Source organism: Ursus arctos, unplaced genomic scaffold (genome assembly GCF_023065955.2).
Source record: "Ursus arctos isolate Adak ecotype North America unplaced genomic scaffold, UrsArc2.0 scaffold_13, whole genome shotgun sequence".
Taxonomy (NCBI): Eukaryota; Metazoa; Chordata; class Mammalia; order Carnivora; family Ursidae; genus Ursus; species Ursus arctos.
The window spans coordinates 66,117,286-66,189,374 of record NW_026622797.1 but is presented as its reverse complement, the minus strand read 5'-3'; positions in this window follow the sequence as shown (position 1 = coordinate 66,189,374).

The following is a 72,089-nucleotide window of genomic DNA, read 5'->3' as shown; positions in this document are numbered from 1 at the left end:
TGGGAGCACCGAATCTCAAGCCTGACTGGGTTCTAAAGAGCTTCAGGCAACACCATGGAAGCCAGTGATGAGACTGGGCAAGTGTGTCCGCTTCTAAACTTGTTTCTTTAGAGTGTGATGTTTGTGTGAGTTGGAGATGGTACGGAGGACAGCTTTAACTATTTACATACTGATTGCCTGACACACAGAATGGCTGGATAACCAGGCAAAGGTGGGAGAATCAAAATAATCTGAGGTGCTCGGGGTTGCTGGGGGAATTGGAGGCAGTAGAAGTGAGATGAGCTGACATACTGCTCTTTCTTATTCCCATCCCATGCCAGTTGTTTGTTTTAGATGGAGTACAAACTGTTCCGATCAGCCTACTCTGATCCCTTTTAGACTTTAAACCTTCTTAGAGCTAAGGTATGAATTTTTCTTCCTGATGTTTCATTATGCAAGTTTTCAAATGTACAGCAAACTTGAAAATATTTTCCTATGAAACCCAAATATTTACCACCGAGGGTCTAACATTAACATTTTGCTTTCCTTGTTTTATTACATCTCCATCTATTTAGCCCTCTATCCACCTATTAATATATCTTAACTTTTGATGTGTTCACTGGTGGAAGTGGTTGTAGACGTTGGTACATTTTCCTTTAAGTGCTTCAACGTTCATATCATTAACAAGAGTTCTGTATTTTTTACATTTTTTTCTTTTGAGATAAGTTTTACATATAATAAATGTACAAATCTTTAGTATCCATTTGCTGGGTTTTGACAAGTGAATACCTCTGTATAATCCAAACCCTGTTAAGGTATAAAACATTGCCATCATGGGCATAAATTCCCTTATACCCTTTACCAGTTCATTTCTGTCTCAACCCTTAAAGACCAGGGCTGTTCTGTTTTTCGGGTTGTGTTTATTTGTTTTTATTTTTTCCCTATCATAGTTTGGAGACATCAGTTTATGCAAGTTGGGCTCATTAACGAGCCCTTAAATAATCTTTCTTTAGTAGTTGTTTTTCATTTGTTCTTCTCTTTCTATTCAAATAAAAATTCTGCTTCCAAAATTAAAAATCAATCAAAACTTGAAAGAAAGAATTTGGCACAGTGTCTGCTTCATAATGAATTTCACCAGTTGGGGTCTAGTGTTTTGTTATCTAACTCACATTTTCTCAGGGTGCACCAGATACAGAATAAAGATAGGATAAAGCGTTACAAGTTCACTTTAACAGAAAGAAAACAGTATATCTATGGTTATCACCTCCCCTCACCCCCTGCCCCAGACCACTCCAAGGTCATTCTGGCCTCTTAAATTCTTACCAGTGCTTTTAAGAAGTCTCCATGCACGTCATACGTAATCTTGCTAACATGACCAAAATCATCCCTTTGTGTTAACATAGCTTATTACCCTCACTTGGGTTCAACTTGTACTCCAAAAGTCTCTGCTAACCTAAAGATGTATTTCCCAGGAACATCCTTGGTCTCTTTTAGAAATAGACCTTTGGTAACCAAATCCCACTTGTCTTCTAGATATATATACTCAGACATGTCTGAATTATCTGTGGGTTCATAGCTTAGTTTTATCTTAGTGTCTGCTGCTACTATTACAAATGATATCCTTGAAAACTAAACCGCTGATAAGGACACACCTTTTTTTTTAGTTGTTATTCCTCTAATACCATGGAAAATGCTTTATGATTTATGTTGGCCTTTAGCTTTCATACATTCCTTTTCATGTATTAAAGTGAAGACTTAAGACATTTAAACATTGACACACTTGAACTACCTTCTGCCCATTGAATTTGGGCTCTTATAAACCATCTTATCAGCACTGATTTAGAAATCAACCAAAAATTTAGCTTCACCTATCTTCTTGGCTTTATCCAAGTAACAGTATTTATTTAATAGTTGAGTATCAATTCTATATTATCTTTGTTTGAAAATTCAATTATATTTTATCTTTATTTGAAAAATGAATTAACAATAGAAAAATGAATGGGCTGGTAAGAAACAAAGGCCTAAGTATCTTAATAATAAATTTAGGACAAAGACTATAATCATTAAATGAGATAAAAGCAATGACTTATCAATTTCAATCAAAGATTCATTAAACTTAAAAATGGCTTGTCTGTATGTTGAGATATATTTAAAAAAAAAAATAAGAACATATATGGGATGCTTTAGAAATATACCACCAAAGATTGGCTTTAAAAGGTAAAGAGGAATGAGAGGTTTTGTAACATTTTGCAGCTCTTTGAGAAGAAAATCCAAGGTTAAAATAGTTTATCATAATGTAATTTTCCTATTACTATTTGTCAAAATTAATGATGACAAACATACTATATGATTATTTATCCAGTGCAGATTTATCCCAATATCCTATGATCTCCCTGCGTTGTTGTCTCTTCCTCCTTCTCGCCCGTCCCCTCTCCCTCCTCCTCCTTCCTTTTCTTCTTCCCACTCTTTCATCAGAACTGACATCCACATTTTAAATATTGATAGGTACAGCCAGATTGCTCTCCAAAAAGCATAAATCCCAGTTTTGAGGTAGTAGGAAAATCTAAAAAGGATGTAGGTTTATTATTTTCATGTGAAGAAATTAATATGCTTTTTAAAAATCCTGTATTATTGTGTTTAAAATGTTCAGGTAGAGAAGAGAAGTATGTTGTATTGAGAAACTTGTTTTAAGATTTTGAAATTGTTGCTTCTTAGAGGTTGGTAGTGTCGTTACTCTGAGGTAACATAAAAAACTGAAACCTATATGTGTAGGTGTAGGGCAGGTGGACTGTAGGAAATGCATTTTGGATACAGGGAAGAGCAAGTGCAAATACATGATATACAAAAAAATCCAAATATTTAACATTTGAGATGAAATTAAGTATATGTGGAGTCAATTATAAGATGGAATCAATTATAAGAAATGAGGTGGTTCTGTAGGTACTGACACATAGATATTCTTTATTATTGAGGGCGAAAACACAGATAATAAGATCCTGTTTTTTTGAAACACTGTGTGTGTGTGTGTGTGTGTGTGTGTAGCACACACATTTGTATCTGTGCTCACAGAGATAAAATGTCTGGAAGGGTACAAACCAAATTGTTAATTGTGTTGTTGGAAGTGAATGGGTTGAGGTAGTGATACAGAGATTTTTAAATTTAATATACTTATGTTTTAATTGAGTTTTTTTAAAACAGCCAAACCATTTTAAATTTTAGTTCATTTTTGTAATGAACTATTTTTTAAAGAAAAAGAATATTTTATATTGAAACATGGTGGGCTGCTCCTAAAATGTGTTTGTTAATTAATGTTCAGGAAGCCTCAGGACATTTCTTGTAGCAATTCTTTACTAATCTTTTACAAAATAGGCAAGGTTAGATTAGTGTTTTTCTAATATTTTTAAAGCCATGTAGCCTATTGTTTAGATGATGAAAATCAGAGTGAAAATGATGAAATCAGAGTCAGTTGGTGGAACCTAAGAGTGAGGGGCCTCTGTTGGTGTTCCCCTCCCCTTATAATCTTTTGACAGACCCTAGGGCTTGCCGAACACAGTTTGAAATACACTGTTCTCTTCCCAGGATGCTTTTGATTTAGTCCTTCCTGAAGGTCAGAGGGATATACTAGCTCTGTGATTCTAAAGCACAGAGAATAAAGAATGCCTACAGGTAACCCCAGAATTCTCTCTTGCCTTGCAGAAAACACGTTTAGAAGCAGGAGACATTCATGTCATGTAAGATAGTTCCAGATGTGCAACAGAAGAGACACAGTTTTTATTTTGCATTTCTTGGCTTTGGAGTCTTATAATCTTAAAATGCAAGCTTTATGATCCATGCCCTTTTTATATACACTAAATGACTGAAAGAGTTGTTAAACTAACAGATATAGGTTCTATACATGTCTGGCTTCTCTGCCAGTCTTAAATGTAATGAAACAAACAGCTTTAAAAAGTAAAACATTATTTTATATTTGTCTAAGAATATCCCTCTTTCAAGTCGAAGCATCTGAACAAAGAAATTAAATTTAAAAGTCATAAAAACTATTTAATACCAAAATTTAAACTAATTTTGAAAGAATTATTCTTCTTTTGGGATGTGTACATAATTTTATATTTAGTGTTTCATGCCTAACATTTGATTTCTGGGATTAGTATTAGAAGCAAAATTTCTTAATGCCATTCATTGTTATGCTACGTTTGTTACTAAAACTTGAAAGATATTTTGACATAAACATGCTAGTGTGTTTAAAATAATAGAGAAGGCATATTATCATAATTTATTCACAGACACAAATTTTTTGTTCTGTGCTTTAAATGGTTTTATTTTTATTTGAAATTTGTGTGTATGTGTGTAAGTGACTATATAGTGAAGGGAAATAAAACAGCCATAATATAGATGAAAAAAATCTCAGTTCCCCACAAGGTGGTACTGTGGTTCTTTTACTCTTTCAAAAATCTAAGCACAGAATTGGTATTTCTCCACTTGTCTTCCTTCCCCCAACATTTTACAGGTGATCTACAATTAGATTCTAATAAAAATGAGAAATAATTTTAAGGGAAACTTGATACTTTTAGGTTTGAGATAGATGGCAAGCAACTAAAAATTATCTATTTAGCCTTTTTTAGAAGAGTTTTTCCCCTTAGCTTTTTGCTTCTTTTAAAAAAGTTCATGTACAAACTTTGGTTATAGTTTTTGGTATTTTATTTGTACTTTTTATACTATATATACTATGATAGTGGATGTAGTAGCAGTTTTTATTGTTACAAAAAATAGCATTACCAGACATCTTTAAAATGTTTCAATAAATGAGCATAAATGTAACTCATTTTTAAGCAATTCAATTTTCTCCTCTTCTAACCAATCTCAATAAAGAACCTGATCTTAAACCTCAGTTCTACAGGTAAAAATTACAGAACATGGCATAGAAAAAGACAACAAAACACTTGAGTAGATTTTGTGCTTTTTCTACACTTTATCTTTCCGCTTATTTGAAGATTTGAAAAATATGTTCATATATGAATATGGAACATCATATATAAGTTTATTTTTCTCTTGATAGGCAAGTCAGTACAGGACTGGGTTCCAGTTTCAGTTTCCGGGTCCTGCCCCTCTGGTAGCTTCTGTCGTTGTTGAGCCCTTGCATAGATTTCTGGGCCTGGCAGAGGGGACACACTGACGAGATAACACGGTGGTCCTTGCATTTAGGGCAGCGGTGGTCTCCTCAGTGGTCCGGCATAGCAGAAAATTACTGGTTGGAAGTGGGGCGAGGGCACGTGTATCTTGAGACCGCGTTTACATAGTAAGCAGAGCTCTTCCTTGACTGACTGGTTATTTGGGGTGGCCTGGGGAGCGGGCCAATGGAGATGATAGGGATTTGCCTTGGGAATCCTAGGGTCTAGGAGGTGGAAACAAGTCTTTGATGAATTTGTTGGCTACAATAATGAATATGGAAGGAAAAGGAGAAATGAAGAAAGAGAAGTAAAAGGATTCTGGGAGAGACTGGGGAGACAAAATCAAGGGAAAACAAGGGATCAAAAATGACAGCAAAAGCCAGGGAAGAGAGAAGGAAAACACGTAAAAGGAAGAAGCGGAATTGAACGGAAAAGGGGCAGGGCACTAGGAGTTAGAGGTTGGGCGTCGGTCCTCTCATTTCACCCCACGCGGAGCCCGCGGAGACGGCATTTTCCGTCTCGTTTCACGGGTGGGAAATATCGACCTTAAGAGGTTAGATAACTGTTCAAGGTCACCAAGCTAAGGACCAGAGGCAGGATTCTCCCTACTCTTCGACCCGGATCCAGGGTCTGGCCAGATCCTGCCCGGGGGCCCAGGGAAAAAGGCGCACAGGGCGGGCAAAGCGCAGGACCCGCCGGGTTGGAATCGCCGCTCCAGGAGCGAGCAGCGGAGGCGGCCAGGCGGCGAGCAGTTGTTACCTCCCCAAGCAAGGGCGCTTTTCAGGGGTGCAGCCCGGAGGCATCTCTAGCCAATCTCTCCCCAGCCGGAGTCTGGGCAAAGGAGCGAGGGCGAGCGGCACTGGGCACTCCAGCAGGGGGAGAGGCGTCCCATCCCTCCGCTCCCCGTAGCATCCAGGTTCTTCCCGCTCCGAACTTGGATCCCCCAGTCAAGCCATCGCGGGGTTCCCCCGCGTTCCCTCTCGCGGCCTGCACCTCCACCCCCACCTGGACCCACCGACAGGCGGGCTGCGGACCCGCGCTGCTCGCGGTGGGTGCCGAGTTAACCACACGCCTCAGGCAGGGCTCGGAGGACAGCGTTTTCCAGCGCCTGGGCTCACACTCTGTGGCGGAGCGTACCTGTCAATGGGAGCGGACTCAGGCACAGGGAAGCCAGAGGTATTTACTAGCCTCGCGGTAACTTACACGAGTATACACAAACACGTGAGTAGAGACTTGTGCACCTCATAGGAGGTAAAAAAAAACAAAAACAAAAAAAACATCACAAGGAAAAATAATGCCCAGTTTGTATTGTAAGTCAATGCAGTTTCATGTTATGAGCATCCCATTCGATGAATAGCTCCTGCCAATTCTTAATAATTATTCAATGATTATTAATTGACGAGACACCTTTCACCTGAAAATGGCTTGTCTGCATTGTCTTTCTTCTCAGAGAACTGCGAATTAAAGTTTCTTTGTTAGGGAGAACAAAGAAGAATCCAAATTATTTTAAGGAGGCATTTGACTTGGCAAACCGTTTTGCTGAAAGATCAACCTTCCCTCTTTGATTCGCCCCCTCTCTGTCACAGCCTCAGTGCAGGGTTGTTTTTGCAAGGCTAATGCTCCCAGTTGGTTTTAGGCCCCTCTCTTTCAAAGTTTAACAGTTGAGAAGTAAGGAGATTTAGAAGCCTCCTAGCACATACAACCTTTCACTTTCACACAGAGGCAAAAGAGGCCTGGAGAAGTTAAGGGCATCTTACAAGTTTGTGCCAAAGCATGGGACCAACACCAGGTCCCAACCCTTGTGCTCTGCTTCTTTGTTGGAGTGGTGGCCAACTGTTCCCACTGTCTCCCTTCACTTGGCCCCCCACCCTATGCTCATATTCCCTCTTGGGAGCCCAGTAAAAACTCCCTTCTTGGAAGTTTGTCAAGAAGGCAATGTCTTCTTCCTTTTCATCTTAAAAATTATTTTCTTTTGCTGTCAGATTCATTCTGACATAGATCAGGGGTGGAAAAGTGTGTGGTATAGAATAGAGTCATTAGTAAATCCATCTCGTTTTTTGTTTCATTTGACAGCAACACATTAAATTAATCCCTGTCCAAAAGAATCACATTAAGGGAGCTGTCAATGCTAATCCCCAGCTCATTGTTGCTACCTAGCTCAGGGTTGACTTTAATAGGTCGCGCTGACATTTGTTTCTTCAGAGACACATCGGTGACTTCATCCAGACCCAAATCTGTTCTCATCAAAAAGTGGAGGTACTGGCAAATTTTTATAGACCCTGAATTCTCTGGGTTTCTAGCTTGGGGTTTGGATGCTCGTTGGAAACACTGATTCACATTTATACATTTGAGTAAGGATGTTTATAACAATAAAAATAAAATATTATATTATTGAGAAAAACAAAAAGCTGATTTACAAAAATTTAAAACTAGAATGATACTTTTGTTCTTATGCTTATTTGTAGCATCCTGTATTTGCTACCACTGTTATCTATAGATCTGATTGTATACGAACCAGATTTAAGATGAGAAAAAAAAGAGAGAAATAAAATGGTTGAGAGAAGAGTAGATCACATAAACTAATGAAAAGGGGAAAAGAAGCAAGTATAAGAAAATCTGGAGAAACATAAAAGATCTACAGAAAAGAAGGAGAAAAAAGGGAATTTACAAAAAAAAGGGAATTTACTAGCAAGGAGGAATAACATTTAAGCAGTAATTTGAATAGAAAGAATTTAGGCAGTGTAGAAAGTAGAAAAAATACATTATAGTAAGATTAAAATGTTCCTTTAACCAACATTTAGAAACCATGATTATAAAATTTTTTCTTTAAATGTAATCTCTCTGCCTCTCTATCCTCTGTTTTCCACACCTTCCCTCAATCCCTGCACACTGATATGGATTATCCAGCTTTGTGCTTATGGCATTTATGGATTCCAGATCTGACAATCACATACTAGCCTTTGTCTGGGAGGCTGAGAAGAAGCAGAGGATGATCCAATCTTAAATCATTTAACCTGTTCTGAGAATATGCCTCTTACCTGGTTATTCTTATTTTTGTAGATATTTGGCAAAGATTTTAAAGATGAAGTAGGAGCTAAAGATTGAGAAGGTGGGCATCCATTATTTAACAAACTTGTGTTGAGTAAAGTGTATAAATACTGCAGATTTGCTGTATCTATATATACCAGAGAATGAGCATGAATATTCTATTTTTACTAGTAGAATCATATGTTATTCATATTGGAAAGTAATACTATAAATCTTTTTGTCAAGTGAAAACTCACCTCTGCTTTAATTCCCCACCCCCTCGAGAATCTGTATTTTCAAGTAAACATGGCACAGTTGTACCTCTTACTTTCAGGATTTTTGTTATTTTATTTTTATTTTACTTTTATTATAGTTTTCATCTCCTTTTGCTCCCTTTATCTCCTCAGAATTACCTCTGAACATAACCATTTAAAAAGTTACTTTTATATAATCTCCATAAAACATGGAACTATCTATTGAAGGCAATTTCGTTTATTTAAATGATTGAACAACTGAAGTTCATTCTCAAAAAATGAGCTAAGGTTTTTGTGGTCTACATGATAAAACTACCAAGGATCAGTAAGAAAAGAACTATGCATGCATTCAACAATCTCTAGACAAATGCCAGGAGTATAAGGAATAAGAACTTAGGTTCATATTGCATCAGTGGACTAAGACCTGGTTGACATTTTAGAAATTGGTGGGTTAGAGCAGACATGAATAGAATGCTAAAACTCCAGGTACTCCAATGCTTTATACTCAGCATAATGTCTTGTACATAGTAGGCATTCAGTAAATAATTTTTACATCAATAATGAATGTTTGTGTAACACATGCATGCAGGAGGGAATGTAGGACAGGATGAATAGAGACAGGAAACAGAAAAAAGAAGGCCAGAAGAGGTGGCAGAATTGGACATTGTTGGTTGTAGAAGTAGTCCTAATTGGTGGTACTTTACTGGGTTGCAATGACTGAAGAACTGGCTCTGAGAATTAAAGCAGAGGGTAAAGCTGGTAGGCAATAATGCAGTGGATATAGGAATACTTATCTTTTGAAAATGTATACATATGCACTGGTCACTTTATTCATGCTCAGATGAGAGCTTTGCCTTCAAGGAATACATATTTTAAAGGAAAAACATATGTTTTCGAATTTAGAAAATTCACTATGTGTAATGATGTACCAGGAAATGACTTTCATTCATTGAACTTCTGTGTGTACCTCATGGTTCTGTGCAATCAGTCAGAGCTCCTCCCTTTCTTCTCTGCTGGATGGTGGAAGCAGGGAATTCCCTAATGCCAAACCATTGGTGGTAGATCCCAAGGTCACTAGTGGAAGCTGGGGTGGGGCTTGGGGGATGTTATTGGTTTGGTGGTGACTGCAGTGGCAGTGGGGTTATATGGTGGGAAACTTTTTAGTAAACCCCCAGTCACTGTCCAGAGCCTTAGACCATTTCCTAATACCCCCTCCCATCCACCAATCCTCCTGTTGTTTTCTTCACTGGCCCAAGGGTTGTTCTACCTGCTTTCCTTTTCCACATCTGTTTCCTATGGTTTTTGTGTGGGTTTTTCTTCATCCTATGGTAGAATAGAGCTCTGATTCACTGCTTTTGCCCTATCACCGATCTGACCTTGAGGCAAACACAGCATTTTTTATTTTTAAAAAGGATTGTTTTTATTAGTAATGATAGGAAAGGAAGGGGCAGATAGAGGTGTGAGGGTATCCCCATTTTTCCTTTCTTTTATACAACTAATTTTTATGGAATCAAATATATGTATAGAAGGATCTAAATCAGAGGCTAAGTTTCAAACTTCACTTTAGTTATTTGTCACAAGAGTTGGAGTAGACGTCAGGGAAGGACAAGGCTTCTGAGAGGGTGGTGAAGATTTGGAGCAGTGTGGGCACTGCTGGCAATGTCGCAGCTTGGACTGGGTGGGGAAAGTCAAGGATAGGGAAGAAAAAGTCAGTTCTGGGCCTCTACTCTCCACTCACTTCTCTTCACTTGCCACTGCTTCTGAATACAGGCTCCCCTGCAGGTTCCCTCACCCCACCCCCCACCCTCAGTCCAGGACAGCAGGGAGCAGGGTGAGAAGTCAGACACACAAGATTGTTTCTAAGTGTTGATAATTTTCTCTGAGCTCTTGATGGCTTCTCATTACTGACCTGTGGCACATTTCCACAATATTGTTTTCTGGGTTAGTAGACCAGGCTGTGGAATATAAAGAAGGCCCAAGGGGGAAAAAGGGATGCGTAGGAACTTACATACTTTTAGTTTTGTTCTATTGCTTCTAAGCTTTTGGAAAAGACTGTAACTGACAACTACAACCCATTTTCAAACTTAAATTATATCTGTGCAATTTAGGTAGAAAGCCCCTGGGCAGATATGGTACCTTTTTTCTGTGCCTGCCAGGGTACCAAGCACATTGAAGGCATTTAACAAATAATGATAATAATTTAAAGCAATGGGAGCATTGGGTGTATAGGGAGATAAGAAACTGGAAGACTGGGGCCCACTAATAATTAATAATGTCTCAGGAGGTGGTCCTACTGTTTTTGGATTTTAAATCCCCTTGTTCAGTTTCTTGCTGGAGTGAATTCCACACAAAAAAGAATAATCTTTAATTTGATACTTAGTCACTTCAGTGTCCTGTGCTGAGCTGGCTAAGATTGCATATTCTTATGAAAATATACACATTCATAATCAGTTTGATAATGTTGCTCCCCAGGGCTTCTAAATGCAAAAGCAAGAGATCATATATTCAGATATGTGGCTTCAAAGTCATAGGATCATCTGAGAAGTTCGCGTTTCTCATTTTTTACTTTTTATTCTTGGAACTGAAAGGAAAACAACACTGTGAAAACTTCTAATTAAATACGTAATGAAACAAGGCCCAGCACCTGTGAGTTAAGGCTTCACTAGGAATGAATTCTTGTCCTTTTATGTGATAGGCTGAATTGACAGACATTATAATAAAATGACAGGATAACAAGAGTATGCTTTTGATTAAGGTTTGATTACCAATTATTTTGCTGCTCCCTGTGCTTACATCTTGAAGATTTGGAGTTTGCATTTATTTATTTAGGTTAAAATATTCAGAGATCATAGGAAAGGCTACCCCCAAGGAAAGATCGGAAAGAATACAAAGTGTGTCTTCTGTGCCCATCCTTTCTTCCAGTGTGTTCTTTTTCCTATGTTTGTTACACTGTTTAGCACCTGCCTTGGGTTTCGTTTACACTTTCATTCTCTTCTGTGGGTCAAAGCTTGTTATTCTTTGCTTTTCTGAACTGACTCCATTTCATTTTAGATTTGGCTTTCATGATATTTTTTAATCCTTCCTCTCTTCTGTAGCCTCTTTGCCACGGTCTTATTTTGAGACTGCACCATCTCTTGTCTGAATTACTACAATAGCTTCTTGACTGGTACGTTTAGTCTGGTCTTCTTATAGCCCATCCTTCTCCTGCTGTTAGAGTTTTTGTTTTGTTTTATTTATTTTTTTCTTAAAACACAGGTCTGCTTTTGTCTCTCCTCTGGTTAAAAATTTTGACACCCCACTTGCATCAGCTCTCAGATAGAAATCATATTCCTTAGCATAACATAAAAAGTACTTTGTCATCTGGTCCCTGGCTATCTTCCCAGCATCATCAATTGCTTCCTGACCATGGATCTTCGTACATGTGTCTTTAAAAGGGCTGCTTTGCTCCATCCATACCTTTGAACATGACAGTCTGTCTGCTTGCATTGCATTTTCCCCTTTGTTTTCTCTAAAAGATGCCTGCCTTTCCTTCAAGGTTCACCTTGAAATTACCTTATTGAATTAAAGGTGACAATAATTTCCTCCTCATTCCCACACTTCCTGTTAGGAGAATCTGTCCTTGGACTGCGGTTGGATTAAGTTAAGTCAGATTCTCTTTCCAAGAATTGATATGGGGATAGAGAGAGAGAGAGTGAATTAGTTGGCTATGGATGTTGGATGAGTAAAGTCTTGTGGTCTCCAGGATTGATGCGGTCATACGTGCAAGCCAAGAAAGTTGATCTATGGGAAAAGGTAGGAAAAATGGGAGCAGTTGCAGGAAAAAGCATATATGAAAGATATGCTAAGAAAGAGAACAAGTGGGGAGCTGTCTTGGTTTCTCATTGGTTTATTAGTTCTTACTGGAGTCCTTCTTGAGATTGTAGTTGCCTTTTAGAAACCCTTAGCTAGTGATGTTGATATATTCTTTTTTTAACCTGTCCAATTGAGTTTCTGTTTTTTATTAAAAATGATTCTCTATTGGGACTCATCTAATATATGTGATAAAATGATTGTATATATATTCATCTTCTCCACCAGACAGTAAACTTCTTGATGGTAGGGATACTGTTTTATTTATCCTGAGATCCCAGCCATTAATCTAGCTGTAGTAGATTGACAATATATGTTTGAAAGAATGAATACTAACCTCATTTTTTCAATGCCTTTTCTAACAAAGAGCTTATGAAATTACAAAGTTCGTGTTGCTATCATAGTGGATGATAAACTGTTAGGTTTTCTGGTAACATATTTGTATTTTAAGAAGGGCTTTCTGGAATCAATCCTTTGAGGTACAGGAAAAGCCACAGAAGTGGGAATTTATCAGTACTGGATTTCTTGGGGAGGTATTTTGGGAGTCTTTCGATTTCTGAAATTATAACATACCTTTGTTCAGGGCCAGCGGAGTGTAGGGCCAAGAGCAGGAGGAACTGTGTGAGGGACAGAAGGACTCCTATCCTGCAGGGACTGATAAAGTGGGAACCAGGACTGGGACCTTATGGCCCAGAACTGCATTTACTTCCTTCCAAATGTTTTTTTATAAGCACAGATCATCCAGGAAAAACAGAAAATAGTCTTAGAGGAATGATTCAAAAGACTGAATTATTTGAAGTAATATCATGATGTGGAAAGTTCACTTTGTGCATCAGTTTATTGCTCTTTAAATATTGTTATCTCTAATAATACACTCTCTTACACTTTCTGCATTGGTATCTGATCAAAAGACACTTAACAGACATCAAATAAACAATTATTTTCTACGGTATAAGTTAAAGAGGATGTTGTCATGTAATAGCTGAGACTTCACTATAGGAAAATCAAATGGGACAGATTATTGAAATTAGTCTGAGATGAATGTTTCTCTCTCCCAAATTTAACCTTGAAGATTTTTAGGTCATATAATTCTTGATCTCTACTTTTAATAGTGAGGTGTACATTTTTACCGTCTTTTTCTTCCTGATTTACAGTATTACATTAATAAGCCTTCCCTTTTTTTGGCTACACCAAGATGACGACTCTCATCCCCCCCTTCTTCTTTCTCCTTCTTCCTCCTCTCCTTCATCATCTTGTCCTCCTCCTCCTCCTCCTCCTCCACCCTCTCCTCCCCCTCCTTCCCCCTTCTCCCTCTCCCCCCTTCTCCTCCTCCTCCTTCTTCTTCTACTTCTTTTTTGGTTGATTAAACCAGGGCAGTGAAACTGTCATTTCTCAAACTGCCATCCTCATTAACTGGCATTTCTCTTGGTACAGATACCTTTGAGAACATCAGCCTGTATCAGGCCAAAGCCTATTTCAGGCAAGGCCTCTTCTAGACAAACCTTTAAACAGGGAATGCACCCTTCTTAATACTATTCTGGTAAATGCTCTAGGCGTTAGAAGCTAGCTTTATTTGAGAACTTAATAAATTCTACTTGTGGTTTAAGGTGATGTTCCTTTTAAAATTATATGTAATTATAATAGGGTAGAGGTGCAGTGTAGGCATGTTGTTGGATAAACACATAGATTTATGGATGTTTAACAGATTCTGTGCTTATTCCTCCCTAGTGAAAATGTTTCTCAGCTCTAGTAAAATGTATATGGACTATCCTCTAGAGAATCTAAGAACATAAATGGAAGTTAAACAGCTGGACAGAATGCCAATGTTTTAAAATATAACTGGGAATCAAAGTTAGAAAGCAAAAAGACCTCTTTAGCTTCGACGGTAGCCAATTAAGTTGCAAACACTATTGATAATAGTTGCTTTATTCAGAGCCTTATTATATAAAACACCATGCTGTCTTGAAACTGAAGAGGTTGCCGTGCAGTTGTCTCCATAATCCATAATTGAAAGAATCATAAATGTAACAATTATTTCCCTCTATGATTGCTTTCACAATTTCTTTTTCTCTGCAGGATCCTTGTGGTTTTTTTTTTTTTTCTCTTTCAGTTTATTGCAACAATCAAGCAATTATAGTGTGATTCATATTTAAGATTAAATTTTGCATGTCTACTGAGGTATATAAAAATCTCTATTTTTCATAATTGTGAGCTATGTTTATATAATCAATCAACTTTTTAAGTAAGTAGTATTGATTGCAATATATCCTTTATAAGTAGTATCTATTTGGCCTAATTTTTTTTTTTTATCAATCAATGGCTTATAACAAAACAATGTGATTAAAGATGGACATAAATAGTATAATATTCAAATTGGAAAAGCTACTCTGTATGATGAAAAAAAGGTAAGAAATAAAAGCAAGTACCATATGTTATATTTTAATCTAATCTTTAAAAAAGTTCTGTCATCCTCCAGAAGATATTTCTGGCTTTCAGTATTTTAAAATGTTAGTAATGAACTAAACGAAGATGTTATTACTTCTTAGGTTCGATACTGTCATTCTGTAGATATCATGCAGTGACAGATGATTCTTACAAATCTATTTTTTTCTTCCCTATATTTAAGGTATTTCAGTTAATATTTGTTTAGGAATGATTGCTCACCAGGCTTGCATTGGAGACTGGCCAGCTTCTTTGAAAACCCTGATTTAACGATTGAGTTTAAGGAGAGAAGTAAAGCTCTCTTTCTTCTTGCCCACTCCCCATTCCACTTCATGTCTAGTGGGAGAAGAGGGAGTAAAACTAAGTTGGGAAGAGGAGAGGAAAAATTAAAGGGAAGGGAGGGCATAGTTCCAGAGAGATTCTCATGTATTTTGAACAAGTGAAATGAAAGTAGCTCTCCACATGTAAGTGCAAACGCTTTCTATTAGAAAAGAAAAAAGCCATCAAAGTATGTCATTTTAACGAAGCTAATAGCACTTTGTAATATTTTAGACTTTATTTATAAAACATTCAAATATTTCTTTTCATTTATAAGCTATATATTTTAATGAAAACCCTTATATTTTACTTCACATCAGAGGCCATCTAATTCATTCTCCTAATTGTACTGGAGAACCACTGAGTATTCTATATTATAGTTACGGTGGTTACATACTTATTGTCCAAATCTGGACACTGAAAATAAAAGAGGTTGCTATTAACAATTACCTCAGGACAACAGATATAAACTGGGGAACTAGGATTTATGAGCACCTTTATTATAAAAAATAGAAGCTAAGATAGCTGAGCTAAGATTGAATCATTAAAATTATTTTTTTTATTGTTCTGCTATTATGACTGAGAAAAAAGCTAAATTGGCTATTCTAATTATAGCTAACATTTTTTTTTATCACTTATTATGTACCAAGCAATATTAGGAGCATTTTATTTGCAAAAACATAATTAAGCCTCATCATAACTCTATGAGGTTGCTACTCTGTTTCATAGATGAGGAAACTGAGGTCTAGAGAGGTTAAATTACTTGTCCAAAGCCACAAAGCTACTACTAAAAGAGGTGTGATGCAAAGCCAGGTATTTTGGCTCCAAAGTTTATGTCTTAACCATCACTTTATTTTGCCTCTCATGCATCCAGCATTGATGGCTGTGGAGCCATGTCTTGAACAGCAGTAGTTTTTGAAGGGCTGAACAGATCTCAGAGGTTTGCAATCCTAGGGGCAATAAAAAATTGGAAATTCAGGGTAAGAGGTTGTGAAGTGGATACTTAGAGACCCATAAAAATACCTGGTATTATAAATCAGAAATTATAGAATGAGACTGCAGTTATGGATGACCCTTGGTGTGCTTCCTAAGGTGTGGATCTTAACACATGCCTCAAGAAAGCAGGAGTGATAACTGCATGGTGGGCCCAGGGCAAGCAGAGGCAAAAGGAGCGTCTGACTTAGATGAGGAATAAAGACAGGTCATGGAGACTCCTGACTGTTCTTTGGTCTACACATGAGCTATATACACAACCTTGGCTTCAGTTTTTGTTGGTAGAAGGGAAGGACTTGGTGTTGCTCTCAGAGAATAAAAGAATGAAAGAAAGCTGGTGAAAACAGGGGCAAAGGGAAGTTTTCAGTCAATGCACTGAGACTCCTTGGCACAGCCTCCCATCCTGGCTACCACTAAACTGCTGGAATCCACACAAAGGTCCCACAAATGCTGAATTTGTGTGAGAAATCACAGAGAAACCACTGGATCCATTATACAGAGCTCTTTCTAGCTTTCTTTATAGTAGGAAATTATGAGATTCAAGCATTGGGGGCAATATACTGCCTGTTCTAATGTGGATTGTGTTGATCTTTTTTTTAATTTAAAAAAATTTTGTTAAAGATTTTATTTATTAGAGAAAGAGGGAGAGCATGAGCATGGGGAGGAGCAGAGGGAGAGGGACAAGGAGACACTGTGTTGAATGTGGAACCCATCTTAGGGCTCGATGTGGAACTTGATCCCACAATACCGAGATCATGACCTGAACCAAAATCAAGAGTTGGATGCTTAACAGACTGAGCCACTCAGGTGCTCCAGGTCGTATTGAAGTTTTAGACAGTTATTTATTTTCATCCTTATCAACCAACATATCTCTGGTTCTAATCATTTATCATTATATTGATTTTGGTGCAAATATGTATTTATTACATATACTTTTAAAGCCTTTGACATATTGTTTTGTTTTCCTTTAAGAATATAAAAATACATTCATTTACCTCCTTCATTGACAATTTACTCACCTGGTCTCAGTTGTTTTATTCATTAAACTGCCAAACTTAATCTTGATTGTATTGCTTAATCTTATTGAGGATCCTTTTTTGTATAATAATACCACGAGGAGAAAAAAATTCCTGTCTTCAAAACGTAAGAACCAAAAGCAAAGCAAAACAAACAATAAGCAATGTAATCAAAAGCAACATAAATAAAGGCAGATGATAATAGAATCACTTATATTAAGTCTCAGTGGTTATAGTTTAAAAGGGCATTCACCAGATATTTCTCCTATCCTAATCTGTTTGAATACTATTGAGTATTTTTGCAAAATGGTCAAGTACAATGATAAAAATCTGAAAGAAAAAATCGTAATATCTTAAAAAAACTAAATAAAATCCTGAATTTTAGATTATATTTATAAAATGCCTGTATATATTTTTTTCATGTGCACTATTTAAAAAAGCCCTCTAGTTTTAAGTTAGAAGAGATACCATAGGTATCTCCTTCATAGGGTGAGCAACTGAGGATCAGAATTTTTCAGGTCTTGCTCAAGTTCACTTGGGAGCACAAACAGAAACAGGGTCCCTTAGTCTGCAGCCCTTTCAGTAGTTTTGTATTCACTTAAAATAAAAAAAAATTAATGTCATGTGAATAGAATACAGAATGTACTCTATCAAACTAATGTTGAAAGATAAAGGCAGAAATCTAATTCAGGAAAATGTAATTTTTTTTTCTCTAACAAAATAACACATTCCTCTGATACATGCAAAGCACCAGTCAAAATCAGCAAACTGCATAAATAATTCTAAATTCTAATCTTGCTTTTGTCACTGTCTTTGTACAGTATTTGGTAGGTCAGTTCACCTCAATGACAGTTACCCCATGTATACAATAGGAGAAATAATGTCTTTATTTTCTGAAGTAGAGAAAAGGCTATTTTTTTTTTAATGCATCAGCAGTTGGAAGGGAGCTTGAAAATTCCATTTTACGGACATATTATCATGTTTTGATAAGAAGCAGATTGTTTGAAGTACTAACAATATATAGTTAAGCGAGGCAGAAAATCTTTAAGCATGATAGTCTTTGTTTATGCCTTTGATTTCAATTCTACTCTTTTAGCTAAAATTAAATATATTTTTTGTATATATGTTTTTCTGTTTTGACCAAAATCTTTTTAGAAATAAATTGTGTTGCAAAACAACAATAACTTTCCTGAACTTAGTAAGCCAAGCTAAATCATTCAAGCAGTTTCTCCCTGAATTCCTTCCTTAGCTCAATGGACTATTGCCGTTGGTCGCATTAACTGGGTAATTACTGAATCTCCATTATTTTCTGACATTACAGCTGAACCACAAATAAGAGAGCACAAACAGTGAGGGTAAATTGTGAACAAATAGCACAGCTATTTAATTCTTTTTGTGTACATATGTTTATATTTTTGTTAGAGGTTGGGGAAGGCTTTCATTTTATGTTAGAGAAATAAAAATGAAGGAAGGACCCAAATAATCTGTTTTGGAATAATACCGTTCTTAAATGCTTAAATTATAATATTAGAATAGGCATAATCCCAGTCCATATTTCAACTTCAGTGCATGCAAGACTTATTAAAAAATACTCGATGCCTTTTTATGGGAACTAAAATTTAAATCTATTTGACAAAGTTCTGTTTGCTGTACCTCATATGCATTGTCTATTGTACAGAGCAGATAAGATGCATAGTCATCTTGTTTTTTAATAAAGGCATATGCACTTTAATTTTGAAGACATAGGTTTGAGTCAAAGAACTACCTTTTAAATAGAATTATTCCTTGCATTTAATATGTTGGCACTTCTTTTATAGTTCTGATTGTATTTTTATTTTAACCATTAGAGGGCATGTTAGTCCAAGAAATATTAAACAAAAAGCATAGCAAAAAGAAGGAAATAGACTTAGAAGTAGTAGGGAGAGAAAATTTATGTATTTAACTATGCTTATGTTCACTCATTGTCATTTGCAACATAATTTACCAGGTTTTTTTTTTTAATCTGAAAAGAATTCAAGTATATATAGTTTCATGCAAGAAATAACTCTTCACTTTTTATTGCTAGCTACTACTCCTAGGAGAACGAGGTTGGCCTAGTTGAATTTGGCAAGGTTGACTATTATGTGACCAAGGAGGACATAATAAATCATGGCATTTGAAGCATATCCTGAGTTCAAAGTTACATACGATTAAGTTATTATGAAGTAAGTAAATGCCAGTCCCTGGTTTTGTAGTTAAAAAAAAAAAAAAAAAGCACCTATATGTGAATGAATGCAGCTCAGCAACTATGCTTCTCTGCAAGTATTTATAACCTTTAAAATTTGGTACAAATTACAGAGAGAACAATGGATGGCCCCAGAGTGAACAAAAGGCTTTATTTCACTAGAAAGGCTTGGCTGAGGTCATAAACTGCAAGAGGGCTGGCAGCTCAAGAGGCTTATGAATGACTGCAGAGTCTCAGAATGAGTTCATTTGTTTTCAATCTACAGCAAACTGTTATTATTTCTAATGTTCAGTCTTTTGCTCTAACGGCTGCAGGTTTTAATCTGTAAAGCTGAAATAGATACCAGCTAGTATTTAATAATAATGCTTTTATGATGTTAAGTTAAAGGAATACTTTAAATGGTTAATTCATTAATTTATTTAATAAAACTAATTGAGCACCTGCTAAATCTCAAGTTCTGGGCTAGGTGCTAGGGAATAAAGAGATTAATACATTGTCCCTGGCTTGGAAATATACTTTTTTTAAAAAAATTGCCCTGTGATTTACAGAGAAATAAATCAGCAAATAGTCGTAGTATATGATAACTTTATATATGAGTGGGAAAATAGAAAAGAGATTTATCCAATCTATTACAAAGAATATTTCACATTATATTTTTAAGGGAACCGAAGGTATAGGCAAAATCATTAGTATATACTCTCTTCAGTTTAAGGCTGCAGAACTGCTCTGGTAATATTTTTTTCTGAGAGTCAATTATACAATAAATCATAGTAATTAGTTGCATAAAACAAGGTAATAATGTAATTAAAACCAAAATATTTACTTGCTATAGAAGATACTTTTATGCATCTTAATTCTGCTCCTTGCAAGCTAATAATACTCTATAGGAATTTCTGTGTGGCTTTTACATCTGGTGGTTGTGGAATTAGCATGTACAAAGAAAGCTCAGAATTATGCTTTAATTATGATTTGAATGATGATTTGAGTCTGAGCATGAGTTGTCAACAGAATTGTGAGCTGGGGGAAAAAGAGATAAGGACTGTTAGTAGGATTAAAAAGTATATTTGCAGTCACTTACTTTAAAGTGCCTTTTGTTTTAAAAGAAGTAATTAATGTTAGGAATTAATTGGTTCAGATTCTTGATTTTAAAGTTATCACTCGGTTGCTAAGATGAAGCCTTTCCAGAATTACTACATGATATGCAATGACAGGAACATTTCAGTTGAAAGGTAGAAAACATAATTGAAAAGCTAGCTTTTGAGTGCCCGCTTATCACCCTAATTGATAGCAGATGAGCCCAAGGAACTAAATGCTGTAGTTTAATAAAAAATTTATTTAGCTGAATTTCACATTATGATGTGTGGTTTCCTCTGAGAGCTAAATATTTTTGCTGATGTTTTGATATAATAGTAGGCTTTAAGTGGAGTCTGGTCAGTATGCATTAACTATTATAAAGCAATTAGTAAGTAAAAATTATTTGCCAAAAATGGATCTAGATATAGAATCTAAAAGTCTTTTAAGATTTGGGTAGCCAAATTAGGGTATTCGTAAAATGCAGCCATAAAGAATGATATTTCAGGTGTGCATTTATTGACATAGAAATCACGTTACAAAACAGACTATGTAGTATGAGGCCCACTACTGTTCAAAAAAACAACATATGTAAGAGTGGGGAAAACGAGAAAGGACATATACCAATGTTAAAAGTGGTTATCTCAGGCAGTGGAATTGTGGGAGATTTTAATTTTCATTAGACATATCTGTATTTGCCTAATTTTTCCTACAGCAAATATATTTAACTATGTGATAAATTATGCTATATTAATATCATCTGTTAATATTCTGGTCTGCCTAATGTTTAGCAGGAAAATCTTCATATGACTTTAGAATAAAACTATGTACTCTTGCTGATATTTAGTTGGTCCTAACATATATTTACAATTCCTATTTGTTCATTTGTCCTCTGTTTTTGTATTTATACATTTTACTGTAATAAGCATTAAAAATTTAGCAAAATTTATCATTGATAATACCTAATTAGTCTCATATGAATAAGAAGATAGTGAATTCATAACTAGAAAAAAAGGACAATCAAACAATGAACCTGAATTTAAGCTTTGCAATATAGGTGAAGGAGATATTTAAGATAATATGAAGGAATTATGTATAGGATGTGACCTGAGCATATAGAAAGAATGAAGTGAAAGACAATAGATCCAAATTATACTACATTTTGAATCTGCATATGGGGAAGAGGATAATAGAACTATTGGTAATGATTGATCAAACCAGTCAGGAGAGAAATTGTGACTTTCCTTTAAAAAAAGATGATGTGTTGGCTAACACCCTGGCCTCCTTTCTATAAGACTGTATCTCTTTGAGGAGAAAACATGATTCAATTGATCTGCTCAAGGAGAGTTTATTTTCTTCTATTTAAAAAAGTAGCTTTTGGCAGGTGTATTCTCAGGATACTATAATTCAGACAACATGTCAGTGTAAACAGTTGAACCACACATACAAAAATCACACAAGATGGGTGGATTTAAGTAGAAGTTAAGCAGGAATTTCTATTTTAGGAAGAGGAGAAATGACCTCTAAATGATTTACTTGGAAAAAAAACCACCCAGACATATACACACACTCACACACATAGATATACATGGTATAGTGCTTTGTGGCATCTCTGTGACTCTAGGTCAAGCAGGATCAAGCTGTAAAAGAAAAAGATTGCTTTCCTAGTTGAGATTAATAGCTAATCATGAGGTAAGCATTTATTAGGTTGTTGCAAGTAAATGTTATAAAATCAAAGTTTAAGGGAAGAAGTTATGTTTCTGGGGACATAGTATTAGGCTTCTTTCTCCCCTTTGTGATTAAACGAGTTACTCTAGTGGGTGTTTTATTTTTTCTGCTTCATAGGCCGTCTTCATTCTGATATGTGGAAAACAGCTTTTAACTACTAGTGAATAATCAATTCCCATTACAATTTTATTAACAGTAAGTAACTAATCAGTCTCACAATTTTATTTAGAATGTTGGTTCAAATATCTGGCTGTAATTTTTTTCAGCACAAATGATAGTTTGTAAACCAACCATGTTTCAAATTTGTCCTTTATCTGATGAACTGATTTTTGTGAGAGAGAAAGCTTAGAAAAATTTCTAATTAGTGCTAAGACCTGATTTTCTGTGGCTCACTGCTTCATGTATTCTACTTCTTCAAATTATGCTGTAGGAAATGTCTTTAGAGGTTGGTGTTTTCTATTGATCTCTACAATTGTCCTCAGTAATTTAGAAGTTAACTGTGCAGTTATTTTTCAAGATTGTGCCAGAGCTTTGAGTCGGCACACACTCTTCTCCACTGAGCCAGGGGACAAAGATCCTTGTAGCCCCTCATCAGCTCCAAGCATAAGAGTGGGACGCATGGACTCCAGCTGTCAGTTCATTTCCTCTGTGTAACTCTCCTATTCTTTCAGCTTGCAGTTCACTCCTTAAATGCCTCTTCCCTTATAAGCTGAGAAGGGATTTGTGCAGCATGAGCTTACCTGAGAAACTAAAGATCATTAATTAGAAAGGTGCTTCTGGGCAGCAGGAAATTTTTCATTGGAAAGGTTTCAAATCTAAGAAAGTAATTAATTTCTCTCTGGAAGAAGAGCACGTTTTTGTCTTCTGATGTCCTTCCCAATTGCAATTGAATGGTTTAAGGCACAACGGAGGGAATATGACTCCTTTCTCATTAACCCTCACAGTTTGGCTTCCTCTTTTCTGTCTCTTTCCTTTCCTCTTCCATTTTGGCATTAGTGGTGCCTTCTAAGGATTTTGGGTGACGTTTTATTTTATTTTTGTGAGAAAAAGTTAAGGAATATGTTGGAAGGAATATAGCACAATAAGTATTTTTCTTAATGTGCATATAATGTCAGAAGGAGTTTTTAGACTAAAAAGTTTGTTTATTAAAAATGACGAATTAGGAAAAATAGTTGCAATAACCATGGTAAAGTTTTTCCATCATACATGGATATATGAAAGAGAGAGAGAGCTTATAGTCTTACAAAATATACTGAAACTCCGATCAAAATGAAAAGAAACTACATGGGCAGACATTTCAAAGAAGAAATAGAAGGAACTAAAATTTATTATTAGTAGTAATCAACAAAATTAATATCGAAAAATATTAAAGATATATGAGAAAAGTTTATGTATGTATGTATCTACCTATGATCTATCATCATTATTGTCATCTAGTATCAGTGTGAGCTCATGGATTCCTATTTTATTCATTGGATTATAATTCTTCTTGTTTTATTTTCATGCTCAAATTGCCCCAGAGGAGGCCCTATAAGCTGGCTTTGTGTTTTTCTGACATGCTTCCATCATTTTTTTGGGGGGAGGTGCTTTTTTACTTTCTGGCATAAAAAGATGTTTAAGGCTGATCTTAAACTTTTCCTGCCACAGACTTGGAATCAGCATTTCTGCAAGGAGCTCTTGTCCTATTAGTATGGAATGGCATTTTGAAACCAAGATGAGATATTAAATGTGCTCTTTGCTCTGAGGTCCATTTAATGGGCATGACTTGTGCATGTGTGTTTGTATATTAGAAATCATGAGCTCATACAGATAACTGTAATTTCAATCCAAATTCACAAAGTTCTTTACTGACCTTTCTGTCTTCCATATTTGCATGTCTCTTCTGAAGGAGAACTCTGGCTCTGGCCACATGAACATGCTTAACCCTTCAATGCACATCAACTTGTTTAAGAATTCATATACCTTTACCATCACAAAAACAAACCTACTAAGATGAGATCCAGATTCGTTTGCAATTCTTTTATTTGCTAGCCGGTGTTCAAAAGTAATTTTGGTTAGTTCTCTATTTCTCACATGGTATGCTTATATTATTTATTTAAAATACAGTTTGGATCACTTATTTCTGTTTTCATTTAATTTTATAGTTTCCGTCATAATTGCTGATTTAATTTTATTTTTTGAATATATGGAACACTAACTTTCAAAAGTATCCAAAAAGATATACCTAGGTATCCTCAATCCCTCCTCTATCCCTTTCATTCCATTCCCTCCACCTCTTTGTAAGTACCCAGTTTCATGATTTTCTAGTTTATCTTTTCTATGGCTTTTCCAAAAACAAGCATGTTCCTGTATATTTCCTAGTTTTCCTTCTTTCTTACCCAAAGATAGTGTACTATATATGCATTTTTGCATTGATATGAAAATCACTGCATATCGGTTCATAGATACTCTCTTCGTTCTTTTTTTACTGTTACATGATACTTCATTGTGTGTTTGTACCATGGTTAATTCATTCAATCTCTTGTTTGGGCTTTTGGATTTTTCAATTGCAAAGAATGTGGAAACAAATAATCTCATATTGTCAGAAGTATAACTTATGATAAAAATTTTAGAAATGGGGGGTGCCTGGGTGGCACAGCGGTTAAGCGTCTGCCTTCAGCTCAGGGCGTGATCCCGGCATTCTGGGATCGAGTCCCACATCAGGCTCCTCCGTTATGAGCCTGCTTCTTCCTCTCCCACTCCCCCTGCTTGTGTTCCCTCTCTCGCTGGCTGTCTCTATCTCTGTCAAATAAATAAATAAAATCTTAAACAAAAAATTTAGAAATGGGATCATTGGATTGAAAGATATATGTGTTTTCAGTTTTGTTATATATTGTTAAATTTCCTTCCATAAGTGTTATATCATTTTGCATCCCAGAGTTTTGTATGAGAGTGCTTTTCTCCATAACTTCATGAACAGAGTATCTTGTTAAGCTTTTGAATTTTGCCAGTTTGATGGGTGAAAAGTGGTACTTCAGTGTAATTTTAATTTATCTATTATGAGTGAAGTTGAACATCTTTTCATATTTAGGGTCATTAAAATTTTTTTGGTCAGTTGTCTGCTCATGTCATTTGTCTACTTTTCTAGAGGACTTTTGTCATTTTTTCCTCATTTCTTTTTATATCAGCCCTTTATCTGTGATATTGGTTACAGATTTTTCTCCATTCTGTCATTTGTCTTTTGTGTTTGTCTTGTGATAATATTACATAAAGCAAGTGGTTTTTTATTTTTATGTAGTAAAATTTTTCAAATTTTCTTTTATTGTATCTGGATTTTGAGTCATTATTAATAAATCTTTCCCCATAGCCAGATTGTAAAGGAATCTACCTGTGTTTTCTTTTAGTGCTTGTGTTGTTTCATTTTGTTTTAATGTATTACAAATTATTTAATTTTGTCTTTTTCCAATGGCTATTAGTTGTCCCAATACTGTTTATTAAAACATTCATCATCATCTCAGTAATTTGAGATACTGCTTTTATCATATACTAAATCTCCATGTATAGGAACTGAACTTTTTATTCTAGTCAAAGGGCCTGTCTATTCATGCATCTGTTGTACACTAGTCTATAGTATGTTTTAATATCTGTTAGGGATAGTACCCTCTCCTAGCTTTTCGTTTTCTGTGTTTTCCTAGTATTCTTTCATGTTTCTTTTTCTTTTTAAAAAAGTTCTTATTTAGGGGCATCTGGGTGGCTCAATCAGTTAAGCATCCAACTCTTGATTTTGGCCCAGGTCATGATCTCAGGGTCCTGGAATCAAGCCCCGCTTGGGGCTCCACACTCAGCAGAGAGTCTGCTGGAGATTTCTCTCTCTCGCTCTCCCTCCAACCCTCCTCCTACTAGCACTCTCTCTCTAATAAATAAATAAGTAAATCTGAAAAATTTTTATTTAAATTCCCATTAGTTAATGTATAGTACAACATTAGTTTCAGGTGTACAATAGAGTGATTCAACACTTCCATTCATTAGCCAGTTTTCATCATGATAAGTGCATTCCTTAATCCTCATCACTATTTAACCAATTCCCCACTCACCCCCCTTTTGGTAATCATCAGTTTGTTCTCTACAATTAAGAGTCTGTTTCTTAAGATAGCTTTGCCTATTTCTCTTTTCTTCCCCCTTTGCTCATTTGTTTCTTAGATTCCACATATAAGTGAAATCATATGATATTTGTCTTTCTCTGACTGACTTATTTCACTTAGCATTATACTCTCTAGCCCCATCCATGTCATTTGCAAATGGAAAGATTTCATTCCTTTTTATGGCTGAGTAATATTTCATTGTTTATATAAACCACATCTTCTTCATCCATTCATCAGTCAGTGGACACTTGAGCTATTTCCATAATTTAGCTATTGTAGGTATTGCTGCTATAAACATTAGGGTGCATGTATCCCTTTGAATTAGTATTTTTGTATTCTTTCGGTAAATAACTAATAGTGCGATTGCTGGATCATAGGGTAGTTCTATTTTTAACCTTTTGAGGAACCTCCATACTGTTTTCCAGAGTGGCTGCATCAGTTTGGATTTCCACCAACAATGCAAGAGGGTTCCTTTTTCTCCACATCTTTGCTAACACCTGTTGTTTCATGTGTCGTGATTTTAACCATTCTGACAGGTGTTAAGTGATATCTCAGTGTAGTTTTATTTGCATTTCCCTGATGATCAGTGATGTTGAGCATCTTTTCATGTGTCTGTTAGCCATCTTTATGTCTTCTTTGGAGAAATAGCCACTCATGTCTTCTGCTCATTTTTTAATTGGATTATTCATTTTTGGGTGGTGAATTTTATAAGTTCTTCATATATTTTGGGTGCTAACCTTTTATCAGATATGTCACTTGCAAATATCTTCTCCTGTTCTATATGTTGCCTCATGTTTATTTTTCCATATGAACTCTAGTATTATCTTATTTAGCTCTAGAAAGGAACTTGTAGGTATTTTTATTGGGATGGTATTAAATTTGTAAATTAACTTTGGGGAAGAACTGACATTGTGATGATGTTGAAATGTCTTAACCAAGAACAAAGAGTATCTTTACACTTAGAAATGTTTTATAGTTTATTCATATAGTTTTATGGTTTTACTCACATATTCATTTTGAACATTTCTTTTTAAGTTTTTTCCTAAGTATTTTATCTTTTTTGTTGTTGTTGTAAATGGGTTTTTCTCTTCCATCATATCTTCTATTTATTATTTGTGTATATGAATGTTGCTGATTTTTTTTTTTTTAGGTTTTATGATTTTTTATTATATTATGTTAGTCACCATACAGTACATCCCCGGTTTCCGATGTAAGGCTCGGTGATTCATTAGTTGTGTATAACACCCAGTGCACCATGCAATATGTGCCCTCCTTACTACCCATCACCGGTCTATCCCATTCCCCCACCCCCCTCCCCTCTGAAGTCCTCAGTTTGTTTCTCATAGTCCATAGTCTCTCATGTTTCATTCCCCCTTCTGATTACCCCCCCTTTCTTTATCCCTTTCTTCCCCTACCGATCATCCTAGTTCTATGTTCCATAGATGAGAGAAATCATATGATAGTTGTCTTTCTCTGCTTGACTTATTTCACTTAGCATTATCTCCTCCAGTGCCGTCCATGTTGTAGCAAATGTTGAGAACTCGTTCTTTCTGATAGCTGAGTAATATTCCATTGTATATATGGACCACAACTTCTTAATCCAGTCATCTGTTGAAGGGCATCTCGGCTCCTTCCACGATTTAGCTATTGTGGACATTGCTGCTATGAACATTGGGGTGCATATGGCCCTTCTCTTCACTACGTCTGTATCTTTGGGGTAAATACCCAGTAGTGCAATGGCTGGGTCATAGGGTAGCTCAATTTTTAACTTTTTAAGGGACCTCCACACTGTTTTCCAGAGTGGCTGTACCAACTTGCATTCCCACCAACAATGTAGGAGGGATCCGCTTTCTCCAATCGTCTCCAACAATTGTTGTTTCTTGCCTTGTCTATTTTTGCCATTCTAACTGGCGTAAGGTGGTATCTCAGTGTGGTTTTGATCCGAATTTCCTTGATGGCTAATGATTTTGAACATTTTTTCATGTGTCTGTTAGCCATTTGTATGTCTTCATTGGAAAAGTGTCTGTTCATATCTTCTGCCCATTTTAGGATTTGTTTATTTGTTTTTCGTGTATTGAGTTTGAGAAGTTCTTTGTAGATCTTGGATACAGGTCCTTTATCTGTAGTGTCATTTGCAAATATATTCTCCCATTCCGTGGGCTGCCTCTTAGTTTTTCTGACTGTTTCCTTGGATGTGCAGAAACTTTTAATCTTGATGAAGTCCCATAAATTCATTTTATCTTTTGTTTCTCTTGCCTTTGGGGATGTGTCATGAAAAAGGTTGCTTTGGCCGATGTCGTAGAGGTTGCTGCCTATGTTCTCCTCTAGAATTTTGATGGATTCCTGTCTCACATCGAGGTCTTTCATCCATTTGGAGTTTATTTTTGTGTATGGTGTGAGAGAGTGGTCAAGTTTCATTCTCTTGCATGTAGCTGTCCAATTTTCCCAGCACCATTTATTGAAGAGACTGTCTTTTTCCCACCGGATGTTTTTTCCTGCTTTATCAAATATTAGTTGCCCAAAGAGCCGAGGGTCCATTTCTGGGCTCTCTATTCTGTTCCATTGGTCTATGTGTCTGTTTTTGTGCCAGTACCATGCTGTCTTTGTGATCACAGCTTTGTAGTACAGCTCGAAATCCGGCATTGTGATGCCCCCAGCTTTGTTTTTCCTTTTCAACAGTTCCTTGGAGATTCGGGGCCTTATCTGTTTCCATACAAATTTAAGGACTGTTTGTTCCAGTTCTTTGAAAAATGTCCTTGGTATTTTGATCGGGATAGCATTGAAAGTGTAGATTGCTCTGGGTAGCATGGACATTTTAACTATGTTAATTCTTCCGATCCATGAGCATGGAATATCTTTCCATCTTTTTGTGTCTTCCTCAATGTCTTTCAAGAGTGATTTATAGTTTCTAGAATATAGGTCCTTTATGTCTCTGGTTAAGTTAATTCCAAGGTAACGTATGGTTTTTGGTGCTATTGTAAATGGGATGGATTCCCTAATTTCTCTTTCTTCGGTCTCGTTATTCGTGTATAGAAATGCAACTGATTTCTGAGCATTTATTTTGTATCCTGCCACGTTACTGAATTGCTCTATAACTTCTAATAGTTTGGGAGTGGCTTCTTTCGGGTTTTCCATATAGAGTATCATGTCATCTGCAAAGAGAGACATTTTGACTTCTTCTTTGCCAATTTGAATACCTTTGATCCCTTTTTGTCGTCTGATTGCTGTTGCAAGGACTTCTAGTACTATGTTGAATAATAGTGGCGAGAGTGGGCATCCTTGTCGAGTTCCTGATCTTAAGGGAAAGGCTTCCAGCTTTTCCCCATTGAGAATAATATTTGCAGTAGGCTTTTCATAGATGGCTTTTATGAGATTGAGAAATACCTTCTATTCCTACACTCTGAAGGGTTTTAATCAGGAAAGGATGCTGTATTTTGTCAAATGCTTTTTCGGCATCGATTGAGAGGATCATATGGTTCCTGAGTCTTTTCTTGTTGATATGATGTATCACGCTGATTGATTTGCGAATATTGAACCATGCTTGCATCCCAGGTATGAATCCCACTTGATCGTGATGGATAATCCTTTTAATGTACTGTTGGATTCTATTAGCAAGTATCTTGTTGAGGATTTTGGCGTCCATATTCATTAGGGAAATCGGTCTGTAATTCTCCTTTTTGATGGGGTCTTTGCCTGGTTTGGGGATCAAGGTAATATTGGCCTCATAGAATGAGTTTGGTAGCTTTCCTTCTGTTTCTATTTTTTGAAATAGCTTTAGGAGAATAGGTATTATTTCTTCTTTGAATGTTTGGTAGAATTCCCCAGGATAACCGCCCGGGCCTGGAGTTTTGTTATTTGGAAGGTTGTTTATCACTGACTCAATTTCTTCATAATTAATTGGCCTGTTTAAGGAATCAATTTCTTCCGGTTTCAATCTTGGTAGTTTATAGGTTTCCAGGAAGGATTCCATCTCTTCCAGATTGCTTAGTTTATTGGCATATAGCTGTTGATAAAAATTTCTAATAATCCTTCCAATTTCAATGGTGCTCGTCGTGACCTCTCCTTTTTCATTCATAATTTTAATAATCTGGGTCCTTTCTCTTTTCTTTTGGGTAAGTCTTGCCAGTGGTCTGTCAATTTTATTGATTCTCTCAAAGAACCAGCTTCTAGTCCTGTTGATCTGCTCTACTGTACTTCTGGTTTCTGCTTGATTGATTTCAGCTCTAATTTTGGTCAACTGCTTTCTTGTGCGTGGATTAGGCCTGTCCCTCTGTTGCTGTTCCAGTTTCTTGAGGTGATAATATAAAAACTGCATTTTAGATTTTTCTATTCTTTTGAGTGAGGCTTGGATGGCTATGTATTTCCCCCTTAGGACTGCCTTTGCAGTATCCCATAGGTTTTGGACTGTTGTATTTTCATTCTCATTGGTCTCCATAAATTGTTTAATTTGATTTTTGATTTCCTGGTTTATCGAGTCATTCCTGAGCAGGATGGTTCTTAGTCTCCAAGTGTTTGAGTTTCTTCCAAATTTTTCCTTGTGGTTGAGTTCCAATTTCAGAGCGTTGTGGTCTGAGAATATGCAGGGGATAATTTCAATCTTTTGGTATCGGTTGAGACCTGTTTTGTGTCCCAGAACATGGTCTATTCTTGAGAATGTTCCATGGGCATTAGAATAGAATGAGTATTCTTTGATTCTGGGGTGTAGTGTTCTATATATATCTATGAGGTCCAATTCGTCGATTATGGCATTCAAAGCCTTTGATTCTTTGCTTAGTTTTTGCCAAGGTGTTCTGTCTATTTCTGATAGTGGAGTGTTGAGGTCCCCTACTATTAATGTATTTTTATTTATATGTCTCTTTATTCTGGTTAAGAGTTGGCTTGTGTATCTTGCTGCTCCCCTGTTGGGGGCATATATATTTATAATTGTCATATCCACTTGTTGAATACTTCCTTTAAGAATAATATAGTGCCCTTCTGCGTCTCTAACTATAGTCTGTAGTTTAAAATCCAATTTATCTGATATGAGAATTGCTACCCCAGCTTTCTTTTGAGGTCCATTTGCGTGAAAGATGGTACTCCATCCCCTTACTCTCAGTCTGAATGCATCTTTGGGTTTGAAATGAGTCTCTTGTAGACAGCAAATGGATGGGTCATTTCTTTTTATCCAATCTGCAACCCTGTGGCATTTATGGGATGGTTCAAACCATTTACATTAAGACTGATTACTGAGAGATATGATTTTAATGTTGCCATGTTGCCAGTAAAGTCTTTGTTTGTATTGGCTGTGACTTTCTGTTCTGTATCACTCTTGGGGCCTTTTTACTTTTATAGAACCCCCCGTAATATCTCCTGTAGGGCTGGATTCGTGGTTACAAAATTGGTTAGTGACTGGCGATTCTGAAATGTCTTTATTTCTCCATCAATTCTGAATGATATCCTTGCTGGATAAAGGATCCTTGGCTGCATGTTTTTCTCTGAAAGAGCTTTAAATATGCTCCCCCAACCCTTTCTCTCATTCCAGGTCTGTGTAGACAGGTCTGACGTAATTCTGATACCTTTGCCTTGGTACGTGAGAAATTTCTTTGCCCTGGCCTCTTTCAATACTGTATCCTTGCATCTAATATTTGCGAAATGCACTATGACGTGACGTGGCGTAGGTTTGTCGTGGTTGAGCTTGGGAGGGGTCCTCTCTGCCTCTTGGACACGAATGTTTGTTTCCCTCGCTAGATTAGGGAAGTTTTCAGCTACAATTTGTTCAAATATCTCTTCTAGACCTCTGTTTTTCTCCACCCCCTCGGGGATGCCGATGATTCTAACATTGGATCGTCTCATTGAGTCAGTAATCTCCCGTAACCTACATTCGTGGGCGTGGATTTTTTTAAGACCATCTTCTATTTTCATTTTTTCCTCTATTAACCCATCCTCCAATTCACTAACCTATTCCTCTGCTTCTGCGACCCTGGCCGTCAGAGCCTCTAGTTTTGCCTGCATTTGGCTCATAGAATTTTTAATTTCTGTCAGATTCGCTCTCATTTCTGTCCTTAGGGATTCTATATTCTCAGTAACCTTTTCGTTAATAGTTTTTTCAATTCTACTCATCATTTTGACCATCGTTACTCTGAATTCCATTTCTGATAATTTGGTTACATCCATATCCATTATTTCTGTGGCAGAGGCCACAGACTCACTGTCTTTTCTTTGCTGGGGGGGGCTTCTCCTTCTTGTCATTCTGATGAAGAGAGGTTGTGGGTTTTCCAGAGCCCAAATTATTGACTTGGTCCCAGGCCGTGCCCCTTGTTTTATAGGGATCTTAGGGATGTGGGCTTCTTCTTTAAAGATTTTATTTATTTATTTATGTGGCAGCCAACCAGCGAGAGAGGGAACAGAAGCAGGGGAGTGGGAGAGGAAGAAGCAGGCTCCCAGCGCAGGAGCCCGATGAGGGACTCCTTTCCGGAACGCCGGGATCACGCCCTAAGCCGAAGGCAGGCGCTCAATGACTGCGCCACCCAGGCGCCCGGGTTGTGGGCTTCTTGATTTTTCAGCCTGCCTTCTGTGTTCTGGGGGAGGGGCCTGCCGCGCCGATACTCAGGCAGCCCTGTTTGGGTAGAGTCTCGGGGTCCCCTGCGAGGGGGGATGGGGATGGTCACTCCCTGAGCCGGTATTTCCAGGCTTTTGTTCTCTGGTGGCTTTCCCTGGCGGTTTGCTGTGCCTCTTCTGAGAGAGCAGCAGCGGCCAAATTTCAGCCTCTGTCACAGAACAGAGGGATTGCGGCCCGTTCTCTACTAATGTTCTGGCCACTTTAACTCTGTTTCTGTTGGTGCTGCTCAATCCTGCAGCGTCCCGGGATGTGCGCCCCACATCCGGCGTCCAAGCCCTCACTTCCAGGGCCGGCGCGTCTCTGTCCTTTGTGTTTCTAATGCCGCCAGCCGCCCCGCGCGCGCTCCCGGATCTCCTGGTCTCAGTCTGGATCCAGTGAGCGCACCGGGATTCCGGTGATCCGCGAGATGTCTGGTGGCGCGCGCACCGGTCTCACGGTCTCAGTCTGCTGTTTTGCGGGTGCCGTCCGCGAGCCCCGCCCGCTCCCCCGTGCAAGTGGCTACCGCTTCCCGGCGCCCAAACGCGGCGGCTCCCTCCCCCTTCCGTTTATCTTCCGATATCTGTGCGCGGTTTCACGGCTCCCCGCTTCGTACCTCAATACTCAGCGCTGGAGATGTTCATTTGTAGAGATCCAGATGCGTCTTCCTGCGTCTCAGGCTGGTTCCGTGGTTGTTTAGGCTGGTCTGGTACCTATCCAGCTCGACTTGGGGGAACCGGCTGAAAACGGTGTCTCCTACTCCTCCGCCATCTTAACTCCTTCTCGAATGTTGCTGATTTTTACATGTTAGTTCTGTATATTCCTATCTTGATTAATTCTTTGATTTCTTGATACAGTTTTATCATTGATTCTCTAGGAGTTTCTAGATGTATTAAAATGTCCTCTGTGAGATCCAGTTCAAGGTGACAATTTAGGAGACTCCTGAAATCACCTCTTCCCACAGACACACTGAATCTATAGCTATAAATGGAGAAATTCCCTCTGAAAGAAATCCAGAAATTAGTGGAGTGAATACTACATATTGGCAAATAAGGAAATATACACATTAAAATAGATAGGAAAGCTGAGACAAACTCTTACCATAAACCCCTCTTCCAGCAAAGTGAAATATAGTCAGGAAGGAACTCAACTCCCAGGTTCTCCCTGAGGGGCAAAGGGTTTGGACTCAACATCTAACACCCCAATTTTTAAGACTTCCACCTGGGGGATGGGCCCATAAAACATCTAGTTCTGAAAGCCAAAGGCTTTCATCCATGAGACCTACAAGACTACAGTGAGCTAAAAAACAGTTCTTAATAGACTCAAGAGGACTCAGTGTGGCTATTCCCCTCAGGGCTCAGCACAGAGGGAACAAACAGAAACACCATTTCCCAACCTCCCTCTGAAAGAGGCCTATTTATTTATTTTAAAAGCTGCTGTCTTAGGGTCAGGATTCTAATTTGGCACACTTATAGGGGCTGATTGTGATCTTCCCTTGAGACCTGGAAGGCTGGTAGTTTTCCTCTCTATGTCTTCCCTCTAGTCTGCTCCAGGTTGCTGGTGTCTCCCTGGAAGGAGTTTATTATACACATGTCTGATACCCTGGCTTTTGTAGCTGCCACCAGAGCATGTACCCCTTGATCATCTGGCTGTGATAGCCTGTGGGGCTTATGTTCTCAGGCTCCATAAGACTGTAGCAAACAAAGAAACAGTTCTTAACTGGCTATCTTCCTAGGACTCAGTACACAGGGAACAGACAGAAACACCCAGCTTCCAGTCTTTCTTTTCATGGAAGAGGTCTACCTGCATACTTTAAAAGCTGCTGCCTGGGTGTCTGGCTTCCCATCAGCCTGCATCTAGGTGCTGACTTATATCCTCCCCTTTGGTGCATAGACAAGTTTGGGCGTGGCCTCAACTATTGGGAGCCGTTAAGAACAAAGAAGGCAACTTGGACAATCACAAAGGTTTGAGAGAAAACCAAGAACTAGGGTTGGGCTGCAAGATAAGTTTCCTCTACTCTACAGAGCACTCCATCAAGACAGAAAGTTGGAAGTTTTATCTAATGCACCAAATCCAACACAAAGAGTCAAGGAAAATGAAGAAATAGAGAAATATGTTCCAAACAAAGGAATAAGATAAAACTCCAGACCTTAATGAAATGGAGAAAAGTGATGTCCTTGATAAAGAGTTGAAAATAATGATCATAAAGCTGCTCACTGAGGTCAAGAGAACAATGCATAAACAAAGTGAGAATTTCAACAAAGAGATAGAAATATAAGAGAGTACCAAACAGAAATCACAGAGCTGAAGAATATAACTATATGGAATAATTCAATAGAGGGATTCAAACTATATTTCAAAGCCATAGTAATCAAAACAGGAATATTTTAGCATAAAAACATACACATAGATCAATGGAACAGAATAGAGAGCCCAGACATAAACCTGCACATACATGGTCAACTAATTTTTGACAAGAGTTCCAAGTACATACAATGGCAAAAAGAAAGTCTCCTCAATAAATGGTGCTGGGAGACTGGACAGCCACATGCTAAAGAATGAAACTGGACCCCATCTTATACCATACACAAAAATCAACTAAATTGGTTAAAGACTTGAACATTAGACTTGAAACCATAAAACTCCTATAATGAAGCATAAAGAGTAAGCCTCTTGACATCTTTCTTGGTATTGAATTTTTGGATTATACCCCAAAAGTAAAAGTAGTAAAAACAAAAATAAATAAGTGGGACTACATCAAACTAAAAAACTTTTGCACAGCAAAGGAAACCATAACAAAATGACAAGGTCTTCTCTGGAATGGGAGAAAATATTTACAAATCTTATATCCAATAAGGAATTAATATCCGACTCAATAGCAAAAAACCTAAACAAACTATTAAAAAATCAGCAGAGAGGGATGCTTGGGTAGCTTAGTCAGTTAAGCAGCTGACTTTTGATTTTGGCTGAGGTCATCATCTCAGGGTTGTGAGATTGAGCCCTATGTCAGGGTTGTGAGATTAAGCCCAGCCTCTGTGCTGGGCATGGAGCCTGCTTGAGATTCTCTCTCTCTTCCTCTCCTTCTGCCCACCTCCCCCCACCAAAAAAAAAAAAAAAAAAAAATCAGCAGAGGAACTGAATACACATTTTTTTCCAAAGAAGACATACAAATGGCCAACAGGTATGTGAAAAGGTGATCAACATCACTAATCATTAGGGAAATGCAAATCGAAACCATAATAAGGTAATACCTCATACTTGTTAGAATGGATGTCATCAAAAAGACAAGACATAACAAGTGTTGGTGAAGATGTGGAGAAAAGGGAACCACTGTGCACTGTTGGTGGGAATATAAATTGGTGCAGCCACTGTGGAAAATAGTATGAAGATTTAAAGAAAATTTAAAATAGAACTATCATATGATACTGCAATTCCATTTCTGGGTATCTATTCAAAGGAAATGAAAACAGGATCTTGAAAAGATAGTTGCACTGTCATGTTCATTGAAGTATTATTCACACTAGCCAAGATATGGAAATAACCTAAGTGTCCATCAACACATTTATGGATAAAGAAGTTATAATACACACACACACACACACACACACACACACACACACACACACACACAATGGACTTAGCCATGAGAATGATGGAAATTCTTTCATTTGCAACAGTATGGATGGACCTTGAGGGCATTATAGTAAGTGAAATAAGCCAGATAGAAAATGACAAATATTGCATAGTATCATTTATATGTGAAATCTAAAAAAAAAAAAAAATGAAAATCATACTCATAGACACAGAAAGTAGAAAAGTGTTTGCCAGGTGCTGAAGGATCAGTGAAATAGGGAGAGGTTGGCAAAGGGGTACAAACTTCCAGCTATAAGATGAGTAAGTTCTGAGGATCTAATGTAAAACATTGTAATTATAGTCAATAATGCTGTCATACATGATTGAAATTTGCTAAGAGAGTACAACTTAAATGTTTGCAACCCCCCAAAAGATAAATATGTGAGATGATGGATGCATTAATAACCTGATGGGGGACTCGTCTCTCAGTGCATACATATATCAAGCCACTATGATGTAAATTTTAAATATTTTACAATTTTATGTAATTATACCTCAATAAAGCTGAAATATAAGAAATGTCACCTATAAGGAGATATTGTTATTGTCCTTCTCTCCTCCTCTTTCTCTTTGTCCTTTCTAATTCTTATGCCTCTAATTGTTTTTCTCATGTCAAATAGTGTTAGCTAACACTCCAGCATGATATTAAATAGCAGTAGAGAGAGTGGGCATCTTTACCTTCTTAACCTTAATGTTAATGCCTCTAGTCTTCACTCATTAAGATGCAGACTTTAAAATAAGTTTAATATATTTTACCATGTTGAAGAAATATCCCTCTGTTCTTATTTTTGTAAGAGTTTCTATTAGGAATCATGTTAAATTTTCTAAGTTGTGTTTAGCATCTATAGGGAGAAATATATTATTTTTCTTCTTAGAACAATTAATATGGTGAATTACGTTAATAGATTTTCTAATGCAGAAATCATTATATTCCTTGTATAAATCCCATTTAGTCATGCTATATTATTTTCTTTAAGCAGTATTAGAATATGTTAACTAATATTTTGCTTAGGATTTTTCATATTTTAGATGATGTTGGTCCTTAATATTCTTCTTAAGTGATTTTGTTAAAAATGGAATTTAAAGTTTTTTAAAGTTTTTATTCTTGGAAATAATTTATATAGCCTTGAGACTATCTGGTCTCAAAAAGTTTGGTAGAATTGCCAGTAAAACCATCGTGCCTGTTTATTTAAAAATTTTTTTTTGGTGTAGAATTCCCAGATAACTATTTCTTCTATAGAAATAAGTCTATTAAACTCTTTATCTTGATTGGAATCAATTTGATAAACTGTATTTTTCTAAGAAAGTTCCCAGTTTGCACATTTATTTACATAGGGATATGCAAAGCCATTCTTTTATCATTAGTTATTTCTTCCTTTTCATTTCTTAGTTTGTGTGCTTGTGCTTTTTCCATTTTTTAAAGATTTAATTATTTCTTTCAGAGAGAGAGTGAGCAAGCACGTACAGGAGGGGCAGAGTGAGAGGGAGAGAGATTCTCAAGCAGACTGCATGCTGAGTTTGGACCCCAGTGTGAGGCTTGATCTTACAACTCTGAGATGATTGGAGAGGAAACCAAGAGTTGGCTGCTTGACTCACTGGGCCACCCAGGTACCCCTGTGCCTTTTCCCTTTTAAATTAAGCAGTGGTTTGTCTAATTTGTTAAGTTTTATCAAAGAATCAAAATTCTGTTTTTAAAATTTTGATTTTAAAAAATTCTCTGGGAGTTGAGTTAAGATGGCAGAGGAGTAGGGGACTCCTTTTTCAGCTGGTCCCCTGAGTCGAGTTGGATAGGTACCAGACCAGCCTGAACATCCATGGAATCAGCCTGAGACGCGGGAAGATACATCTGGATCTCTACAAATGAACATCTCCAGCGATGAGTATTGAGGTATGAAGCGGGGAGCCGTGAAACTGCCCACAGATATCAGAAGATAAACAGAAGGGGGAGGGAGCCGCCACGTTAGGGTGCTGGGAAGCGGTAGCCACCTGCACGGGGAAGCGGTAGCCACCTGCACGGGGGAGCGGGCGGACTCCAGAACGGCACCCGCGAGAAAACAGACTGAGACCGTGAGCCAGGGAACACATGCCACCAGACTGAAACGGGGCTCCGGTGCACTTAAGGGAACCAGACTGAGACCGGGAGCTCCGGGAGTGCCGGGGCGGGGGGGTGGTGGGAGGGGGGGAGGGGGGGCGGCTGGCAGCTGGCAGATGGCGGTGTTAGAAACACAAAGGACAGAGATGCGCCAGCCCTGGAAGTAAGGGCTGGGACGCTGGGTGTGGGGCTCACATCCCGGGACGCTGCAGGGCTGAGCAGCACCAACAGAAGGAGAGTTAAAGTGGCCAGAACATCGGTGGAGAACGGTCCGCGATCCCTCTGTTCTGAGAGGCTGAGATTCGGCCACTGCTGCTCTGACTCTCAGAAGAGGCACAGCAAACCGCCAGGGAAAGCCGCCAGAGAACAAAAGCCTGGAAATACCAGCTCACAGTGTGCCCACCACATCCCCCCTCACAGGGGACACGGAGACTCTACCCAAACAGGGTTGCCTGAGTATCGGCATGGCAGGCCACTCCCCCCAGAAGGCAGGCTGAAAAATCAAGAAGCCCACATCCCTAAGATCCCTATAAAACAAGGGCGCATGGCCTGGGTCCCGGTCAATAATTTGGGCTCTAGACAACCCCGCACCCTCTCCTCATCAGAAAGTCGAGAAGGAGAAATCCCCCCCAGCAAAGAAAAGACAATGAGTCTGTGGCCTCTGCCACAGAACTAGTGGATATGGATATAACCAAATTATCAGAAATGGAATTCAGAGTAACAATGGTCAAGATATGTGTAGACTTGAAAAAAGTATTAACGAAAATGTTAATGAGAATATAGACTCTCTAAGGGCGGAAAGGAGAGCGAATCTGGCAGAAATTAAAAATTCTATGAGCCAAATGCAGTCAAAACTAGAGGCTCTGATGGCCAGGGTGAATGAGGCAGAAGAACGTATCAGCGAATTGGAGGATAGGTTAGTAGAAGAGAAAGCTAAAATAGAATCTGGACTTAAAAATATCCACACTCAAGAATGTAGGGTACGGGAGATTACTGACTCAATGAAACATTCCAATGTTACAATCATTGGCATCCCCGAGGGGGTGAAGAAAAACAGAGGTCTAGAAGAGATATTTGAACAAATTGTAGCTGAAAACTTCCCTAATCTAGTGAGGGAAACAAACATTTGTGTCCAAGAGGCAGAGAGGACCCCTCCCAAGCTCAACCACGACAAACCTACGCCACGTCACGTCATAGTGCATTTTGCAAATATTAGATCCAAGGATACAGTATTGAAAGCGGCCAGGGCAAAGAAATTTCTCACGTACCAAGGCAAAGGTATCAGAATTACGTCAGACCTGTCTACACAGACCTGGAATGAGAGAAAGGGTTGGGGGGCATTTTTAAAGCTCTTTCAGAGAAAAACATGCAGCCAAGGATCCTTTATCCAGCAAAGCTGTCATTCAGAATTGATGGAGAAATAAAGGCCTTCCAGAATCGCCAGTCATTGACCAATGTCGTATCCACGGAACCAGCCCTACAGGAGATATTAAGTGGGGTTCTATAAAGGTAAAAAGGCCCCAAGAATGATACAGAACAGAAGTCACAATCGATAGAAACAAAGACTGTACTGGCAACATGGCATCATTAAAATCATATCTCTCAATATTCAGTCTCAATGTATATGGCCTAAAAGCTCCCATAAATGCCACAGGGTTGCAGATTGGATAAAAAGAAATGACCCATCCATTTGCTGTCTACAAGAGACTCATTTTGAACCTAAAGATACATTCAGACTGAAAGTAAAGGGATGAAATACCATCTTTCACACCAATGGACCTCAAAAGAAAGCTGGGGTAGCAATTCTCATATCAGACAGATTGGATTTTAAACTAAAGACTATAGTTAGAGATACAGAAGGGCACTATATTATTCTTAAAGGATGTATCCAACAAGTGGATATGACAATTATAAATATATATGCCCCCAACAGGGGAGCAGCAAGATACACAAGCCAACTCTTAACCACAATAAAGAGACATATAGATAAAAATACGTTAATAGTAGGGGACCTGAACACTCCACTATCAGAAATAGACATAACACCCATGCAAAAAATCGACAAAGAAACAAGGGCTTTGAATGCCATACTCAACGAGTTGGACCTCATAGATATATATAGGACACTACACCCCAGTACCAAAGAATACTCATTCTATTCTAATGCCCATGGAACATTCTCAAGAATAGACCATGTTCTGGGACACAAAACAGGTCTCAACCGACACCAAAAGACTGAAATTATTCCCTGCATATTCTCAGACTACAACGCTCTGAAATTGGAACTCAACCACAAAGAAAAATTTGGAAGAAACTCAAACACTTGGAGTCTAAGAACCATCCTGCTCAGGAATGATTCGATAAACCAGGAAATCAAAAATTAATTTAAACAATTTACGGAGAACAACGAGAATGAAAACACAATGGTCCAAAACCTATGGGATACTGCAAAGGCAGTCCTAAGGGGGAAATACATAGCCATCCAAGCCTCACTCAAAAGAATAGAAAAATCTAAAATGCAGTTTTTATATTCTCACCTCAAGAAGCTGGAACAGCAACAGAGGGACAGGCCTAATCCATGCACGAGGAAGCAGCTGAACAAGATTAGAGCAGAAATCAATGAATTAGAAACCAGGAGTACAGTAGAGCAGATCAACAGGACTAGAAGCTGGTTCTTTGAGAGAATCAATAAAATTGACAAACCACTGGCAAGACTTATCCAAAAGAATAGAGAAAGGACCAAAATTAATAAAATTATGAATGAAAAAGGAGAGGTCACAACCAACACCAATGAAATTGGAAAGATTATTAGAAACTTTTATCAACAGCTTTATGCCAATAAATTAAGCAATCTGGAAGAGATGGAGGCCTTCCTGGAAACCTATAAACTACCAAGACTGAAACAGGAAGAAATTGATTTTTTAAACAGGCCAATTAATTATGAAGAGATTGAGTTAGTGATAAACAACCTTCCAATAAACAAAACTCCAGGCCCGGATGGTTTTCCTGGGGAATTCTACCAAACATTCAAAGAAGAAATAATACCTATTCTCCTAAAGCTATTTCAAAAAATAGAAACAGAAGGAAAGCTACCAAACTCATTCTATGAGGCCAATATTACCTTGATCCCCAAACCAGGCAAAGACCCCATCAAAAAGGAGAATTACAGACTGATTTCCCTAATGAATATGGACACCAAAATCCTCAACAACATCCTTGCTAATAGAATCCAACAGTACATTAAAAGGATTATCCATCATGACCAAGTGGGATTCATCCCTGGGATGCAAAGGTGGTTCAACATTTGCAAATCGATTGGTGTCTTGGATTTTAACCAGAAAGAAAAATTCAAAAATCATATGATTCTCTCAATAGATGCAGAAAAAGCATTTGACAAAATACAGCATCCTTTCCTGATTAAAACCCTTCAGAGTGTAGGGATAAAGGGTACATTCCTCAATCTCGTAAAAACCATCTATGAAAAGCCTACAGCAAATATCATTCTCAATGGGGAAAAGCTGGAAGCCTTTCCCTTAAGATCAGGAACACAACAAGGATGCCCACTATCGCCACTATTATTCAACATAGTACTAGAAGTCCTTGCAACAGCAATCAGACAACAAAAAGGGATCAAAGGTATCCAAATCGGCAAAGAAGAAGTCAAATTGTCTCTCTTCACAGATGACATGATACTCTACATGGAAAACCCAAAAGAATCCACTCCCAAACTATTAGAAGTTATAGAGCAATTCAGTAATGTGGCGGGATACAGAATCAATGCTGAGAAATCAGTTGCATTTCTATACACGAATAACGAGACTGAAGAAAGAGTAATTAGGGAATCCATCCCATTTACAATAGCGCCAAAAACCATACGTTACCTTGGAATTAACTTAACCAGAGATGTAAGGGACCTATATTCTAGAAACTATAAATCACTCTTGAAAGACATTGAGGAAGACACAAAAAGATGGAAAGATATTCCATGCTCATGGATCGGAAGAATTAACATAGTTAAAATGTCCATGCTACCCAGAGCAATCTACACTTTCAATGCTATCCCAATCAAAATACTGATGACATTTTTCAAAGAACTGGAACAAATAGTCCTTAAATTTGTTTGGAACCAGAAAAGGCCCCGAATTGCCAAGGAACTGTTGAAAAGGAAAAACAAGGCTGGGGGCATCACAATGCTGGATTTCGAGCTATACTACAAAGCTGTGATCACAAAGACAGCATGGTACTGGCACAAAAACAGACACATAGACCAATGGAACAGAATAGAGGACCCAGAAATGGACCCTTGGTTCTTTGGGCAACTAATCTTTGATAAAGCAGGAAAAAACATCCGGTGGGAAAAAGACAGTCTCTTCAATAAATGGTACTGGGAAATTTGGACAGCTACATGCAAAAGAATGAAACTTGACCGCTCTCTCACACCATACACAAAGATAAACTCCAAATAGACGAAAGACCTCGATGTGAGACAGGAATCCATCAAAATTCTAGAGGAGAACATAGGCAGCAAACTCTTCGACATCGGCCAAAGCAACCTTTTTCATGACACATCCCCAAAGGCAAGAGAAACAGAAGATAAAATGAACTTGTGGGACTTCATCAAGATAAAAACCTTCTGCACAGCCAAGGAAACAGTCAAAAAAACTATGAGGCAGCGCACAGAATGGGAGAATATATTTGCAAATGATGCTACAGATAAAAGACTGGTATCCAAGATCTACAAAGAACTTCTCAAAGTCAATACACGAGAAATAAATAAACAAATCATAAAATGGGCAGAAGATATGAACAGACACTTTTCCAATGATGACATACAAATGGCTAACAGACAAATGAAAAAATGTTCAAAATCATTAGCCATCAGGGAAATTCGGATCAAAACCACCTTGAGATACCACCTTACGCCAGTTAGAATGGCAAAAATTGACAAGGCACAAAACAACAATTGCTGGAGATGATGTGGAGAAAGGGGATCCCTCCCACATTGTTGGTGGGAATGCAAGTTGGTACAGCCACTCTGGAAAACAGTGTGGAGGTCCCTTAAAAAGTTAAAAATTGAGCTACCCTATGACCCAGCCATTGCACTACTGGGTATTTACCCCAAAGATACAGACGTAGTGAAGAGAAGGGCCATATGCACCCCAATGTTCATAGCAGCAATGTCCACAATAGCTAAATCGTGGAAGGAGCCGAGATGCCCTTCAACAGATGACTGGATTAAGAAGTTGTGGTCCATATATACAATGGAATATTACTCAGCTATCAGAAAGAACGAGTTCTCAACAATTGCTGCAACATGGACAGCACTGGAGGAGATAATGCCAAGTAAAATAAGTCAAGCAGAGAAAGACAATTATCATATGACTTCTCTCATCTATGGAACATAAGAACTAGGAAGATCGGTAGGGGAAGAAAGGGATAAAGAAAGGGGGGTAATCAGAAGGGGGAATGAAGCATGAGAGACTATGGACTCTGAGAAACAAACTGCGGACTTCAGAGGGGAGCAGGATGGGGGAATGGGATAGACTGGTGATGGGTAGTTAGGAGGGCACATATTGCATGGTGCACTGGGTGTTATACGCAACTAATGAATCATGGAACTTTACATCAGAAACCAGGGATGTATTGTATGGTGACTAACATAATATAATAAAAAAAACAATTTAAAAAAATTCTCTGCAGTGGGCACCTGGGTGGCTCAGTCAGTTAAGCTTCTGCCTTCAGCTCAGGTCATGATCTCAGGTTCCTGGGATCGAGTCCTTCAGTGGACTCACTGCTCAGTGGGAGTTTACTCCTACCTTTCCTTCTGCCCCTCCCCTCGCTAGTGCTCTCTGTTGCTCACTGTCTCTCAGATAAATCAAATCAAATCTTTGAAAAAATTATCTGCATTATTTATTTCTACTTTTATCTTTATCTTCCTTTTTAGTGCTTACTTCTGGTTTACTTTGTTGCTTTTTTACAACTCTTTGAATTGGAAATTTATGTATTTTAATCATTTCATTTTAATTAATATAGATGTTCAATGCTATGGATTTTCTCTTCATCACTGCCATAAATATATACAACAGACTCTTTTACATGCAGTGTTTTCATTTTTAATATTATTCACAATTTTAGTAATTTCTGTTTATATTTTTCAGTTTTTCAAAGAAATTTTTAATACAATTTAAAAAATCTAAGTTGAAAGGCCTTTTTGATTTTTCATTATACTTTACACTTCTAATTTTATTGTATTTTGATCAGTGTGTGTTATTTGTAATGTTTCTACTATATGCAACTTTATAATATATTCTTTGTCACCTAACATATTACCACTTGTGGTGAATTTTTCATGAACATCCTGAAAGAAAGTATTTTTTATTTTCAAGGTTAGTGTTGTATTTCATGTGTATTTATAGGACATATTCTATTGATTATATTGTTTAGATCTTCTGTCCTTGTTTATGTTTTTCCATTTGATTGTTTCTGTTCTGAGAGTATTGAGTACTGAGGGTACTTTCTTATTGTTTCCAATTGTCTTCTACATCTATGCCCATACCTTTATATTTAACTTTTAAAAAATTACTGTTTTAGATATATCTCTTGTAGACAGAATATTAGGTTTTGTTTTATGAACCAATGTGAAATTTTAATAGGCAAGTCAAGCTAATGCACATTTATTGTTATGATATGTTTGGTGCTGACTGTGTCATATTATTTTATATAGTAATTACTGTATTATGTCATATTTATTATATTTCTTTCTGTAATGTGTGCATTTTTGCTACTTTAAAAAAGTTTCTTTTAGTATTTAAGAAAATTTGTGTCTTTCTATTTATTACCATGTGTTTATACTTTTTATAGTTCATTTAATTCCTGTCTTTCTTACTTAACAATTAAAATCTCTTTTGTTAATTTTAAAGTGTATCGTTTCACTCCCACTTACTACCTGTATAATGACTTTATTCTATTTTCCACTTTTTCTCTTTATCCTCCCAGTAGTTGCATTTATTCTACTTTGTTATATACAATGTTTATATGTTACTTTCTGACCAATGTCCCCATTAAGCTCCACATTTAAGTGTATTTAATGTTCACCAGAGTGCCTTTGCTGAAGTCTCCCCAGTTCTCTATTGGCTGAATAAAGATCATTCTCTATTTTATTCCTTAAGAAGGGCACATGTGTACAATATTCTTTGAGTTTCTGCACATTTAAAACTGCTTTGTACAGCTTCAAAGGGTAACCCGAGTGGATATAAAATTCCTTACTCTTTCCTTTTCAAAAATTTCTGGAGAATGTTGTTCCACTGTTGCCTTTCTTTTTGTATTGCTCTTGAGAAGTCTCATACCAGTCAATTTTTCTTGCCATCATAACTAATTTGATCTTTTTGTCTGTAGGTCCTAAGATTTTTTCTTGTTCATTTATGCACTCTAGTAGTTTTACTAGGACTGTTTTATCTACTTTTCTCATGTATACATTTAAATATGTAAAATTTGCTATCTCTCATTTCTAGAATATTTTCCTTGATTATGTTTTTAAATTTTAGTTCTGTTTTATTATTTTGTGTTTTTTTATTCTGGGATTCCAATTATATGTATTTTGGACTTCCTTTTCCTGTTTTTCCATTTTAAGTATTTTTCTCTGAACTCTTTCACTTCTTTCTTTATCTTATTTTCATTCTCTTGGTTTTTTATTCTGCCTTTCTTTTCTTTTTTTTTTAATATTTTATTTATTTATTTGACAGAGAGAGACGGCCAGCGAGAGAGGGAATACAAGCAGGGGGAGTGGGAGAGGAAGAAACAGGCTCCCAGCGGAGCAGGGAGCCCGATGAGGGGCTGGATCCCAGTACACTGGGATTATATCCTGAGCCGAAGGCAATCACTTAACGACTGAGCCACCCAGGCGCCCCTCTTTTTCTTTTTCATTTGAGAGAGAGAAAAAATGAGCAGGGGGTAGGGGCAGAGGGAGAGGGAGAAGTAGACTTCCCTCTGAGTGGGGAGCCCAATGCGAGAATTGATCTCAGGACCCTGAGATAATGACCTGAGCCGAAGGCAGACTCTTAACTGACTGAGCCACCCAGGCACCCCTATTCTGCCTTTTTCAGTATCTGTCATTAAATATTCATTTAAATTTACTCTGTTGGGGGCATTGTTTGATTAATTTTTTCCCTGAGGTTGTGTGTTCTCTACACCAATTTCTTTTTTTTTCATTATGTTCATTTATTAAGAGACTATCCATAAAACATGCTGCTATTGAACATGACTCTTAAAAACATGTTTTATTTAATTACATTCCTAATATTTTAGTGAACTTTATCACATTTATCTCTGATATCAGCATTTATATACAACCATCCTTATTTTTTTAAACATTTTTATATTTAAATTCAATTTAGTTAACATATACTGTATTATTAGTTTCATGGGTAGAATTTAGTGATTCATCAGTTGCATATAACACATAGTGCTCATTACATCAAATGCCCTCCTTAAAGCCCATCACCCAGTTCCCCATCCCCCCCCCAGTAACCCTAAGTTTGTTTCCTAGAGTTCAGCATCTCATGGTTTGCTTGCCTCTCAATTTTCATCTTATTTTATTTTTCCTTCCCTTCCCCATGTTCATCTGTTTTGTTTATTAAATTCCACATATGAGTGAAATCATATGGCGTTTGTCTTTCTCTAACTGATTTCACTTAGCATAATACCCTCTAGTTCCATCCATGTTGTTGCAAATGGCAAGATTTCACTCTTTTTGATGGCTGAGTACTATTCCATTGTATATATATACCACATCTTCTTTATCCATTCTTCTGTGGCAGACATCTGGGCTCTTCCCATATTTTGGCTAGTTTGGACATGGCTGCTATAAACATTGGGGTGCATGTGCCCCTTTGAATCACTATTTTTGTATCCTTTGGATAAACAACTAGGAGTGCAATTGCTAGATCATAGGGTAGTTCTATTTTTAACCTTTTGAGGAACCTCCATACTGTTTTCCAGAGTGTCTGCACTGGTATGCATTCCAGTGTAAGAAGGTTCCCCTTTCCCTGCATCCTCGCCAACATCTGTCGTTTCCTGAGTTGTTAATTTTAGCCATTCTGACTGGAGTGAGGTGGTACCTCATTGTGGTTTTGATTTGTATTGCACTGATGATAGGTGATGTTGAGCATTTTCTCATGTATCTGTTAGCCATTTGTATCTCTTCTTTGGAGAAATGTCTGTTCATGTCTTCTGCCCAGTTCTTAACTGGAATTTTTGTTTTTTGGATGTTGGGTTTGATAAGTTCTTTATAGACTTTATATCCAAAATCTATAAAGCCCTTTATCTGATATGTCATTTGTGAATATCTTCTCCCATTCCACAGGTTGCCTTTTTAGTTTTTTTGATTGTTTTAGCTTTTTATCCTGCTGAAGTCCAATAGTTCATTTTTGCTTTTGTTACCCTTGCCTTTGGAGATGTGTCTAGCAAGAAGTTGCTTTGGCCAAGGTCAAAGAGGTTGTTGTCTGTGTTCTCCTTTAGGATTTTGATAGATTTATGTCTCACATTTAGGTCTTTCATCCATTTTGAGTTTATTTTTATGTGTGTACATCAGTTTCTTTATTTAATAAATTCCCGTGTATATTTTCCAGTTTTTTTAAAGAAAAGATTTATTTTTAAAATTCTAAATCTAATTTTCTTGTAATTTTCAAAAGTTCACTTCATACTATGATTTTCTAGAGTTGGAGGATTTTTTATTTCAGAAGATATTTTGAAATGAGTTATTTCATATAGGTATTTTAAGACTTGGTCCCTTTGCTAAGGAAAAGGTCTTCTGATGGGCTAGGGGCAAAATAAAATTCCACCAAAACTTCCACTAACAGGCTGAACTTTATTTAGTAGAAGCAACATACAGGATATGGAAAGTGCTGGAACTGGACAATACTTCTTCTCCTGGATCTCTTTGAAAACTTCCTTCTAGAGGTACTCTCTTTCTTTTCCATACCCAGCAGATGGGGTTTGGGGATGACTTGTACAAATACTGGTCTTGGATGGTCAGTCAGAAAAGGAAACCCAGCTTAGGTGTCAGACCAATTTTACTTTAGGATCTGAAGAAATGAAAGTTTATTCTTCTTTTTTTCTTTCCTGTCCTGCCATTGAAATGATAAGCTCTATGATGCTAAACTCAAAGTCTGGGCTTGGGGAAAGGGATTGTGGACTAGAATGCATGGGCCTTTGGATAAAGAGAAGTCTTTGAGGTTTATATGTGGTCTGACACAAATCTCTAGAGAGGAGGTTTATGTTGAGGAAAATTAAAACCCTTTTATTTCTCCCACCGCCCCCAGCATGTAGCCCCCATACTTTCATCTTTACCCAATTTCTATTTTTCTCCTGTTCTCATAAGAATTCCCTCATACTGCTTAAGAACAGTTCTTTTCAGCTGGACCCTGATGCAGCCCCTTTTGCATCCCTTAGAAACTTCCTCTCTCTCAGTCTTCCATTCTCTCTCCTGAATCTTAAACATCCACTGTATTTAAACCTCTTGCCCTCTGATGGGGACTACACTTTAGATTACACAGCTGCTTAAGTTTTTATCATCCTTAAAGATTCTTAAAATCTTCCTTCATGGGGCGCCTGGGTAGCACAGTGGTTAAGCGTCTGCTTTCGGCTCAGGGCGTGATCCCAGTGTTATGGGATCAAGCCCCACATCAGGCTCCTCCGCTGGGAGCCTGCTTCTTCCTCTCCCACTCCCCCTGCTTGTGTTCCCTCTCTCGCTGGCTGTCTCTATCTCTGTTGAATAAATAAAAATAAAATCTTAAAAAAAAAAAGAATTATTTAAAAAAAATCTTCCTTCATGTTATGCTACAGCTACTATACAATTTATTTTTTTCTTCTTTTTAAAAAAACTTCTCAAAAGAGTGTTTCATATTTGCTGCCTTTAATCCCCCTCATTCAATTTATGTCTCCATTCTATGTTCTTGCCTCTGTGTTTCTAGCACTTATTAAAATGTTTCTCTCTAACATCACCCATAACTTCTAATTTTCAATTCTAACATTGTTCAGTCCTTATTCCACAGGAATTCTACAGTTTCTTGGCTTCTATTCCATAGAACACACTAGTTCTCCTTTTGGTTTTCTGCCTGGGCCTCCGTGGTTTCCTCTGTAAACTTTTCTCAAGAAAGTGACCATAGGCCTGTATCCTTAATAACTCCTGCTAATCATTTGCTTAGCTCAGTGCCTGGAATAGAGCAGAAACTCAACATTTTTAAAAAACACTGAATAAGTGAAATAAAACTTTCAAGCTATGATCTTCAATGTATTACCTGAAATAATAAGGCCCAGCTAAGACTGTAGGCTCCATTATTTTCTAATATCATTCACTCAAGAGACATTTATATTGGGAGATTTTACAGATAAATCTGTATTTCTTCCTTTTTTTGCTTAATGTGAAGCTGTGGCAACACTGATCTGGCATTTCTTTAGGGCAACCTGTCATGGAATTGAGTAGCTGCTGTTCTCTTATGAATGGGCATAAGCTCTTAAGCTTGATTTGATTCATTACTTTACCTTGCCTGCCTGGGGCATTTCAATTTGGCTCTCCTATTTCAACCTATTATCTATGCCCAAACCTTATCTTATGATATCCCAAGGAAGTAATGATGGTCCTAGGTAGGTGGTTAGGAATAAAGGGACTTGGTATCCTAAACACTTTTACTCCTAACAATTAGGTCTTCCATATATATTCATTGTTTGACCTAACACGCAATTGACTTATAAAGAACTTTTGGAAACTTTAATCTACGAAGCAGAACTGGTAGAGTCAAACCTCAGTTATACATGTTTTAAAGAGAAGGCCATCACAAACACAAAATAACTTTATATTATGAAAGTATGCCTTGTTTATAAAAAATAACAATTTGAACTTATAAAGCAAAGACATCATGACTTGATAATTTTTGTTATGCATTGTTTCTTTATAAAAGTACTCAGTACTATATAATTTTAAGTAGAAACTATCAAGCCCAGGTAAGACATGCTTTTATTTAGAAATAACTGACCTTTTTAATTGAGCTCAATATTGAGAACACCCATTATTTAAAAAATTAAACTTTTAAATGAAACATAAATATTTCAGAAAGAAATCTATTCAATTTCTTTGTTTTAGTGCAGTAACTATGTTAATTCATCTGCAGTGTTGGGGGTGCCTGGGTGGCTTAGTTGGTTGAGCGTCTTACTCTTGGTTTCAGCTCTGGTGATGATCTCATGGGTCATGAGATCAGCCCCATGTCGGGCTCTGTGGGGAGTATGCTTGAAGATTCTCTACCTCTTCCCCTCCCCCCACTTGTGTTTGTGTGTACGTGCTCTCTCTCTGAGATAAATAAATCTTTAAAAAATTCATCTGCAGTATTTTAATTTAAGCTCATAGATCTTTATATGCTTGTAATCAATGGGTTGTACAGCATTATCTGCTATTTTTTATTTCGTATTGTTTTAATGAGCATTTACCTGCTTGTATTTTATACTTAGCCTTTCATTGGCATTGTATGTTCTATCAAATCAATGTCAGGATGTGAACTTTTTTGGAGATTTTATTTTTATTTTATTTTTCAGTGCTATATTAATTATAAATTTTTAAAATAAATATATAAATATAGCCTTATAAATATCTTTTAATATTTTTAATTCCCTTCAAATGATTTCCTCCCATTTTTTCCTTGAAACTATTTTCTATCTTGGCCTTTTGGAAAGTACTTATCATTCCTTCTCTTGTCTTTTTTTATGGCCTCTTTAACTGTTGTTAGTCCTTAACTGTCATCTAGCTCTCTGAAGCAATCTGTTTGGGAATTTTGTACTTCCAGTCTCATTCAAGCGTGTCTATATCTCAGGTGTCTATATAATGCATAAATGCAGACCTTTATAAAGTACATACTGTTAACCAGGCTCTCTTTTAGGAGATATAGTGGTGAATAGGATATGGTTTCTGCTCTCAAAGGCCATCCAATCTAGATGAAGATATAGACATTCAGCTATACTTGCAATAAAATAATACGGGTTATATACAAAGGAGACATAAAGGAGAAACTCATCAGTTCCACTGAGTCAGGGAGTATCAGTAAAGTTTATATAGAGAAGGTCATTTTTGAGTTCAGTTTTGAAATAGGGGTAATTGTTCAGTAGCTAGGAGGGGTGGAAAGTGTGAGTAGGGGAATTGTGGAGAGAAGGGCAATTCAAGAAGAGAGAGTTACCCAGTCAAAGCTACTGAGATGTAAACCAGGTAGACTATTCAGACAATTCCATATATTTCCATTGTTTGAAACTCTTAAGAAAGAAACAAGGATAAGATTATGAGGCCTAAACTCCATATAGATTATGAGAATAGTAATTAAAGAATTACAAGTAAAGAAGTAACATGATGATCTGACTTGCATTTTAGACCATTCTAGTAATTATATGGAGGAAGGCTAAAATGGGATCCAGAGCAGGCAATAGAAACAGTTAGGGGACTATTGCCATAAAGCAGGCATGAGTTGACAAGAGTCTAAAGCAAGATGACAGTAGTAAAGATGGATAAATAGGAATGGGGAAAATCACTGAGGATTTGGTTACTGATTGGCTGTAGTCAGTGAGGTAAAAGAAGGAGATGAAGATGAATCTTAAGTTTCTGACTTGAGTGACAATAAATATTTTTCCAGTGAATAAACAGCATGGATAATGGTACTAACCAAGAGAAAGAATTAAGACAATGAGTTCTGTTTCGGCTAATATAAACTGCAGGTGCCAGTGTCAGATGAGTGGTTGGGATATGATAATACTGAAATTCTGGAGAGAGGTCTGAGCAGGAGCTATACAACTGTGCTGTCAGCCCTGAACAGTTCCTTATTTTCAATTGTTGCAAGACGTGTCCACCTATATATTCTACCATCATCTAAAATTCAACATAATAAAATTCTAACTCCTCAGCTTTTCCCCACCTGATTTTCTTATTTTCCTCATGGTTAATTGTATAGCACTGCTAAACCATACCATTTACTTCTAGACTCTAAACCACAGAGGTAAGATTTATGCTTTCCATCTTTATTGTTTTTGCCAAACTTGCATATAGTCAAGTCCTGCAATTTCTTTCTTCAGAATTTCTCCAGTTTTCTAATTATTCAGAAAGCTAGGTTTCAGTCCTGAGTGCTGCTAATGGGGAAGATGACTGACTTGTACAAGCGATACAATCTTCCTAGCCCCTAGTTTCCACATCTGATAAAATAGATAATGAGTGAATTCTCTTGCAGGTATTCAGTCTGGTACCTTTTTTTTCTGATTCTGGTACTACCATCTAGGTATATATAAGTGCCTCCAAACTGGTGTTCCAGCTTTTGGTGTCATTTTCATTCAATCCTATGCATATAATTGTTACCTGAAGCTTCCTTAAACACTAATCTTTCATGTTATATCCTTGTTCATGAAGTAGCCTAATGGCTCCCTTTGGCTTATTGAATCAAGCCTGACTTCTTTGTCAAAATATCAAAATTCTGTAAAATGATTTTTCTGCCTAGCCAAATTTATCCTTCATTTTAACATATTCACTTATTTCTAGTCAGTCTGGACTTTGGACTCATTTCTTCAAAGACTTTTCCCAACGTAAAAATCCAGTATCTTTCCCCTGAATCCTAAATTATCTTCCAAAGATCAGCTCAAATCCTCTCCTCTAGAAAGATTATACTGAACCATTCCATTCCTTAGAGTTCTTCTTTCCTCTGATTTGCAAGAACATTTGTATTCTATGGCACAACTTAGCACTCAGTTATCCATTGGCTTGATTTTTGGCTGATTTCTGTGTGGGGACCATCTTCTGTGTCTGTTACTGCCTAACAGAGTATGAAGCCTAACACATTGTAAATACACGTTGGTTTTTTAGCTTTCAGGAGCACACACATTTTTCAAAACAAGGAACAGACTATAACCTCAGTGTTTAAAGTAGCAAGGCAAAATAACAAAGCCAGAACTCTGTTGGAGAGATAATCTGTAAAATGATTAAAAATCATACACCAGAATGGACATGGGTAATTGAAGAGCCTAAATAGTCTCTTAAATAGAAAATTAACTCTTCAATTATTTTTGGTGTATTTATATGCAGTTGCTAATTTGGGCTAAATGGGTTCAGGTATTATCAATAGAAATTGTGCATTTAGGTATTGAATCATCTATGCATCATAAAAGCATCTTGGTTTTAAGGATGCCACTTTTGGCTACTGGAGACATTTAGTGCAATTTCAATTTATATATTGTCTTAACAAAATTTAGAACAGATTCCACGAATTTTGTGAAGAAAGCAGCTACAAATGGCTGTAAAATACCTGGGTATACTTATAGGTAATATTTAGCAGAGTTTTGAAATTTGAATGCCTCTTTGAACTTCACAATTTATTTCTATTATGTTATATTTCAAAAGAAAAAAGAAATTATCTGCCACACCTCATCTTTTTTCCATATCTGTCATCAAACACTTATTTGGCTTTACAGTTGTTGTTTAGTACTTTCATATTTTGCAAGGCATCTTGAAATAATTTTAATTAATATGACAAGCGTGTTACAGAAATACTGTGTGATTCTACATGAATTTCTATATGAGGTCCTCTGGTATCTCTTGGCTTTTGGTTATCTCCTAATTTTAAGAAAGTTTATCCTGCCATGCCACTGCCTTCAAAATTTTAAAGCCTTCCCGATTAAGAGTGCACCACAGAGCAAAGTTAGACCAACCTACATTCATAACTTAAATGTAAACCCTCATGTGCTAAGACAGAGAATCACAATTCATATTCTATATTCCCTAAGGTTGAATGAGTATCTAGACTCCTGAGAACTGGATGTCAGTAGGCTCTAACACAGTGAATCTCAGTGTAGCAAAGGTGGTGGAAAACCATATCAAGGACTGAAAAGCTGAAAGGGACAAATCTGTCTTCTAAACACAGGAGACCCAGAGAATATGGAGAATGGCAGAGACCTTGTGGTTTCCATCTGTTCAGTAACAACTTGGGTAAACATTGCAGTTGGTTTTTGTTCCCTGCCCCTATCCTGCTGGTGTTTGCTTACTCTTCACTGAATCTGCATTATATGTTCTTATTAACGAGCACAATCTGCTTTTCTGTGATTTTAATGTGATTGTACAGCCGCTTGTAATATAGTGATAGTGACACTATCACATGGTTTATGTTTTATAGTTTACAAAACAGTTCATAGACATTATTGCATATGATCCTTATGGCAAGCCTGTGATGTAGGTAAGGCAGAAGTTATTTTTCTCATGAATAATTTGAGGATCAGAGCAGTTAGTTGATTTTTTTTTTTTTAACAAGATCACACAGCTAGTGGAGTGGTGTTGAAACTGGAACTGAGGTCTCTTGACCAAAAGCCCAGAGATCTTTCTATTATTCTTGGATTTCTATTATCAAGCTTGTTAATACCCCCATTCATAGATGATTTTGATTAATGGGAAAATGGTGATAAAGACGTGAAAGGATTCACATTTTATAAAAGAATGAGGATGAAGACTAAGTCTGCCCATGTTACGTTTCTGATTTAATCATAGAATTGTAGGATTTGATAATCTATAGAGCAATGAATAGATACAATCTTTTTTTGTTATTATATACCTGAGTTCTTGATTTGTGGGATCCTGGGGAAAAATACATCTTGTTTTCAAATCATCTTGGGGGGGGGGCTCTAGTCTCTCCCAATATGACCCTTTCCATTATCTTAACTTTCCTCATCACAAAATATTTATTTCTATCTAACCTAAATCCTGACTGCTGTCATTTAAGCCCAAATCCTTTTGTTCAGTAGGTGCTAGTGTACAATTTTTATTTATAGCTTCGGAAGGATGCAGGAAATATATCTGAATGATTTCTGACTGCTGACAAGCCCTAATAACTGATAGTTCCAGGCATTGAGCTGAATGTCCTTTGGCAAAGATGGCTATTTTGAGGGGGAAAAGACAGAAACTGGCAAAAACTTTTTTCATGCAGGTGTGATTTTATGATGGAATTTTATGACAGAAACCAACCAAGTGTCCTTTATATGGTTTATGATGTTATCAGCTCCTGGGCTGAGATTATTCATGTTTATTTAGCTTGAAGCAAATTAAAAATCAGACAAGAATATTGTGATATAATTTTGATTTTATAGATGTAATCTGACACCCAAGTAACTTCAGAGAAGTTTCCTACTTTTATTTGTGCTATTTTGTGATGTTCTGAAAAATGATTTTTTCAGAGGCATGTATTGTGCTTATCTGTGTGACTTATACAATTTGGAGTACTCTATCAGCACTTGATATTAATGGCAAAGAAGAAAATCTCTGCATATGATTGTTATTTTTCCATCCTCAATGGTTTTAAAAATAGGATTTTAAAAGTTAGTCCACTATGAAGAAAAAATTTGTAGCTAGAGTTCTCTGTGTATATTGATGCAGTTCTTTGATTTTGTTTTTTCTTCAATCCATACAATAAATGGGGGTAAAATTCATGGAAGAAGTTTGTGTTTCTCTCTTCTGAAGTTCTACTTTGTTATCATGCATGTTAAGAGCCAGAAGCAGGTCCCTTTAAGAGGGGTCTTAGAGCACCTGTCACTTTCATGGGTAACCTTTCCTTTGCAGTATGTGAGCCTGGCCCTGACCAAATCTGATTGGCCCAGTTGTGAGCATTAGACTCAAAACAGCATTTATAGGCTGACCAGTCTATCCCTTCCAATGTTGACCTCCCAATTCCCTTGGCCTTTATACTTTATAAGCAGCATGTGTATACATGTGTGCATATAAATTCCTCCCTTACTTTTCCTACAACTCCAGGCCTTCCTTATTAGCTCTTTGCACCTCCATTCAATCTATTTAATATTCAGTGCGTTATTTTCTACTTTTCTTTGTGAATCTCCCGTTGTTCATACTGCATTGGTCTCCTTCCTACCCTTTTCTCAAGCCCCTTCTTTCTCTATCACAAGCATACACAAGTTTAAAATAAATAATTGGGAATTAGCATCTAGGCATGTCATTTTAAATTTTAATAGCAATTGTGAATGGATAGCATCTCTGCTTGGCACATAAATTATTATATATGACTCCAACTCAAGTCAACTCTGTTATCGAAACACCTGCAGGGACACCTGAGTGGCTCAGTTGGTTAAGCATCTGCCTTCAGCTCAGGTCGTGATCCCAGGGTCCTGGGATCGAGTCCTGTATCGGGCTCCTTGCCCAGTGGGGAGCCTCTGCCTGCCACTCCTCCTGCTTGTGTTCTCTCTCTCTCCACCAAATAGATAAATAATATCTTAAAGAAAAAAAAAGATACCTCAAGGCCATAAGCTCAACACTAGTTTCTTGGGGATGTGATCAGACCTTAGTGGCCTATGCTTCTTAGTTATGCAAGATAAATAAGTTCTAGAAATCTTCTGTACAACATTGTACTGATAGATAACAATACTGTATTGCACACTTAAAAATCTGTTAAGAGGATAAATATGTTAAGTGTTCTTACCGCAATGAAACAAAATAAAGTGACACTCCCTTCCTCCTAACTTGTTCAAAATTTTAGGTAGAACACACTCTGGGATCTGTATTTGTCCTATGTACTCTGTGTCCTGAGATCTTAAGTATTTCAACCTCTGACTTAGGACTAATATTGATCAGAAACTATAAATATTCATGACCTAGGACCCTACTTAAGAGGATAAATGGTATAATACAATCTATTTAGCTTGGGGTTTCAAGATGGTTGTTGATGATCACTCCATTAGTAATTTGTTTTTGAAACTTGAGTCTGTAACCTCCTTAATTTAGCTGATGCATAGAGAGCACATATTGAAACTCAGGCTCAGCTTTAAAAACGATAAACAATTTTAAAAGACAGCTTGTAAATTTCATTTCACACAACACAAATCAGAGATTCAGACGTAGTATATAGGTTTAACTTTGATTATGGTACTTGGTAACAGACAGTACCTTGTGGCTGTGAATCATGCATGTGTGCACAGCCTCACGTATATAGGATATGCCTCTATAAAGATCCTCTGCAGGGGACTGTATCAGTCAGGTTTAGTTAGGAAGCAGGAACGCTATGAGTATTAGGGGAATAGGAGATTTTTTATAGGGCTTAGACCTGACACAAACGTGGGAGGAACTGGGGAAGTACAGTCCTGAAGAGGAGTTGGAAGATCTGAGAAGGAGTTACTAACCAGTCTGCCTGAAGCACTGGCCAAGATGGACAAGTTGGAGCTTGCAGGGAAATCTGTGTCACCTGATCTGAGTAGCCTAGCTCATCAAGCTGCCAAAGTCAGACCATAGAAAAATCTTTGGGAATCTGTTGCTTTGTGTGGCTATTACCTCTGAGGGTCTATAGCTGAGCCTGGGGCCACTGTTAGCCAGCGGGGCCATCTGTCAGGGAGAACTGGGCATAGAGACGAGGAGGGTGAGAATAAGCTGGGACCTACCAAGTTCCTCTGCATCTCTTTGCTACCATGTCTAACTGTAACCACCCTCCAAAAGTAAAGTTTGCTGCTTCACTTCTGTCTTCCATTCTTAGACAAATTCCTCTTTTGGCCAACTTTAATCCGGAAGCTTCAGGGTGTCTCAGCTTCACCAAGCTGACAGCATAGCACAACACAGGACTGTCAGTGTCTACAGGGCTTTGTAAGACAGAAGAGTTATTGTTTGTGTTTTAGAAACAGCACATTCGAAGAGTGTCATTTGAAGTTTGTTGAAAGGTACACCTGCTGACAAGTATCCCCCATCCATTGTTCTGTCTTCAGTGGTGCTGAGGGTTCTCATCATCAGTCTCTATTTTTGATTAAAGTATTGTGTTTATAAAAGTTTCCAGTAAAAATGCAAAATCTGGGAGAGTTAATACACTAAATCTTGTTAGTTTATCATTTATATAAACATTACTTTATCACTTTGCTGGCCTAACATCTGAAGATGTTTGGGTAAAGAAGATAGAGAAAGCTCCAGTGATATCCTAGAAGGTAAGAGTGAGTTTAGTATCTCAGTTGAAAGCCCCTAAACATATAGGGGATACATACATGGAGAACAAAGGGTGCAGAAGTGGAATTTTCTTACTTAACTGTATTTTCTAGTAATAATTCTGCTTAGAATTAGCCTCTTCACTATATTGCTCAAGGATGAAATTACAAATGATACTCGTGAGATATTAATATTCATATTTATGTTCATGAAGTTAACACTAGAATATTTAGAATAATCTTCAGCTTGAAATGGGATGTTACTGTGCAATAATTTTTTTCTTTAGTACTAGGAAAAACAACTTATTTTCAGGTTGCCTGGTCTTTACACATATTATTTTAATTTAGCATTGCTTGATTCTATTATAAATCTTGGGATGGAAGTTTAAGACAAGGGTGTTTATTAAGTTTTCCCTTCCCTCCCCTCCCCTCCCCTCCCCTCCCCTCCCCTCCCCTCCCCTCCCCTCCCCTCCCCTCCCCTTCCCTTCCCTTCCCTTCCCTTCCCTATTTTCTCTTTTCTTCTTTTCTGATGTGGTTCTTTAAACAAAATGCAGTGGTGATTTCTGGCTCTGACCTCTGGCCAACTGTGATCTCCTGCAAATTGGCTTGAGCGCTTTCCTTTCAATGGGCAAGATTTCAGGCAGAGACAGGGGCACCTGGAGGCAGCTACTTGTTTTCTTGTTACTGTGAGATGTGATGTACAAGATCAAAATTAGGTAAACATAATAGATCAACACTGAGGACATTCAAAGTGAGCAATTTCTTCTAGTTTATACATGAGGTGGCAAGATAAATTAATAAGGGAAATTTACATGGTTGGCATCACAGACATCTCAGCTAGGCTGCTGACAAAAGGTCACAACTCCCTTGTCACAGAGACAGCGAACAGTGAGGCTAAAATGATTTGTTTTCAAATATTGTTTAGATACTTTATACTCTGTGGTGACAGAGGAGTGTCTCTTTTTCTCTCCTTCCTCTCCTGCTCCTTGACTCTTTAGCTTACTTGTGAGCATGCACATGCTCTCTTTTTCTAAAAACATGCAGAAGCAATAAATCAGCCAGTTTAAGAAGATCCAGCCAGCCGAACACAGATCGATTTCACAGGGAAGTCGATGGGCTGCTAATAGAATTACAACTACCTGTCAAAACAGGGAAAACATATCTGTGACAGTGACAAAGGGCAAATCAATTTAATAAGAGGTTTTTTTTTCTTACAGAGACATAAATGTGGAGTACATGGGTCTCTCTGAGAGTCTGTAATTGTGAATAGAAACCATATACTTGGACTGTTAAAGCTGAGGTTATGTCAATGATTCTGGGAGAGCATACAGACTCTTTTCTAAGGGGTTTGTCTGGTAACTGTAACAATTTGCTTTGTAATAGCATATAACAGGGAGCTACTGCCTGGAAACACATTCTTTTAACTTTGTTATCCCAAATAAGTTGGTCTTGTCCATTAAATAAATTATATTCCCAAGAACTTTGCATTTTCATGTTTCCTGTTGTATCTCATTTCAACAAGGAATTGTGCATTGCCAAGAACATCTCTCTGGCAAATCTTTATCTAAGTCAACTTGATCATTTTCAGAGGACTCGTAAAACTGTTAGCAATGTGACTTTTAGTAACAGTAACTTCTGTGTTCAGGCTTAGTTTCTTGCAAAGGGAATCTTAATCATGACCACAACTGGAACACAACCCCCAGCTTAAACCATTGTGTATTAACACGGGGCTCTTTTAGGTCAAGGACATGATTTTTATATTTATTTTTTAAGATTTTATTTATTTATTTGAGAGAGACAGAGATAGTGATAGAGAGCACGAGCGGGGAGGAGAGGGAGAAGCAGGTTTCCCTGCTGAACAGGGAACCCGATGTGGGGCTTGATCCCAGGACCCTGGGATCATGACCTGAGCCAAAGGCAGATGTTTAACCGACTGAGCCACCCAGGCACCCAAGGACTTGATTTTTAAAAAGAATTTAATACGCATTAACTTACCCCAGCACCATGGATTTTCTGCAAAACAAACAAATGAACTGCGACATAATAAGAAATATGTATTTGGCCTCTGCCCCCATTTCCTGGTTTATATATATTTCCTTGAAATCTCTGAAGTGACAAGTGACTTTTTGTATGCTACTGAGATGACTAGTGCCTGTGGGGCTTCTGGGTAACCTCAGGATCGAGGCTGGTTGCCAGGGGGAACCAACCAAATCTTTAAAAGGTTGAAAGTTTCAGCCCCACTCCTTGACCTCTGGGGAGGGGAGAGGGGCTGGAGTTTGAGTAAATACTAATGGCCAATGATTTAATCTTTCATGCCTATGTAATGAAACTTCCATAAATATCCTAACTGAAGGGGTTTAGAGAGCTTCCAGGTTGGGGAACGTGTGGGCATGTAGGGAGGGTGGTGCATCCAGAGAAGGCATGGAATCTTGGTGCACCCCCTCAACCCCCAAGACCCTGCTCTATGCATCTCTTCCATTTGGCTGTTCCCAAGTAAACAGGTAAGAAAGAGTAAAGTGCTTTTCTGAGTTCTGTGAGTTGTTATAGCAAATTATCAAACTTGAGGAGGGGATATGGGAAAGTCCTATTTATAGCCGATCAATTAGAGGTGCACCTGCAACCTGGACTTGCAGTTGGTATCTGAAGTGCCAAGAGAGGGCAGTTTCCTGGGACTGAGCTCTTAACTTGTGGGGTCTGTACTAATTCTAGGAAGTTAGTGTCAGAATTGCTTGGTGTGGAAAACCCACACATTTGGTGTTAGAAATGATGAGGTGAATAGAGGAAAACAGAGTTTTCTCATTTAGAAATAAAAACTAATTCTCTGTTATGTCAGGGTTTAACAGTGTCATTTTAATCAAGAAACACACTAGGTCTCATACTCATCAAAGTTCAGCGATACTAATGTACCTTAATTGCTGTTCCCTCAATTGCAGAATCGCTTCTGTTTTGCAGTATAGACAGAAGTTAAGAAACGTGGTTCTGAAATCAGAAACATCTGCATTTTGGTCTGCTATCTGCCACTTACTAGCTGAATGACTTGGGTAAGCTGCTTAATTTCTTGAAGTCCATGTTTCCCATTCTGTACAATTGGGTTATTGATAGTGCTTACCTCATGCAGTTGTTACTGAGGAGTAAATGAGCTAGTATGTAAATCCTGAGGCCCTCCCAGGCAGAAGGGAGGAGATCTGTGACTCACTCATTACTGTAATCTGCTTTCTACTTATGACAGGGCCAAGAAGCAAAGGATCCATCGGGACATTTTTTTTTTTTTAATTCAGGAAGCTGGGGCAAGTCTCCCGATGCTGTATTTAAGTTAAAAGACGTGTAAGAAGAGCTGCGTTTACCCCCACTTCCTTATATTTACATCCCTCCCTTGTTGTGTATCTTAAGAATCTTCTATATGTTCTGTACTGTAGTTTTCACCTCTACCTTTAGACACCAGTTTCATTCCTGCGTGGGAAACTAGATTAAGAGGGCCAGGAAAATGCTTGTGGTATCTCTGGTACCTAGTGTTTGCTGGGTGGTGGCTTTGGCATCTGGCATTGAGGGCCAGTGATTAAGTCTCCTGACTCAACCTGGCTTTGCCAAATATAGTTTTAATTTACATGAATTCATTTGCATCCCCACTCCCATGGAAATGAAGACAATAATAGGATTTTAAATACTTTTCAGGAATGCTAGATAGTAACCAATGACATTTTCCAATCAGATTGAAAGCTGATTGGAGCTGCATTAGAATGTTGTCTGTGAAGAGGCCAGTGACCTAGTTTGATGCTCTGGTATGAGCTTACATCAACATACCTCTCACTTGGACCCTAAGTCCATTCACATTTTCTATCGGAGTTTAATGAAATTCATCCTGGAGCTGTCCCAGTTTCAGAGCAATTGTATTAGCATCTTTGCTTCATATGAACAAATATTGACCATAGCCTTAATTTCTTAATTTTTTCCTTTTAAAGAAACATAAAAAGGCATTATGGTGCCTCTATGTGGTTAAAGACAAAAATCCAAATTTCTCTTGTTATTGATAGGATAAATGGATAATTTGTCTCAGTTTATAATTTGGATAATTATGTGATGACCCATATAAGTATGGGTCATTTATACATTATTAGCCTGTAACTACATCCTTCCCATCGTAGTGGAACTGTTTCTTTCTCTGAGGGATGAGGAGCACAATGGCTTGGGGGCTCAGTATTGGATGTCTTAAGTATGGTTGAGCCCCAGGAGGAAGGGTGCTCAGTGATTTAGGATCTCTGTGTTAGCTTCTCTATTGAAGTTTTTTGTTTAGGCTATACTCTCTGCCTCAGATTCCTCTTGCTCTTGTGTTTGTGTATGTGTGTGTGTGGGGGGGGGGTGCTGTGGTTGGTGGAGAAGAACCTAAAAATAGTGCTTGAAAGAGTTGCCAAGATCTTAGCTTTGTGTTGGAGAAACCATCTGCTAATCTCAGTGCCTGAAACCAGAATCAAATAAGTTGTTCCGAAATGAGGGTTCAGAAGAACAAATGTTTCCAGGCTTATGTCCTGCAAGGCAGCAGACCTTCTACCTTGTTACTGAGGAGATAAGGTGGGTGAGAATGAGCCTGTGGCTTGGCCAGGCCGAGGGCATCCACCTCCTACCTCTGTGCCTTAGTAGTCTGAATGATGTTTGGTGTGTAATTTAGCCCAACTTTGCCTTAAGTTTGCAGGATGGCAAGTGGAGGAAAGCCGTTGCTCTGTTGCAAATGAAAGAGAGAGAGCATTTTTTAAATTTAATGAATGTATGATATGATTATTATTTTTTAGAACCACAGGCAAGAAGCCTATGAGGCATCATTGTTCTGCAGCAGGATGGTAAGTTCCCCTTGGGAACGTTCTCTCTTCTCTTCCTCCACTCAGGGCCCTGTTGTGGTTACCTCTTCCAGTGCAGAGTTAAGACAGTCTGGGGAATACTAGTTAATTGCTGAGTAGGTAATCAGAATTATAAAGGTCAGTAATAACAGGCAACAACTTACTCATGTTCACAAATAGCAAGATGTGACAAAAGAAATTTATCTTGAAAAAAGCACTTCAGAAATATATTGAGTTTATTTTGTCTCTCTTGGGCTCTGTCTCTCCATCTTTATCTGCCTCTTTCAGTTTCTGTTTCTATCCCCATTTTGGGTTCTGTTTTTTGATATCCCGTGCTGCCGTCTTGTCCCCTTTGTTACTCTTCCCTTTTTGTCACACTCATGCAGAGAAGACCATGAGTACTCCTCCTCTTCGTGTCTGTTAGTCCCTTTTCCTTTCTGTCTCATCTTTTCCATTTACTTTTCTTTCTTCATCCTCTTCTTCTATGTCTTAACCCCAATGTTTGTTTTTTTCCACTAACAGAACTGAAGTACAGCTGGTATTATGAACCATATTTTCATGGCTTGCATTTCACCTGTTTCCGCAAGACTCCTTGCTCCCTGCCTCAATGACCTAGCCAATTGTTTTTGCAAATACCTGGTTTGGAGAGAACAGGGAAGGTGCCTCCCTGGAGCTCACATGCAGCACCCTATGTTCCTTGTACTGGGCCTCAACTTGAGCTTCACTGCTTACTTGTGAAGTCATGTGGTGCAGAATGCCACCCTCAGAGCTTCCCATGGCATTGGGGCCAGAGTCAGCTCCTGGTGCTCTAGAGGCTGTGAGTCACTGAGTGACACCCACTCCCCATGACTGCTGCCATGCTGCACCCTCAGAGGCAGAGAGAATGTCCTGTGCTTCACCTTGAGCCACACATTTCACTTGGGACTGAAACAACTTTCTTAGTGGCCTGAATCAGTCCAGAAGGAAACAGAGGGCACAATCCAAAGGGATTTGGGGGGCAACTTTGAAGGAAGGATTATTTTCAAAGGTGTTTTTAGTCATTAATGTTTCACAAAATATTTTAGCTACCTTATTAATAATTATATAATAACAATAATCACACTGACTTCTATATGTTAGATATACAAATGTGATCATTGAAGAATATTCAAGAGTTCCTTTTGGGACTTAGATTTAAATCCCCCAAACTTTACATGTCCTATAAGGTCCTTGATCCCTCCCTATCTGTCCAACTTGATCTGCAAATGCCCCCCCCCAACCCCCGCAACTCTGTCCTCCTCTTGTTTTGCAAAGTGGACCGAACTGTTTTCCTCCTCAGGACCTTTGCGCATATTGTTTTCTGCCTGGAACGCACTTCTCTCTCTTCTCTTCCTTCACATGGTTAACTCATTGCTGATGTTGTAGTGTCATTTCCATAGGGCATGCTATACACTCTCATCCCACCATCTATATTTTCTTCATAGAATGATGACAAATAAAAGAAGGCAACAGAGGAGACTTTTGATGACAGTCATCAACTTAAGTCTGAGCAAGTGAGTTTTGGTAGGAGTTGGGGGCGGGGTGGGTTTATTGATATAATTTGTGCAGTTGTTTAATATCCACCCCCCCCCCCAGTACATGACTGCAGGGATCATGTTTGTTTTTGTATACTGATGTTTCCCCAGGCCTAGAACAAAATAAACTAAGTACCCACCATGTGCCAGGTGCTTTACTCACATTCTGTGTTACTTTTATCTTCACCCCAGTTCTATAAGCAGAGATTAGCAAACTATAGTCCATGAACAAAATCTGGTCCATTAATCATTTTTGTCAGTAATGTTTTATTAGAAAACAGCCATGTCAATTTATTTATGTATTGTCTTTATCAACTTTTGTGCTATGAGGATAGAATTGAATAGTCACAAGACAGACTCCTTTGTCTGCAAAGCCAAAAGTATTTACTATCTGGCCTACTATAGAAAACGTCTGGCAACCCTTGGTACAAGGCTATGCAGAATCTCTATTTCACAGAAGAGGAAACTGAAGATCAATAAGTTTCAGTAACTTCCTTGTATCTAGATTTCAAGTGACAGAACTAAGAGTCAAAGTCACCATGCCCCCTTTTATTATCTTTCCCCATATACCAGATCTCTTTGCTGACATATGCTTAGGGGAGTAGAGCAAATTTCTACAGGAAAAGTGACATTTGGTCTAGATCTTAAAGGAAAAGTTGGAAGTCTGTAATGGACAAGGGAGGACAAAACATTCTAGACTGAGACACAGATGTATGAGAGAGCTTGCTGTGTTTAGGAGATAGCTGGTCAGACTGACCAAAACATGGTGCTGGTGATCATGGGGACAGTGGGGGGAAATTGACAGGAAAGGAGGCAGCTAGAAGAGAGAAACCTGTGCCAGACCAGGAAGCCTGAACTTTAGCTCCCAAGCCTGTGGTTTCTGTTTTGCTTGTACATCTTCTCTCAGTAAAATAATTTGGGCATTTGTTCTAAATATATTTATTTTATATAAATTATCTGCCTGGAACACTCTATTAGTACTATGTTATATACATTATAAAATGTACAAATATGGAAATTTTAAAAAGATAACTGAAAAAATGAATATTTAGACCAATTTTTATTTTAGTTATTAATGATTCATAATACCTCTTGGCTGTCTTATAATAATGATGATGTTTAATGAGAGTGATGTTAATGAATATGCTTAATTATATTTGAAAATCTTGGCTTAACACTGATACTGCTGTTTGAAGTTATCATTTCAAGATTAGCTTTCTTTAATATGCAATTTTAATGGTAGCACAGTTGAAAATGATAACTCACAAAGATACATGGATTCAAATGAAAGTACGTTGTTGGTTTCACTTACAAATTATGATAATTATTTTTCAAAACTATCCACCAATTATGCAAAAGTTTTTATTTTAATTCATCTAGTATGTTTATTCCTTCCCTGCTGTCAATTGCTTGTCAATATGCAAATGAATTTCAAAGTGTTTTGTTTTCATACTTTACACAATGTGTTCACAATGCGTTCATACCACTGAAACTGTTCACTTGGAATTTTTAAAGCAGTTTAGGAAATTGTGAGTTTAAATATCTGGATTTGGCAGTTTTTGAAGATGATACATACCATTTCCAGCAAGAATCATATAACAAAAGAAAATATTCTAAACATTTGTTTTCCAAATGCTCTCTCCGAAGCCAGGTTTCCCCTGGAAAGAAGTTGTTTCCTCTCTCTCTCTCTCTTACACTGTCACGTTTACCTAGAAATAATAGATTTTGTAGTTATTTTTTGTAAGTCAAGGCATGTCAGTAATAGTTCTGATTATCTTATTGCTTTCACCTCCTACTGTGGGTGACTGAGAGTTCAAACTGGGAATGGGAGAAATGTTTGTCTTGTCATTTTCTGGTCATTCATTAGATTTATTAGTATTTTCTTTAATCCACAGCTTCTTTGAAAGACCTATGAACCATTTGTCCATCTTGTGATGATTACTCTAGTAAAAGTATTCAGTATAACCTGTAAATCCATTTTGTGTGGAATATGTAAACTAAAGTGTATTGTAAAGTGCTCAAGTAAATGGATGACTGAGGGCTCCACTGTCAAATCTTTGAAATCAGTGCATATTTTTTTAAAGATTTTATTTATTTATTCGACAGAGATAGAGACAGCCAGCGAGAGAGGGAACACAAGCAGGGGGAGTGGGAGAGGAAGAAGCAGGCTCCCAGCATAAGAACCTGACGTGGGGCTCGATCCCAGAATGCCGGGATCACACCCTGAGCCGAAGGCAGACGCTCAACCGCTGTGCCACCCAGGTGCCCCTGAAATCAGTGCATATTTTAAACATTAGAAATCCCTAATGAATTTCTTATATTTTAGGTACCTAAAAATAGAAGTTGTAACATTTTACTCCCACACCCTGATGGCTCAACTTGCTTATCCCCTGCGCTCACATACCTTATTTTGGAGACCACTGCTCTGCGAACTGGAGAGAAAACCACAAGCTATTTAATGGGAGGCAGGTGACATGATCAAGTTCAACTTGTCTTTGGGATTATATTTTGTGGCTTTGTGTCTAGACACTTTATGTATTCCCCTAAGGTTGTTACTGTGTGTGTATTCAAATAAATAACTTAGCTGGATTTAAATAATACTATCTAAACATCTTCATAATAGGCAACCACTCTAAGTCTCATGAAGTCTTGTCCAGCCTCATTAGTATCTAGATGCCCTCTGAAGTTCTTTGATAACTCCAGGGGCTTTACACTTTAGGTTGGAGAATAATGTGCATTAGCTACAAGGAGAGGACTGAGGTGACTTAAGCACCTCAATGTGGAAAGAAGAATAGTCATGTTCTGCAAGAGTCAGGGCAAATGCTTTTTGTGACCCTATTAAAACTGAAGATTTAAGAGGAAGAATTATTAGCTCTGACTCCATATTAAAAAAAAAGAGGAAGAAGAATTTAAAAAATGAGAAATGACTCTAGGTTAGGAGTTGCTTGAGGAATTATGCCCTTTTTAAGCCTTAATGAAAATTTTTTAAATGTAAGCATATGAAGATAAAGAACTAACCACTGACCTTGAAACAAGGAGAGAAAAAAATGGAGTTGGTCCCTGAGAAATAGAAGTTGTCAAAACAATATCTACCTAGGTGAAATTTAATAGCCATTTTGGATAAAAGAGCTGTGCTAGTTTATTTTGCAGACCATGTACCCAATACATAAGGGACTTCATCCCTTGTTAAGCCTGCAAGTTTACTTTTGAGAGAAGAATTTTCATTATCTCTTTAGGAAATAATTATGTAAAAAGTTTATTGCCTTATTTCATAATTTTTCCAATTACTGTAATTGTGTGAATTTAGAAGACAAAACAAATTTAAAAATTTAAAGACTACTCTGTGTAGCTGCAAATGACTTACAGCATGGCATCCACATAGAACCATGCCTTCCAAATTCTTGAGTGGTTGGAAAATACATTTTATGTCCTGGGAAAAAGAAATATATATGTATACAAAATGTTAAATTGGAATCTTAACTAAGGTACCAAGATATGATCGATATCAGACACCAGAATGAGTTGTGAGACAGAGCATCTGTTTGGAATTTCAAAGTAGGTGCTTAAAACCTGTTTTTATGACTTTTCAATCCTTTACTAATGGTTGTGAAGGTTGATGTTTGTAGACAGGGGATTTTTTGTAAAGGATTTCTTTGGAGAAAGGTGCTGGATGACTTGTGAGTTTTTACCCCTCTATCATCAAGGGGGAGAATTAGAAGGTGCCTGCCTCTTGCTTCTGACCTTCAACAAGACTGCTCAGAGACCTTAAAAGCAGTCTTGTTGAAGGTCAGAAGCAAGAGGCAGGCATTTCTCATGATGTGAATTATGCATGAGAGAGAGTTGATGTGGTGGTCATCTTCAGTCCTGTTCGATAATGCTAATTAGAGGAGTGATGGCACCCCAGCAGACAGAACAAGCTTTTGGTCACTGATGGAGCCCTTGCAGCTGCAGAAGGAATTGGGTGACCAGCCAGATTGGAGATGAATTGCCTGAGTCTGAGAAGTGGCAACAGAGGATCACAATGCTTGAGAATCTCCAAGGAACTCTCAAATAAGCACTTTAAACACTTTTTTTTTTAATGATTTTTTATTATATTACGTTAGTCACCATACAGTACATCCCCGGTTTCCGATGTAAAGCTCGATGATTCATTAGTTGCGTATAACACCCAGTGCACCATGCAGTACGTGCCCTCCTTACTACCCATCACCAGTCTATCCCATTCCCCCACCCCCCTCCCCTCTGAGGCCCTCAGTTTGTTTCTCATAGTCTATAGTCTCTCATGTTTCATCCCCCCTTCTGATTACCCCCCCTTATCCCTTTCTTCCCCTACCGATCATCCTATTTCTTATGTTCCATAGATGAGAGAAATCATATATTTGTCATTCTCTGCTTGACTTATTTCACTTAGCATTATCTCCTCCAGTGCCGTCCATGTTGCAGCAAATGTTGAGAATTCGTTTTTTCTGATAGCTGAGTAATATTCCATTGTATATATGGACCACAACTTCTTAATCCAGTCATCTGTTGAAGGGCATCTCGGCTCCTTCCACGATTTAGCTATTGTGGACAATGCTGCTATGAACATTGGGGTGCATATGGCCCTCCTCTTCACTACGTCTGTATCTTTGGGGTAAACACCCAGTAGTGCAATGGCTGGATCATAGGGTAGCTCAATTTTTAACTTTTTAAGGGACCTCCACACTGTTTTCCAGAGTGGCTGTACCAACTTGCATTCCCACCAACAATGTAGGAGGGATCCGCTTTCTCCAATCGTCTCCAACAATTGTTGTTTCTTGCCTTGTCTATTTTTGCCATTCTAACTGGCGTAAGGTGGTATCTCAAGGTGGTTTTGATTTGAATTTCCCTGATGGCTAATAATTTTGAACATTTTTTCATGTGTCTGTTAGCCATTTGTATGTCTTCATTGGAAAAGTGTCTGTTTGTATCTTCTGCCCATTTTTTGATTTGTTTATTTGTTTCTCATGTATTGAGTTTGAGAAGTTCTTTGTAGATCTTGGATACCAGTCTTTTATCTGTAGTGTCATTTGCAAATATATGGGCTGCCTCTTAGTTTTTTTGACTGTTTCCTTGGCTGTGCAGAAGGTTTTTATCTTGATGACGTCCCACAAGTTCATTTTATCTTCTGTTTCTCTTGCCTTTGGGGATGTGTCATGAAAAAGGTTGCTTTGGCCGATGTCGTAGAGGTTGCTGCCTATGTTCTCCTCTAGAATTTTGATGGATTCCTGTCTCACATTGAGGTCTTTCATCCATTTGGTGTTTATCTTTGTGTATGGTGTGAGAGAGTGGTCAAGTTTCATTCTTTTGCATGTAGCTGTCCAATTTTCCCAGCACCATTTATTGAAGAGACTGTATTTTTTCCACCAGATGTTTTTTCCTGCTTTATCAAAGATTAGTTGCCCAAAGAGCTGAGGGTCCATTTCTGGGTCCTCTATTCTGTTCCATTGGTCTATGTGTCTGTTTTTGTGCTAGTACCATGCTGTCTTTGTGATCACCGCTTTGTAGTACAGCTCGAAATCCGGCATTGTGATGCCCCCAGCTTTGTTTTTCCTTTTCAACAGTTCCTTGGAGATCCGGAGCCTTTTCTGTTTCCATACAAGTTTAAGGACTATTTGTTCCAGTTCTTTGAAAAATGTCCTCGGTATTTTGATCGGGATAGCATTGAAAGTGTAGATTGCTCTGGGTAGCATGGACATTTTAACTATGTTAATTCTTCCGATCCATGAGCATGGAATATCTTTCCATCTTTTTGTGTCTTCCTCAATGTCTTTCAAGAGTGATTTATAGTTTCTAGAATATAGGTCCTTTACGTCTCTGGTTAAGTTAATTCCAAGGTAACGTATGGTTTTTGGTGCTATTGTAAATGGGATGGATTCCCTAATTACTCTTTCTTCAGTTTCGTTATTCGTGTATAGAAATGCAACTGATTTCTCAGTATTGATTCTGTATCCCGCCACATTACTGAATTGCTCTATAACTTCTAATAGTTTGGGAGTGGATTCTTTTGGGTTTTCCATATAGAGTATCATGTCATCTGCGAAGAGAGACATTTTGACTTCTTCTTTGCCGATTTGGATACCTTTGATCCCTTTTTGTTGTCTGATTGCTGTTGCAAGGACTTCTAGTACTATGTTGAATAATAGTGGCGAGAGTGGGCATCCTTGTTGTGTTCCTGATCTTAAGGGAAAGGCTTCCAGCTTTTCCCCATTGAGAATGATATTTGCTGTAGGCTTTTCATAGATGGCTTTTATGAGATTGAGAAATGTACCCTTTATCCCTACACTCTGAAGGGTTTTAATCAGGAAAGGATGCTGTATTTTGTCAAATGCTTTTTCGGTATCAATTGAGAGGATCATATGGTTCCTGAGTCTTTTCTTATTGATATGATGTATCACATTGATCGATTTGTGAATGTTGAACCACGCTTGCATCCCAGGTATGAATCCCACTTGGTCATGATGGATAATCCTTTTAATGTACTGTTGGATTCTATTAGCAAGTATCTTGTTGAGGATTTTGGCGTCCATATTCATTAGGGAAATCGGTCTGTAATTCTCCTTTTTGATGGGGTCTTTGCCTGGTTTGGGGATCAAGGTAATATTGGCCTCATAGAATGAGTTTGGTAGCTTTCCTTCTGTTTCTATTTTTTGAAATAGCTTTAGGAGAATAGGTATTATTTCTTCTTTGAATGTTTGGTAGAATTCCCCAGGATAACCGCCCGGGCCTGGAGTTTTGTTATTTGGAAGGTTGTTTATCACTGACTCAATCTCTTCATAATTAATTGGCCTGTTTAAGAAATCAATTTCTTCCTGTTTCAGTCTTGGTAGTTTATAGGTTTCCAGGAAGGCCTCCATCTCTTCCAGATTGCTTAGTTTTTTTGGCATATAGCTGTTGATAAAAGTTTCTAATAATCCTTCCAACTTCATTGGTGTTGGTTGTCACCTTTCCTTTTTCATTCATAATTTTAATAATCTGGGTCATTTCTCTTTTCTTTTGGATAAGTCTTGCCAGTGGTCTGTCAATTTTATTGATTCTCTCCAAGAACCAGCTTCTAGTCCTGTTGATTTGCTCTACTGTACTTCTGGTTTCTATTTCATTGATTTCTGCTCTCATCTTGGTCAACTGCTTCCTCGTGAGTGGATTAGGCCTGTCCCTCTGTTGCTGTTCCAGCTTCTTGAGGTGAGAATATAAAAACTGCATTTTAGATTTTTCTATTCTTTTGAGTGAGG